Below are 72,089 nucleotides of genomic sequence, written 5' to 3'. Positions count from 1 at the left end.
TGAAGGCTGGAATGGACTTAAGGGTTACTCTGTGCCAGAATCCCTGATGTTAGAACAGATTTGAGGCAGTCCAGCTTCAATAAAGAAAAGGGGGAAAAAAAACCCTTCTGGGTTGGATAGTCAGCCAAACACCTGGGTTGGAATCTGAAGGCAGAGGCCAGGCATGGAACACCAAGAATTCAGCACCTGTGGTCAAGCTCTTGCCTCAGGTCTGTGGTGTCCTGCTCCTCCCTGTCTGCCTCTTGAGGGATAGCCAGGGACAGAGTGGGTAGTGTATCAGAAGTGTTATGGTATATGGTGGAGGTCCAGGGACCTGAAGTGACATAGACCTGACTTCTGTCCTGAGGGTCATTGATGATAAAGTCAAGCAAGAAAGGAAAAGAGGAAAGGGAAGTAAGCCTTTGTAGGGCAGCAGGCTAACTCTGTGCAATGGCTGCACTGGGCTTGAGAACTCCCGAGGACAGGAACAATGAGTCTGAAGTCCTCATGCCAGGGTAAGAAAGCTGGAACACCAGATTGCAACTTCCAACCAAAATAGGTTGAGCTTTTAACTACTCAGCCTTCTGGCCTTCTCTGTCATGGGTTGGGCAGGTCCCACTGGTCCAAGTAAACTGGAAAGACTCTTTAGGAACCAGCAGTGGGAAGTTATAAGGCGATATGAAAACATCCCAGGGGGATCAGGCAAGGTGCCGCCAGTGATGGATTGCAAGGGACTCACAATCTGATTGGTTTATCCACAGGAAGGAACTTTTTGGGAGCCCAGTGGGATGATGAGCTTCACTTATACCAGGGGACTTGTTCAGCCAGAAGACTGGGAACTTCATGCTCACTCTAAGGGACAGACAGCTTAAATAGAGTGTTGCAGGTTACCGGGGTTGAGTGGAGGCAACTGTCTGTCTTTCTGTCCACATTTAGCATGTTGAAACCAGAAGGAACTCTCAGGCCCAGCTAGTGCCTGTAGATAGATACACAGGCTTGTCTGGCTCAGGAGGAGACACTGGAGGAAAATCCCACAGTGAGGCTCTTTCTCAAGGATGGCAAAACAAAGTATACAGGCAGCCTGGGCAGAGGCTTGATGTGAGCATTCAAAGCTTAGGACTTCAAGAGGGAACCTGCGGTGGCTCAAATAAGAGGTGTCCCTCATGGGCCCATGGTAGCGGAATACTTGGTTCCCAGTTATTGGTTGGATTTGATGGAGGTGTGGCCTTGCCAGAGGAAGTGCATCACTGGGGTAGGCCTTGGATGTAATCATCACTGGGCGGGGGGGAGGCTTGGATATAGTTATGACTGGGGGTTGGGTCTTGGATATAGTCATCACTGGGGGGCAAGCCTTAGATGTAGTCATCACTGTGTGGTAGGCCTTGGATGTAGTATATCCCAGGGGTGTGGGGCTTGGATGTAGTCATCACTGGGGGGCAGGCCTTGGATGTAGTCATCACTGGAGGACAGGCCTTGGATGTAGTCATCACTGGGGGGTGGGCCTTGTTTGTAGTCATCACTGTGGGGGGGCCTTGTTTGTAGTCATCACTATGGGAAGCCTTGGATGTAGTCATCACTGAGGGGGGTGGACCTTGGATGTAGTCATCACTGGGGGGGCTTGGATGTAGTCATCACTGGGGGGTGGGCCTTAGATGTAGTCATCACTGTGGGGGGGGGCTTGGATGTAGTCATCACTGGGGGTGGGCCTTAGATGGAGTACATCACTGGGGGGCAGGCCTTGGATGGAGTACATCATTGGGGGTGGGCCTTGGACAAAGTATATCAATGGTGGTGGGCCTTAGAAGTTTATAGCCTTGACTCGTATTGGTTTAGTTTACTTTCTGTGCTTCTGCAATGGTTGAGGGTGTGACCACTTAGCTTCCTGTTCTTGCCCCACATCTGCGGCTTGCTGCCGTGCTTCCCCACCACAGTAGACACCTATCCCTCTAGAACCATAAGCCCAAATAAACACTCCCATAACTGCTTTTGGCTGTGGTGTTAATCACAGCAACGGAAAAGTAACCATTTCAGATCCAGCTGGTAGAGTTACAGAAGTTAGACATTTCTCTGCCCCCACTGGGCCTGCAGGTGGAAGGGTAAGATGGACCAGGAAAGGAGGACTTAGTGACAACTTAATTGTCTAGCAAGCTTGGTCCTGGCTGGGCCCGGCCTAGAGGTATATGCTCTCTGTACTGGTGTATAGTCTATCTGCCAAGGACCAGAATAGAAGGCTTGTGATGTGTAAGGGCTGTGTGCCTCTTAGCTCCTAGTATGGGCCCTGAACTTCCTGCATGAAGCCTCCAGTCAAGGCCTTAGCCATTTTTCTTTTGCCGTCTGGGTGACCAAATGGCTTGCTATACTGAGCGTGGGGTTCTCTGTGGCTTAGGGCCATGTTTTATTTAGGAAGGAATGGCAGATGAATAGGAAAGTGGAGCACCCAAGTGAAGCTACCCCCTCCCCCGCCCTCATTTAAAGCTCTAGCTGCCTCTAGTGGCATCTCTTTCAGTGGGGGGATGGGTTTCCTGTGAAGGGACCTGTGAGTGCCCTGAGCACACTGTGGCTTTCACAGCCAAGGTTCAGCCAAGCTCTTGCCTCGGCTTTGCTCTGTAAGTTCCGTCTCCACATATTTTCTGTCTGGTTGGCACTTCAAGAATGGTCCTTCGTGACCGGGGCTACAATGGTTCTTATTTTAGGAAGGTTTCAGGCTGACTTACTGTTCTGGGAGGGCACATTCAAAGCTGAGAGCTTCACAGTGACCCAGCAAATGCCTAATTTCCCAGAACTAATCTGTCCCGCTTACCCTGTCCCCTTCCCTCTCCTCAGATCAGCATAACTGTCTGCATGGTTCTCTTGTGTAAGCTGACAACTGTAATCACACATGAATGGAGTGGCCCGAGCCAGAGAGAAGACTGTCCCCAGGGTGAATCATATCAAGACTGCTCTGACAAAGATTTCAGCTTAGCTCTGTAGGAAGAACAGCCATTCGATGAGTCTCAATCCATTCCTTGGTGTGATGTTGACTGGGAAGAGTGAGGTGTGTGGTCTTTTGTTCCTTATCCAAGCGATGGTAGGACAGGGGACAGACTCAGAGTCAAATCCAAGAATGCTCTTGGAGCCATGGCAGTTGTGTGTATGCTAGAGACCAGGGCCTGGGTGTGGTGTCTCGTCAGATCCCTTCTACCTGTATGATTGTTGGCCATGCCAAGGTCAGCATTGATGAGATGCATTAGATCCAGTGACATCTCACATAGCTGGACAGTTTTTTCAACGGCCACATGGTCAGAATGTCATCGAGGGTGACAAGGTCCGAGCCTTGTCTGCCATTTTGTACTGTGTGGGCTTTATCTGGGGGCCCACGGGGCCCCTCAGGATTTCCTGCAGGACTGAGGAAGGATGTGAGATGTCTAAGGAAGGATTATTCAGGTACCCATTCCAAGAGTGGAGTGCTATCATGGAATACTGTAGGTAGAAGACCTCTTAGGGAAACAGGCATGTTTCCCAGGTAGAGTAGTGGTCTGTATACTAGGTGAGGGGAAGACAGCATGTGGAGGAGAGACGCAATAAGGATATCTAAGATGTAAAGCTTCAGAGGGCTTCTTGTGTGTGTGTGTGTGTGTGTGTGTGTGTTATGTGTGTCAGTTGTGTGTGAGTTAGGTGTGTGTGTCAGGAGATGTATGTGTGAGTGTCATGGTGTGTGTATCTGTGAGGGTTGTGTGTCAGGTATCTATGAGTTGGGGTGTGTGTCAGATGTGTGTGTGTGTGTCTGTGTGTGTTAGGGGTGTGTGTCAGGTATGTGTGTGTGTATGTGTGTGTCAGGGGTATTGTGTGACTTAGGTATGTGTGTGTGTCATGGGTATGTGTGTGCCAGGTATGCATGTGTATCTGTGTGAGGGGTGTGTGTCAGGTGTGTGTGTGTGTGTGTGTGTGTGTGTGTGAAAGAGGTGGGGGGGAGCTGTTATGTATACGAGAGATTGACTAAAGGCCTGAAAAAGGAGAAATGCTGTCTCCAGTTTAAAGCAGAAATCAAGCTCAAAGTCAAAGGTGACTTATGTGTGTCTCCTTGGGAACCTGTCTCGGAACACAAGAGTCTCCAGACTACAACAGGGAAAGGCAGAGGGGTTTGCCTGAACCCAAGAGCGGGAAGCAAATTCCAACTAATATTCTGAACTCCTTTTACAACCATCATTCCCCAGATAATGTCATTATACTAATTTGAAAAGGAATGAGCCAACCCAGTTTCTATTTGTGGTTGCTAGCCCCATGCATACTTAATGGTCTTGGATCACAAAGCTTCCAACGGTGGCTCTCACGCACTCAATAGGGTTGGAGGGTGAGGAGGGGGCCGTTGAGGAGGCATTGATAGGCCCTGTGCCTCCGTGTGTCTCAGCTTCAATAGCATCTATTTTGGGCCGAGTTCTTTCTGAAACGGTGGCAGGGTGAGGAAAATGAGCATTCTTCCTGCTCGTAGGGCTGACTGTCAGAGTTCAGGACATGATCTGTTGTGACAAATGCATGGTCGTGCCTTCAGGTTATGTGGGAGGACTGCCGGCCTCACATGGGTGATTATCTCTGCAGTTTAGTGGTGCTTATGGCTGGAGTTGACGGAGCAGAGGGAAGTCAGGAGGATGTGGATGGAGATAATTTTTACAGGTTCCTCACAAGTGGGTTATGCAGTCTAATCATGGTCGTACCCCCATGGGAAAGAAAGAACCTCCGGGATGGAAGAACTTTGAACTTGAGGCACAGTGAAACTTCTCAAAGGCACTGCCCTGGACCACATTGTTCCACCTCCAAATGCTTATGTTGACAAAACTTAACCCTCAGTGTGGCTGTACCTGGAGATAGGCTTCAGGGACATAATTCCGGTGAAAGACTCTTTCCATATGAGCAGAGTCCTGATTCAGTGGGATTAGTGGTCTTTAATTTTTGGTCCCTACTTTTTTCTTTTCTTACTCCATGTACACATGGTAATAAAGAAGATGGCCGCCTATAGCGGAAGAACCTTCCCTAGAACAGGCTAGTTTTCTGACCTTGGATCAGCAGGTCCTGACTAAGACAGATACATATACGTGAAGATGATATTGTAAGAATATTCGATTTGAATGCACACGTCTGTTTATACCCAACCACGATTGGAATCAATCCTGAACACCAAGTCTTCTGGATTTAGAATTTTAGTCTAATAGGAACATAGGAGAGAAGAGATGCTCTCCATTCTGCACCAGCAAAGACATGGATACTTTTGCTTGTTCAGTTTTAATATCTACACAGACACTATAAGCTCCACAAAGAACTAAAATATAATTTATATCTTAAGTTCTAGAGTACCTGGGCATAGTCCATGCATGATTCCTGATTTAGTAGCAAGAGGAAAACATTTTCCTCCCAGAGTTTGGCTGTTTTGTGAGCCCAGTGTTAGAGCAGGAGTTAGGGGGTGGGGCAGAGAGCTCGGTGCCTTCTGCTGCTTCCATAATTCTGTGGCGTACCTTGCCCATGGCTCAATCCTCCTTAGAGCATTTTGCTCTTCACTAACAAGATAAAAGAGGGACCATCTCTAGTATCACCTGAGTGATGGTGGTATTGTTTGTGCTTGGTTGGTCCCTGGGTCATGTCTTCCTCACTGGGGTTGAGACAGATAGTCTGTTGATCTGGGGGCTGGGAGGGGGGAATGCTGCCAAAGGTAAAAAACAGAAACATCTCCTGAAATTGCTTAGGGGATGTACTTTAACAGAGATGGGGTGTAGGGGAGTGCATGTCTCAGGGCTCCTCAGAGAAGTATCATTGTGTGACAGACAGTGGTTAATGCAGAAGCCCACTGCTGGTCACAGTACAGAAGCTAAGAGTTGCTGGAGTGCTCGGTCATCAATGGGGCACCATCACTAACCCCCTCCAGGGATGAAGGACCATAATGGAAGATGGGGTAGGAAGGTTGTAAGAACCAGAGACTGGGAGGACTGGAGAGAAATACTGGTCATGATGGTCACGATGTCCTCTATGTTCATAAGCTCACAGTAGCTGCTGCATAAAACTTGCGCAAAATCAAACCAGGAAACACGGCAGCAGGGAGCGGGAAGGGCCTCATCAGCTTCCACCCCTGAGGAGGTAGAGATACTGAATAATTCTTGGACGGGGAGAGTCAGTTTTATTTAGGGATGTGACCCTGGTAGGATGATGGTACTGTGCTCCAGTGGATGAGCCTACACCTCGAAGTATACAGTATCAAAACTGGACTTGATAGTTACTTTGTTTTTAAAAATGTGAGGTGAAGTTGGGTGTTAAGTGGATAGGTGGGCCTCTAGGAGGAGTTTGGGGACTAGAGGTAGAGTGAATATGATCCAAATGTATTATATTTAATTAGCAAAGAATCAATAAAATGCTGTGTTTTGAAAGGGGGTGTCTTAGTCGGGGTTTCTATTTCTGCATAAATGTCATGACCAAGAAGCAAGTTGGGGAGGAAAGGGTTTATTCAGCTTACACTTCCACATTGCTGTTCATCACCAAAGGAAGTCAGGACTGGAACTCAAACAGGTCAGGAAGCAGGAGCTGATGCAGAGGCCATGGAGGGATGTCACTTACTGGCTTGCTTCCCCTGGCTTGCTCAACTTGCTTTCTTATAGAACCCAGGATTACCAGCCCAAAGATGGCACCACCCACAATGGGCTAGGCTCTTCCCCTTTGATCACTAGTTGAAATAATGCCTTACAGCTGGATCTCATGGGGGGCATTTCCTCAATGGAGGCTCCTTTCTCTGTGATAACTCCACCTGTGTCAAGTTGATACAAAACTAGCCAGTGCAGGAGTTATTATGTGTCTTAGGGTTTCTGTTGCTAGAAAGAAACACCATGGCCATGGCAACTCTATAAAGGAACACATTTCATTGGAGCTCATGGTTTCAGGGGTTGCATTGTTCATTTTAGTCATGGCAGGAAGCATGGCAGCACACAGGCAGGTGCTGGAGAGGAACGGAGAGTCCTATGTCCACATCAAAAGGCAACAGGAAAAGAGAGAGCTACTGGGCCTGGCTTAGGCATTTGAGATCTCAGAGACCACCTCTAGTGACACACCTCTTCCAACAAGGCCACACCTTCAATGATGTCACTCCCCATGATTCTTTGTGGGCCACTTATATTCAAACTACCAGAGGGTGTTACACCCATTCTGAAGCTGATCTGGAGCAAGTGAGTGAGACCTTAGTCAATGGCCAACGGTCATGATCTCATGGGGCCCTTGTGATGTAAGTAGCAGGAATGTTGAGCTAGACCCCGTGGAAGAACTCGGGGACCAAATTGGAGATTAGTCCTTGCTGTTATAGAGCTCTTGTTCTCTGCGAAGAAGCAAGGCAAACCCAAGCAGAGGCCAGGCTGGGTTGACCCGCACTAGGAAAGCTTTGGAGAAAGGAAAAGGCTGATCTGGGAGTTGGTGGTGTCCGGGTGGGAGATTTGTTTGGAAGGTCTTTTTGGGGGAAGGCAGACTTGAGTCTCCAAGGGGATTGGAATCTGAGCTCTCTAGTTCTTTTCTCAATGTTATCTCCTTCAGATGCTTTCTGAGTCATTTTTGTATGCCAGGCCTGGGTCCTGCACCTTGAAAGTAAGTAGCTGAAACTGTTTGGTGCTGATCAAGAAAAGTACAGTCATGTAAATTTCTTATTCATGGGAGGAAGCCAGATGTTCCCTGGGCAGTGAAAGTCCCTGCTGTTGTAGCCTTCTTTGATGATAGCTGCTAATTGTCTCTACCTGTGTGTCTCCAGACCCCAGTACCTACCTTTCTCTCCCAATGGCCTCATGTATACCTATTTGTTCCCCATGGGGACTGGATGCCAGGGACTGGATGCCAGGGCTGGCATAGAGAGACACTTTCAGTCTCTGGAATTCTGCCTTCCAGATGGTTCAGGAACAGAGCATCCAGATTGCTGTTTTTCTGCAGGGGAGCTTGTAGGGAATGCTCATGCTATGGATCTGAACCTAATTCCACGTAGGCTGTTAACTGGAACTCTGAGCCAAATAGCCCGCTTCTGAGGCTGTGTTCATTGAGCAGGGCCCCCAGTAGCAATGGCAGTGCTGGTGTTGAAGACTCTGATCCCCAGCTAAGACCATCAGAGAGTTTTGGAGGCTGAAGTGGTCAGTCCTGTGAAGATGGTGGAAGTTTCAGAAAGCAATAAGCCCATGCTTTGGGTTTTCTCTTCACTCAGGACTTAGAGATGTTTCAACCCTTGCTATTGGAGGGGCCCTAAGGGTCACCTTGCCAAGCCGAATTTCAGTGCGAGATCTTATGGGCAGATTCCTTTTGTGTCAGTGACTTGATCTTTAATTGGCCACATGTTGGCAAATGTTGAATGACCGGCTCTCTGGAGGAAAGATAAAAATTCTGTTTGCACTTTGCCAGTTGGCCGATGATTTTGAGCTATCTTTGTCCCCAAATGAGGCTGGGAAGAGACTAGCACAGGTCGCCATCGAGAGACATTATGGACCAGCTGCTGCTCATTGCTGCTTCTCCTGGGACACCTCAGAGGTGGGAGATGCGCTGTCCCTTTGTATGGCTTAGGCCATTTTCCTGTCTGTCGTGGGTCTAGCAGACGTCATCCTCACCCAAGCACACGAATTTGTCCAGACCTAAGCAAATATTTTGGAAAATTTAAAATCAAACCTGAATCTCTCATTCTTTTAATATTCAGCTGAACTTTCAAACAAGGAATTACCGCCCGCTGTTTCTTGTTCCTGTATCTGCAACTGTTTAAGGGACAAGAGGGGACTTGAGATGATGGATCAATAGTTCTAATATAAAATGATAATTTCTTTGGTTCTTTTTGCTTTTCATTGTCTATGTGTGGGTGTTTTGTCTTCATGGGTGCCTGTGCATCCCGCGCATGCCTGGTGTACACAGAAGCAGACATTGATTCCTCTGGAGTTACAGATGGTTGTGAGACATCAGGTGGGTGCTGGGAACTGAACCCCTGTTCTCTGGAACAGCAGCCTGTGCTCTTAACAGGTGACTCATCTCTCCAGCCACACTAGAATAATTATTTTTGACGGGTTTTTAGATAGTGATCTGCTTAGCTCTAGGCCAGCCATTCTAACTCACTCGACCAGCACCCTCTGCTTCTAGTGACCTTTAACAAGGGCAGTGAGGTGACCACTTGCTGGAACCCCGGGATGGACACTGGGATGAACTAAATGTGGCAGTAAAATGGGACCTTTGCAGACATGCCATTGATAGAAATACCGACTTAGAGTCCTATTTAAAGCTTAGGCCTTCAGCTTAGTCTCCATAGTAACCAGGCTGGTTCTGGCTTGCGTCCTGCCATGTGTCCTACCTCTCTATTCCACCCAATCAGCCATTGACCCCTCTGTCAGCTGGCAAATCTATCCCTTTCTTCTCACAGCATCCTTTTCTCTGCCTAGAAGTTATGCCCCCAGCCCTTCCTTCCTGCTCAGCCATTGGTCATTGGTCTTTATTAGAGCCAATCAGAGAATGCCTTAGACCAGTGAGGAAGGAACAAATATTTACAAATCTGGCCAGCATCTGGTGGTGCCGGCACAGCAGTGAACACTTGGGAAAACAGGCGTGATTTCATTGCCTGTTGAGACAATATGCGTGGGGGTAGGTTATCCCAACAAGGTAGTCTCAGCTCTTAATGGGCTTAGCTAGGAAGGAAGAGACACAGTTGTCCAGTGACCCAAGTGCATGTTCTGTGGAAAAGACTGTAGTTTCAAATTTCTGTGGAAAGGACATGAAGTCTTAAATGGTGGTGGCAAATCACCTGTAAATTGCTGCCTTGGTCATAGTGTCTGTCCCCATTGTCCATGCTACAGAAATAGACTGGGTAACATGGCTGACTTCTCAGAGACCAAACACCCAGTGAAGTTCTGGAAAAATTCTGTCACATAACACTGCAGAAAGCAGCCCACGTTCCGGTGACAACCTGGAAAGTCACTGGAGCCACCATTAATCCGATCAATAGTTCAGCATGCAGAGTGGATAGAGCCTGAAGCTCTCACCCTAGAACCGTTCTCTGAAGCAACTGTGCACACAGTAGCCAAGGCTTCAGATGTTGGGCTCTGCTCCAGTTTTCAACGCCTGTTACTCTGGAGCTTGAGCAATACCATGCCCATAAACAGAGAAACATGTGTGCTGTGACTTGCCAATCCAGGCCATGAGAGAGAGAGAGAGAGAGAGAGAGAGAGAGAGAGAGAGAGGTCCTGCTAGAGTGCGGACCACTTCCCGTGGGCCTACAAAAGGAGGTCAAGTTCTGTTCTGCCTTGGTACTGAGGGAAAAGCTGGCTTCTCTTAGTAGTAGAGTTGGAGTGTGAGAGATGTCCTTTAAAAACCAGAGAGCACTTGTTCCTCCTGCAGAGGGCCAGAGTTCTGTTGGTTCTGAGCACGCACATGGCAGCTCACAACTGCTTGTAACTCCAGTGCCTAAAACCAAGAGCATTACCCATGGTGGACAGACATGTCTAGGCATAGCACACATACATTTAAAAATAGATGAACCTAAAACAACAAGACCCAACAACCCAATTTCTATGAAACACAATTACTCACTTGTGCCAGTTGGCATTTGTTTAATAGCCACCTAGATTCGGAGTGGGCACAAAGCGAGTTCAACTAATCCCACCCGTGCCCTTTCTACTGCAATAGGGCTGGCAAGATGACTCAGTGGGTAAGAGTGCTTAACACATGAGCACGAGACCAGCACCGACACCAAAAGCTGAGTGTGGCTGCTCATTCACTGGAACACCAGCGCTGTGGGGAACAGAGACAAGCATCCATGGACCTCACTGGCTGACTGACCTCCAGGTTCAGTGAGAGGCCTAGTATCAAGGCCCGAAGGAGAGCAACAGAGTGAAGGCATCTGAACTTACTGGCATTGCACAGTCACTGGCAACCTCGGAGCCAATGTCACCGTGTGCACGTGTGAGAGCTTGTTCTTAGCCCTTTGTTTTGTCATGTTAGTTACAGTTTTATGCCCTTTGAGTAAGCCTGTTAAGTGTAATTGATACTTGTAAGGCATTTTAAAGTGTACATTGAAACACTGTCCAGAGCTATGCAAGGCAGGTGTCAGGAAAGCAAATGTTTGTCATTGGATACATGGACTAAATCCTATCTTTTCTTACAAGTGATTTAGTGAAAATGCTGTTCACACTTTAGCAGACAGACAAACAAATTAGATCATGGAAATCCCGCTTAAAAGTAGTCAGTGGTGGCTGGGAGTGTTGGGGGTGTCAAGGGGTAGGGGGCTCTTCATTTTTGAGTGGCTCTTCGGTGTTGCCAGGCCTGCAGATGGGGCACTGGACTTTCTGATATGTGAACATGGAGGTCAGCTGCCCGTGGCTGAAGCTGTGTCATTTCCTACAGGACTTGTGCGCTCTTGATAAGACCTTCCATCTGTGCCATATTTGCAAGGGTAGGCTGCTGAATTTTAGAGCAGTGATGGTGTGATTTCAGATGTCTCGGTTTCTATTGCTGCCATAGCCTCGTGGAATGGAGACGCCCACAATGACAAGTCTTGCACTCCAAAGGCTTGGTTTGAATGGCTCACGCTTCATTCACTCTGTGTAGGATCCAGAACCCTCATCTCAACTCTCCCTAAGTACCCGCTAGTATTCCTCTGAACCTTGTTCAGGAAACCAAAGTATTGTGTACTCAAAGGCCAAAGCACACCCCTTCAAATGTGTTACCCTCCTCACAGTCTTTCATCTTCTTTTAAAAAACATTTATTCATTTTACAAAAGATATGGGAAGGTCTCACGCAATTTGCATTCCATCCTTGCGCAGGGGCCGCATTCATCTCTGTGAATCGTTCTGATTTTAGAACACGTGCTGCCGAAGTGAGCACCTTTCGCCACCTTTTAACAGCAGTGGTTAGGAAGTTCAGCTGGATTGACGCTTTTAAACCGGATTGGCAAAGACTCAGACATCTTAAATAGTGCCAGCCTCTTAGCCAAGCTTTGGATTAAACAACTGGCCAGAACTGGGGACTCCCCCAAAATGATGTTCCCACACCAATGGGTATAAAAACAGTATACCCCTTTCACTATGCTCCTCCAGGCACAAGATACCTGGCTACGGTTTAACTGCCAACTTAGCGTGGTGATCCCAAGGCCATGAGAAGAAAATTATTTTTGTGCATCAAGAGCTGCAGCACAGCCTGAGCAATGCTAGTGAAAACGTCGAGTCTCACTGCTTTTACACAAGGCTGGAAGAGCACTGTATTCCACAAGAGCGTATCACAGCCAGCGAGACGAGCCGGAAGTCAGAGTGCGGGGGTGCTAAGAGACAGAGTGTTGGCGAGAGGAGAACTGTGGGGGTTTAAGTGGGGGGTCCTTGTGGACCTTGGCTGAGGGATGGGGGCTGTACTTTGAGTAAGGTGAGATTCTCAGAACAAGTGGATATCCTGGGTTTGGGATCCTGACAGACTATCTAAAGATCTGAAAGACCTGGGAGATGGTCAAGGCCGAATCAAATGAACTCAACTGTGTATAACACTGGAAACGTTCAGCAAATATCATGGAAAGACTATGTCTTCCAAGAATAAGTGTGTGTCCTGGGACGAGAGCCATAGCCTGGGACTCAGGGAACAAGAAGTGGATCTGCCCCAACAAGAATAAAATTAAGCAGGATTGCAGGTGAATAGCGGTGATTATAGTTATTTTCTAGAGCAAATGCCAATGCCCTTGAAAGAATGACAGCGTTACTTAGACTACTAGAAAACCAGGAGCTTGTCAGGAATACAGTAAAAGTCATCAGACATAGCAGGAAACAGCAAACACAGAACAGCAACTCAAGGGGGAAAAATCTGTGGAGCTTGTAAATGAGCCGGTATACTTAAGAACTTAAGGTAGATCTAACATGAAGATTAGCATTTACACCTGGATTGTTTTTTATAATATGTAAAACATAAATATCTAAGTTAAAGAATTACTTAGGGGCTGGAGAGATGGCTCAGAGGTTAAGAGCACTGACTGCTCTTCCAGAGGTCCTGAGTTCAGTTCCCAGCAACCACATGGTGGCTCACAACCATCTGTCATGGGATCTGATGCCCTCTTCTGGTGTGTCTGAAGACAGCATATATGAAATAAATAGATAAATCTTCTTCTTCTTAAAGAATTACTTAGATTCCTTTGTTTTAAGATCAGACATAAGACAAGAATGGCCACTCTTAGGCTCCTATCCGACTCTGTATTGGTGCTCTTAGGTACTCAAGTTTCAGATGTCAAGTTGTCAGTTGGATTTAAAAATCAAAGATTTGGGAAAATAAAGACTCAGAGAAACAGATCATAGAAGATGGAGAAAAGGTGTGGGCAGATGAGATCCTAAAGAGGAGCTGACGGAAGGGAAGGAAGGCCTAGGCCTGAGGGTGAGTCCATGTAGTCACTGAGGCGGCTGCCAAGGAGGGACCTCCTGGGCCTACACCTTGCTGTGTGCTCAGTGAGAGCGGTTTCTCACTCTGCGCATTGAAAGGCTACAGGGGCTGCGGGGCCTCTGTCTCGAGGCTGACCATTCCCGTGTTCAGCACGGCAAACTCCAGAGCTGTCTCCTCTGCTGGCTTTGTAAGCTTTAGTAACCCAGGCAGGGCCTGTTGTGCTCTGGTGTTCTGTAGAAACAGGAATGCTCAAATTTATCACCATCAAGAGCATGATGTCAGCCTTGGAGCTCCTGTTGATGTTTCGTTTCTTTCCTCCCTCCCTCCCTTCCTCCCTCCCTCACTGCAACCCCCCCCCCCCACCTCAGGAAGATGAAAACTCAGGGCATTTCGCATAGCCCTAGGATATTGATGACTACTGTAAAATATGGTGCCAGATGGGTTTACATTTTTTTCCCCTGAAGACAAAACATAGCTTGCCTCTGCTAAGATCTTATCTGTTTAATGAGCAGAGGCAGTATAATTAAGGCTCTTCTCCAAGGCTGTCGACGTGCCAGACCTGCTGGAAACTTCGCTTTTTTTCATAAATCAACTTAGTCTGGACCTGAATGTACTCCGGGGCCAGCTCTGCCCTATGGTAATGGAGGCTGCAAGTGGCACGTTGTTTTCTCACGGCTAACCTGTCCTTGACCACAGGGATGCTTCTTGGATGCTGGTGACCATAGTCCGATGGCCTGTCTTAAGGCAAAGGCAGACTATGGGACAAAGGAGTGTGGCTGACCAGTGGGTGGGGTGAGGGGCCTTACCAGGGTTCTGAGAATGAGCCCTCCACCTCCAGGGACCTGGCACAGTCCTGTGTAGGGCAGCCTTTGGCCAATGAGAAGTCCTCCCTCACCTTGTTGGCTTTCTTGGCTCTGTTGGATATAAGAGGATCGAAAGTTTCCCCAAGAGCCTTATGAATTAAATATATTTGCAATTTGCATTCTAAACAAGCTGTGTGGACGAAATAACCAGGCTGTATTGTTTTCTTGGCTCTTATTCATTTGTTAATAATGTGTTGTTTTTTTGGGAAATAGCCCTTACTCTGTTGGCTTGGAAGAGGAATCCAAGGGAAAATGTCATGCTGAATTCCGATCGAGAATTCAAAGAAACACGTGTGTGGGAGTGATCTGGTCAAACAAGGTTACAGTTTCCTAAAGACCTGTACCGAATGGGTCCAGACAGAAGGAGGACTGTGGATGGTAGGTGCTGGTTTGAACCTAGCTTCTGGTGAGCACATTGAATGGAGCCAGGGTTTAGGGACCGCATAAATTCCAGAGAACTCATAGCTGTGATCTCTGAGAGGGAATCAAGAGAGAGGATTGCCCTACAAGTCCTGACCCTGACACAAGCAGGAAGAGGGGCCCGGAGAATGCACTGAGGGTTCTGGACTTGCTGAGTGGGCTCAGCCTGTCACGTGTGTCAGCTCCCCCATCAAAGATTGCAGTGAGCCCTTGCTGGACGCTACGGCTCATTCTGAACTGGCTTCTTTCTGCAGACACAGCTGCTCAATTATGTTCTGAGTTGTTTCCTGGTGGGCAGTGGGGACATGCTGAGTACAGCTTCGGGGGGAGGAGGAGGAGGAAGAAGAGGAGGAGGAGTAAGAGGAGGAAGAGGAGGAGGAGTAAAAGGAGGAAGAGGAGGAGGAGGAAGAGGAGGTGGAGGAGGAGAAGAAAAAGGAGGAAGAGGAAGAGGAGGAGGAGTAAAAGGAGGAAGAGGAGGAGGAGTAAAAGGAGGAAGAGGAGGAGGAGGAAGAGGAGGTGGAGGAGGAGAAGAAAAAGGAGGAAGAGGAAGAGGAGGAGGAGTAAAAGGAGGAAGAGGAGGAGGAGTAAAAGGAGGAAGAGGAGGAGGAGGAAGAGGAGAATGAAGAGGAGGTGGAGGAGGAGAAGAAAAAGGAGGAAGAGGAAGAGGAGGAGGAGTAAAAGGAGGAAGAGGAGGAGGAGTAAAAGGAGGAAGAGGAGGAGGAGGAAGAGGAGGAGGAAGAGGAGGTGGAGGAAGAGAAGAAAAAGGAGGAAGAGGAAGAGGAGAAGGAGGAAGAGAAGAAGAAAAAGGAGGAAGAGGAAGAGGAGGAGGAGGAAGAGGAGAAGGAGGAGGGGAAGGAGGGAGAGCCTGTATCCTTCTATATTTGTGGTTCTGCCCACCATGGAGCTAAGCTTGCAGAGCTTGGAAATAGGTGAATGGATGCTGAGTTTTAGGCTCTTCCATGGTGACCCCCTTAGCACAGGACCTGGCTGCTCCTGTATAAGGAACCTTCTGGCCTTGGGTACAGAAGACAAGAGGAAGCCTGCCCTTTCAGGAGGGGGATGCGGCTGAGGAGCATTGTTTCTGCACAGAAGGTCATTCCCCATTCTCTCTGGGCCTTACCTTTCATGGGGGTGGGGGGCGTGACTTGTCCTCTGCTACCTACCTGTCATCACTGTCAGAGAGGTCTCAGAGAGGTCAGGAAAAACAGTAGCTGACTGTTGAAGGCTGACGTCCCGAGAGAATGTCCAGTCTTAACACAGTCAACGTTTGCAGAAAGATCCATGTTCTTTCTGTGGCAGCATGTAGGAACTTTCTAGTTAGTAGACTGAAAGCCTACTAACCAGGTAGGTCACACAAGTTCTCCGCCAGTAACTAGCATTTACTAAGTTATTATGTGTCAGACAATGATGATCTCACTTAATCCTCCTAACCCTTCTATCTCATGTTTGCCAGTGGGATTATTATCCCATTTTCTAGATGTGGCAATTGAGGTCCAGGGAGCTGGATGATACAGACATGGAAGAGGCAGATCGATTAGTATCTCATCACTGTGCTGTGGAGGGCCAAAGTGTTCTGACAGGCTTCTGTAAACAAAGAGCTTCAACAAGCAACAGATGGAAAAAGAAGTCTCTTGCATCAGGACCAGCCTCTGCACAGGTATTGCTGTGTTGGGAGTTCCAACCAAGGAGTCTGATGTGAGAGACTGGCATGTGGAAGGTGGAAGGTGACATAAGATGTCCTGGAGAGTCAGACTCCAGAGCATCAGACTGTGAGAACGACAGGGATCTGGGGCAGCGATGGCTGTCATCCCAGAGCAGGTGTGATCGCTGGAGATATCTCACTAGTCTTTCTGGAGGCTCTGCCACCTTTTGACCTTCATGATGTGCCCCGTGTTTGTTCCGTGTGTCTGTAACTGCCACCGTCCCAGAGGCTTATGCACGTCGTCTCTGGTCTTTACCACAGCCCCGCAAAGCAGCTTAAAAAAAAATTAAAACTCCATTGGGCCAGACTTCCTCTTTAAGACTGCTGAGCTAATGTGTGATGAAGTCGGGAGCCAGTGCCGGGTCTGGAGATTGCAAACCCCACTCTTCATGAGATGCGAAGGGCGTGTCACAGGGGACTAGGCATGAGAGGAAGGCTGACTTCCTGCTCATCTGCCCCTCAGAAGGCCGCTTTCTTTGGTGTGAGACAGTTACGTGGCTCTGGTTTACCGTGGCCTGCGCGGAGGCCATGGGGTTATGCCTTCTAGATCATCTCTCGTCCACCTCCATTCTAAAGTAGACAAAGGCTCTGCTCAGGTACACACTGGGAACGAAACCAGCTTTCATCCAAATTAGCGGCCAGCGGGAGAATTCCGATGGCTCCAAGAGTTAGGACTCACGGGCAATTTCCCTTTGTGTCTTTTGGTTGTGTTTGGAATTTACAGATGTGAAGCCACAGCTGGCTTCTCCCTTCCTCCGAGGGGCTGTGATAGCCAGTCAACTGAGTTTTCTATTGTCATTTTTTAAAACAGTTTAACTGCAGTTGGCAACCGAGTTGTGTTACTTTGTTCACATAATTATTCACTGCGTGTGAACATACCCTGGAGCGCCTCAGCTGTGGCTGTGCTCGCTGGACGCTAGGGAGTGGCTCAAATGTGTGTGTCTCTGTGTGTGTCTGTGTGTATGTGTGTCTGTGTGTGTCTGTGTATGTGTCTATGTGTGTGTCTGTGTGTATGTGTGTGTGTGTGTCTGTGTGTCTGTGTGTGTCTGTGTGTCTGTGTGTGTGTCTGTGTGTGTGTATGTGTGTCTGTATGTATGTGTGTCTGTGTGTGTGTGTCTGTGTGTGTATATATGTGTGTGTCTGTGTTTGTGTGTATGTGTGTCTGTGTGTGTCTGTGTGTGTGTGTGTCTGTGTGTGTGTCTGTGTGTCTGTGTCTGTGTGTATGTGTGTCTCTGTGTGTGTGTGTGTCTGTGTGTATGTGTGTCTGTGTGTATCTGTGTGTTTGTGTGTGTATGTCTGTGTGTGTGTCTGTGTGTGTGTGTCTGTGTGTGTCTATGTGTGTGTGTCTGTGTGTGTCTCTCTCTCTGTGTGTGTCTGTGTGTGTGTGTGTATAATGAGGAAAAAGAGGGGTTTTGTTTTGTTTCCTAATTAGATACATCAACCATTGAGAACAAAGCCTGATATACACTGTCTGTGTGACCTGTGAGTTGGATTCACCCTGTGTTGTCACGACATGGGCCCTGACATTTGCCTGGTCTTCCCTAATTCTCTCAGCAGAAAAGAAAAGACAGTCTGGCTCCCTTGGTGGTGGCAGAGACCATGAGGCCCTCCTCTATGAGCCTTGTCTGTTCCTCATTGGCTCACCTGGGCGGATGCAGCTGTGAGTTGTAGAACTTCAGAGAGCAGAGACTTTAGAAAGAGAGGACTCAGAGCTGCGGCCTGTCCTCTGTCTCCATGATGAACAAGATGGGACAGAGAGGAGAGCTGTGGGAAGGAATCGCTCCTGCTCTTTCAGAACCCAGAAGGGGCCGGCTGGAAACTCAGGCTGGGGAGGGGGTGAAGTGGAGGGGGAAGGGAAGCTGAGGGACTCATCCTGATGGGTTGTTACCATGCTGCTCATGGTGGCACCTACATCCACGTGGGGGAAAAGTGATGTTGGGGGGTGGGGGTGCGTCTTGACAGAAAAAAGTTTATGAATAGAAGGAGGAGGGAATCCTGTCTAGGTAAACCTCTGAGGATGGCATTCTAGGCTCTTGAAGTGGGCATAGGAAGGACGTTAATTCCCTCCCCACCCCTCAAAAGATCTACAGGCTACAGGGAAGGGTGGTGGCTGTGTTCTCCAGGTCAGTGAACAATGAGGAAGTGCCCAGTCAGGCGTGTGTTTCAGGGACTCAGGACGAATTGACTGAATCTCCACTCAGCCAGGAGATGCCCTGTACACTGGGTGTCTGGGCAGCAGCCTGGTCGTGACCTCTGACCAGCCTGGACTCTGGATGTCTGTGGCGGTGGCCTCTGTTCCCTTGGCTGTAAAATGGAGCTTCTAATTGCAGTGTTTGTCCTGGTTACTATACCTTACTATATATCCTGCAAGGAGTTGGGCTATAGCCACAGCTCTACTGTCTACCCACATGTGGCTAAAGAAACATGGTAGCTACACAGCGAGAAACCAATATACTGTGGCACAGGGGACCTCAGGACACAGTGCTAAGGGAACTAAGCCAGGTGCAGGAAGACATATTTCGTACCACCTCATTTCTGCGTAGAATCTTTAAGAAGAAGCAGAGAGAGGCATGGTGGTTGTCAGGAGCTGGGGGAATGTTGGTGAAAGGGTCTAAAGTTTCAGTTTCATGGAGTGATTAATTCTGGAAAGCTTAGTTATAATTAAATACCAAAGTGCATGTTTGGAACTCAGTGAGTAAGTAGATCATAAGTGTTCTTATCTCTCTCATACACAAGATATGCAGACATATACACACACAAATACACATATACATACAACACATGCATATACATATATGCACACAGTGTGTGTACATATGCAGATAAATACATGTATGTTACACATGCACACATGTATACAAATGTACATAACACAGTATATACACACATGCACACACGTAACACTCAGTACAACATACATACACTTACATACAGATCACATACCTCCAATGGACACACACACACAACACAACATATACATATACCTACATTTCATATACATACACTCATAGGCCTATACTTATACAGTACCTCACATAAACATATACACCACACACACACACACACACACACACACACACACACAAACACACACACAGAGTAACTACAAGGTGATGAATTGGTTTGATGTTACAACCATATTCTCTGGGTATAATATATGATATCACTTTGGGCATCTTAAATATAATTTTTATTTGTCAACAATGCCTCACAAAAATCTGGGAGTAAACAAATTTGAAAAGAATATTTTACAACCTCAAGCGATCAAGAAAGCCAGGCATGGGGCCAGCAAAATAGCCAAGCAGATTCAAGTGCTGCGACAAGCTGACTCTGATCCCAGGACCCCACAGTAGGAGAGAGCTGGTCCCCAAAAGTTGCCCTCTGACCTCCACACACAGCTGTGGTTCCATGTTCCCACACTCGAAGGCACAGATGCCACAGACCTGTAATCTCAGTGCTTGGGTTGTGAGGCTGGAGGGTTGGGGATAAGGGCTGGTTTAGAAGAAAGAATACTAGAATACACGCTACAAAGGATTTATTGAGAGATTTGCTTAGGGGAACTTCGATCACACAAAGCAGAATTTAGCTAAGGGAGCTGCTTCCAAGCATCCAAAGACAAGTGGTGTGCTAGCCAGCCTGTTAGAGATAAGCAAACTTTACAATGCTGAGGTATAAATATTCATTCATCAGGACCCACACGCCATTAGGCCCATCTCCTAGAACATGCCTCGCTCGCTGGACAGCTCAGTGCAGAGTCACTGCTACCTGTAAGGTCTGGGATCTACCATGAAAATTCCTGCACTTTTATCAGGAAAAGCATAATCCTGCCAGGTGGGCAAAATGGACATGGGTAAAAACTACTCAAGATGAGTAACCCTGGTGTACCTAAATAAATCTGTCAACATCTTTGCTGTGTGAATCTCCCATCTGCCTATGTGACCAGACTGGCAGTCTCCTGTTTGTGTTTAAACTGTTCCAAGTGTAACCTGGGACCAGGACATGAAAGGACTTAGGTATGCGTGTTAGGAAAATTTATTCATGGTTGGCTTTTCCCTGGGTATTAGCTGCCACCAGCTATGCACTTTCTTTCTCCCAGTTTAGAAAAAAAAAACAAAACTTTTCCTTCATTTATTTCTAAGTGTGCAGAGTGGTTTCTTACTAGGAAGGCATATTACTCAATGGGGAAACCTGGGCTACATAGAAAGAGGCAGAGGGATAGAGGGAGGCTAGGGAGAGACAAGAAAGATTGGGAAATCAAGGTTGATACATAGTATTAACTAGACTCCAGATTTTATTTGGATTTTATTGTTTTTTTTTTTTTTTTTTTTTTCTGTGAGTTTCAGGCTGGGCAGCAGGTTACTGTGGGCTGACTTCTCTCATACTTCGGTTGGCCTGCAACATCCTAAAGTCCTGACGCAAGGTTTAGAGATGCTGTCAGTGACTGCTGGGAGATGTTGTTCCTCAGGCCTTTGGTTTGGGGAGACTATTAGGGCCAGGGTGGCCATTGTCTTGCTTACCAATCAGCTGCCTCCCAGCTTTAAAGAGGACACAGCTCAGGACAAGGATCAGAGGGGCCTCCTGAGCCGTGAGACACAGAGGAGAGTAAGTAGAGAGATCCCTGCCCTGTGTCCACAGCTTGGAAGGTGTCCCCAGCCTTCCCTAGGCTGTAGAACAAGCCCCCGGGCGACCCTACCAACACAGGCCAGCATAGGATTACAAGGTGCTCTGGAGAACAGGTGCTGTGAAGAGAACCCCAAGGCCTGCAGCTTTTGTTGTAACACGATTCCTCAGAGTATAGGCCTCCAGGACCCTCCAGGAAATTCCTTTGCAGAAGTTCAGAAAGAGCTTTGCTTCATTTCCTGCCTGGGCCTGCTAGGGTGGAGGGAAAGGTGTTGGCCCAGATGGCTTAGGGTCTGTTTGGTGCCTTCCTGGCTCCTACTAGAACTTTGCCTATAGCACACCTTCTGGGGCTGAGGTGGGGGCGGCCTTTGCTAGGATCTCCATTCCTGGGTTCACTGAGACTCCTCTGGAGGGAGGGTTATCTTAAATCTCCCGTTAAGGCAGCTCCTGGTAGATGATACTGATTTCACATGGAGCCATGCTCCAATCCAGTGATTCTGGGACCGTTCGCAGCAGATACACCCCACATAAGTCTCAGAGCATTCTCATCATACGAGGCAGCCTGCCTGGCGCTGGGGCATGGCTGTCAGCCAAGCAAGTACACTTAACACACATTCCTTTGCCAAAATCCTTGGCACATTAATATTTCCAAACCTCAAATCAGTTCTTTAAAAAAAAAAAAAAAAAAAAAAAACAGAACCACATGCTGGCAGAGGTGACCTGTTCATGGGCTACAGTGTTTTAAACTGGTTTGGGATTCATGGGTTATGTGGTAGAGATCAGCTCTGTGTCCAACTGCAGTGTGCCTAGGCAGGGCCTTTCCCTCCTGAGCCCGAGTCTTTCTGGCTAAGAAACAAGAATGTTGGTGCAGAGAATCTTCGTGGGCTCACAGCTTTGAGGGTTTATGATTTTTGTGGAGCTGGAGGCTCTGAAGTTCACTGGTTTATAGGATAGTTTATGTGAAATCCACAAGGGCCTATGATTGCTTGTAAATGTTTGAAATGTGTTTTCTTCTTCTTCTTCTTTTTTTTCACAAGTCTAAACACAGGCAAAAACGACAAGAATGTAAACAGCGCCCGGAAAAGCCCTTTCTGCTAGGGCTTGCTGGAGTCTGGATGAGGGTGATAGTACCTAGGATGCTGCATGCAGAAGAAGCCAGAGCTGGGGGCTTCATCATGGCTGCCCACGAAGCTGCTAGATGCTGCGAATGGCCATAGTCCTTCACCTTTCTCTCACAGCAAAAACTTAAAAGTCTGTGGTCCTGACTTCCAAATTCTCTCAAGAGGCCCTACAGATTCCTTCCTGCCAACTTGAATTTCTTCTTGAAGCCCCCACACCTTGAGCAGATCATCTGGCTTGATGAGAGTGAGCCATTGTGGGCCTGAATGAGCCACTCTTAGGACATGGCTTTGTGCTAAGACTGGAGGGCTTAGAATCTAGTGTGCTGAGTATATAGAGAGCAACCCGGGGGCTACACAAATGGACAGGCAGAGGGCTAAGCTCAAGGGCTGGACCAGGAAGTGGCAGTAACGGAATAAAGCAACTGAAGGCTGTGCGCAGGGCCGCTCTGCATGTGTCGTGGACAACAGGGGCAGTTTGGAGTTAGGATGGTTGTGTGGATACAGGAGGCAGTGTGTGCCCACCCGACAGCCTTAGTCATAACCGAAGTGCAGCATCCAGACACTTGAGTAGGAAGCTGGGAGTCATGACTCATTCAAGGTCGGAGGGAATTAATAGAGCCCTTCCCACTTCCTTCCCACTTCCTGTGCTCACCCTGGCAGGAGCCGTTCTCAACTTTTGCCTTTGCGATTATTCATATCTTCCTGATGCGCCTACTTAGGATTCCTGCAGTCCCACTGTTTCAGCTAGTTCACAGTTGAGGAAGAGAGTGGGCAGGAATTACTCCGTGAGTGTCCTTATCCAGTGACAAGATGATCATCTCCATCCTCAGAGATCAGGAGAGGAACCAAGGGAAGAAGCAGGCGGGAGTGGGTAGTGGGCTCAGGACGGACAGTGACGGCGGGGGTAGGAAGCCAGCATGCTGTTGTTCTCAGAGGTCCTGTCCATCCTCCACACCTCTGTGTTGGAGACCCAGCTCTAGGGCCAGCAATTCTTTCCAGCCTCATTGCAGGGGTAAGACTTTCTTCCTCAACTTGGGAGTTCCTAAGTCAATCCTCCATACACCGCAGGCTATGCTACCCGGTGTGTGGTCCATGGTCCGGGAAGGGTCATGGCCATCAAAGCCAGGGATTTGAGATTCGACCTGTTAGGAGAGAGAAGAGGCAAGAGGGCAAGAAGAGGACATTTATGAGCCAGTTAAGTAGGGTCTCAGGATTCCTGGAGAAGGCTCTGAAGCTCTCGGATTGTTCCTTGACCAAGACAGTGTTCGCTCTGTGACCCTGAACTGAGATGTTATGAAATCAAGGCTACAACTTGGAGACAGCGTAAGTCTGACAGCTAAGGGACCGGATGTGACCAATGTTTTCCTCAACCTCAAATGCCACAGATCCCAGAGTAGCTGTTTGCTTCTCCGTTTCTCTTTCCAAAAGCCTATCAAAAAACAAAGGTCAAAGGGACCCTGGTTATAACAGAACCAATTCTGGTAACAGACCAGTTCTCCTTGGCTGCCTTTTCCAGCACCGATGCATGCATATGAGATTGCTCAACCAGGCTGGGAGACCTCGTCAGCATCCTCAGGGCCAGAGGGTCAGTGTTTGCTGCCTATGAGTAGAAGGAACCCTCCATGCCTAGAGTTCTCAGCAACCAGCCAGGGCTACCAGGAGGGGATAGTCTTGGAGCTGAATGTCTTTAGGACAAAGGATGAGCCAGTGAAGCATAGCTTCTCACAGAGTAGGTTGTTAGTAAGCAGTGTGGTTCCCTTGCCCTGGCCAGGGTCTCAGCAAGTGAGAGAAAGTACTCAGCCCAACGTCAGGAGCGCAGGAAGATTCTCCAAGGGCGGATTGCATAGAATCCAATAGGACTGAGAATATCCAGCCCCTATGCTCAGGGTAAACTTGTCTTGGTATTAGGAAGAAAGTGTATCTTCTGTCTCTCATGGGCACCTTTTCCGGATTGTACGGGTCTTGTTTTTTTTTTTTTGATTAGCGGTTTTTATTGGCTGGGCTCTGCTCGGATAACACTGTGCTGTCGTGTGTTGGCATGTTCCCTGCCTTCCCTCTGACATCATCTCCTACCATAATACCCCCTTCCCTGTGCCAGTCATGAGGCCATTGCTCGGCAACTTCAGTCTACCCTTACTGATTTGTGATTGCAGATGTGGGCTTTGCAAATGGTTCCCTCATCAGCTGACACATGTAAATCTTGCCAATAAAGGGACCGGGAAGAAAGGGGGTTTGTCACTTTCCGTTTCCTGTGAGCCTGGTTGGGACACAGTTCTGAGGTTTAGGTCCCAGAGTACACGGGGTGGGGTTGGGATGGGAACACTTTTCCCCAGTACCTGACTCAGCAGAGAGGAAGAAGTAGAGCTCTGTAATATCCAGTGGCTATCATCTCTCCTGTCCTCAGGAAGGAAGCTTCTGGAAGTTTCCCAGTGGAATGCTCCTTCTGGGTACCACCTTCTCCTAGCCTTCCCTCAGTGACTATACAGCAGACACACTCTGTGTACGGAACCTTACTGGGTACCTTCTCCTGATAGCACAGGTGAAGAGATCCCTGTTGCTTCCTTAGCATTGGACACTGGAACTTTAATCTCAGCCTGGCAGGAAGGGCCTCTTCTCACACTAACAGCCTGAAGTATAGTGGTCGCTCCTTGAGTTTTTTGTTATACCTGGACTTTTAGGATTCTCATGAACTTTTACTGGTTAGCACACCAACCCCACAGCGACAGTTCTGCGTCTAGATGGGACTTTATAAATAGAACGTGGAGCATTTGACTGCCCAGTCATGCGAAATGAGAGCTAGCTGGAAGTGTGGAGCCACAAAGCTTTTGTTGGAATCGCCAGTGGTTTGTCTAGGTGCTCAGAGATGTGGGTAGCCAGGGTTATATTAGTGACAAAGTCAGAACGAGCATACAAGCTGTGAGTGTGTGCTGTGTGAATGTCTTAAGGACACCAGTTAGTATAGGGGACCTTGATGATCAGGTGGACAAAGTGACTCGATGGGCAACGGTCACTTAGCAGTCACCCAGGGCTCATGAAGGGGCCCATGAACATGGATGTGGGTTAGCAGGGCCTTGTAGGGGCTTGATAGGTGGATTTCTCCATTATGAGTGTTATCTAGGCTTGCTGTCTATCTGGGTGCCTAATCTGCTATTCGGAGAGGCCAACACTAAACCCCTGACAGCCGCCCAGTCGCAGGATGGTCGCATTTGCCTCTGGTACCATGAACATAACAGATATTTGTGGTCTCTTGTTGTGGTAAATATTAAAAAACACAGTGCCCAGTTCACGTGTGTTATGCTTCTGCCTCTCCCCACACCCAGGTACTCTCTAGTCACCCTCTCCCGCTGTCTTTCTGCTGGCCAGGAACTCTGCTCACATTCCCTGTAGCCCTGTAAAATGAGGACTCTAGAGGTTCCAGCATCCGCTGGTACCCCCTGCGGCTCTGTCCTATTGGGGCTCCGTGCTGCAGACTCTGCCCAGACCAGCCCAACCATATCAAAGCTCCAGAAACTTGTAATTTAACAATGGCTTTTTCTCAGTAAATTTTACACTCCACAAAACATCTATACCATAAACTCAGAGCCAATTAAAATGATACAATTTGCCCACCTAGACAAGACAAGATACGCATAACGACCGATGGCTACTCAGAGCCTTGAGGATGGAGATGTGTCATCTTCGTCCTCCACCTTGCCTCTTCCTCACTTCTCCTCTTTTTCTTGCTAAAAAAAAAAAAAAAAAATTTGTCCCCGCTTCCTTTCCTTCTCATCCAATGGCAGGCTTTATGCCAGCCCTCTTAATTTCAACCACAGTCTCTGGCCTGGGTGCTTTTCTAACAATAAATTTTTCTTCTTGGCACTTACCATTTCTGCCAGCATCACCAATGATGGATATAACATGACCCGACACCTCAGCTGCTTAGGACATGCTCTAGTACACTTCTGATCCTAGCTTGGGATGTAAGCAATAGGTTACCTCAAGCAAAGAGCAAGCGCTTCACTCTCTCCCCCATCAACCGGAAGTGGCTTTGCTATGTGCAGAGACTTACCAAAGACTCAAATGCAAGGTCTTCAAGGATATAGGACATGTCTTCTTAGGGTCAGAGACTACAACACGGCACTAACTCCCCAAAGTCAGGATACATTAGTCTAGAAATCAAAGAATACAGCCGGAAGCCACTTCTCTTAAGATGATCTATGTACAGAACTGTGGGCTCAAACGAGGCTGCTGTGATGCTCTGTCCCCCAGGGATGACTCAGTCTTCATCTTGAAAATGGAACAGCTGTGATTACCCAAAGGGATCCTCACAGGACTGGGACTGTCAGTGTTCCCTCATAGGAAGAAGAGATGGGAGGGTCATTACATGCTCAGATGAGAGTCCAGTTGCCCCCTTCCTTCCTGCACCTGCATAGAATCTTGCCTGTGTTATATGTGGTCTAGGAAGGTGCTAGACTATGTAGGAGGTGATGGGTAACTGAAGAAGAGACTCCATCCATACACGTGGCATTCAGGAGTGTCACTTGTGCCAGGGTGGGTTTGCATGCTGCTAGGAAACTCATTCATCTCAATAAAGCAAGTGGTTTATCAAGCCAGACCTGAACGGAATCCAAACCAGACCTGAATGGGATAATTTCTGGGATCCGTCCTTGATACTCTGTCTGGAGTGTATTTACTCACCTCTCTCTAGGAAAAGTCAACATAGGGACCAAAGCCACAGTTCCATTAAACCGAAAGACAAGCCCTGGTCATCTTGGGGCGCTTATTATTGAATGAAAAGGAGGAAGAGGCTACTCTGCTGGCTGGAATGGTTGGTCCTAACCACCCAAGGGCAATGAGGTTGTAGCCTGGTTGGGACAAGAAAGACTGAGAAACCCTCCTTTGGTACTAAACAGTTAAAGAAAAAAGATCGCCAAATCACAGGCAGGTTAGCTAAGGCCTCAGAGGACCCTTCCGAAATTAGTTTGAGCCATTTCACCAGATGGGAAGCCCCACCATGACTGAGCTTGGGGGACAGACACATCATGTCAGTGACAAAGGAAAACAGACATCAGTAACAGCAGTCAGGATAGTCATACCGGAGGGGACAGTATGGCTTGGTGTCTTCTCTGCAGAGGGGACGTGTTCTATGTGGGCTGGGGAATGACCTCCAGCAGCTGTATTCTTGGTTTTGAATGAGCTAAGTCTACAGCAATGGTAAAAATGTACATGGTGTGTGGCAGAGGGAAGGGGAGGTAGACAGCAAAGCATTGGCCAATCAGAGCTCATGGCATCCATCAGAGAGGCTAGGCATCAGCCAATCAAAGCTCAGGACTGGGGTAGCCTGATGAAGAAAACCATACCAAGGTGACTTCATCAACCTGGGGCTCAAAAATACCCAGCAGAGGTTAGCTGGGGAAGCCTTGTTGAGGCAGCCAGCCTGAGTCCTGGCAGAGTGGTGTCCCCTTGGGTGTGGCTTCCAGGTCAAAGAACAAATGACAAACAGCAGCTAGAGCAACAGCAGTTGCTTACAAATACAGCAGAAAAGACAGGGAGGTGAGAGGTCTGGGCAGGGCAGGATGGGGCAGGGAAATCTCTGTGGAGAAGCCCCACCCAGTCCAATGGCTGGTATTTTCATACCTCCTAACAAACAGCAGTAACTTCTGTTGTAAACAGCTTACCTTCTAGTCGTCTTCAAGGACAAGATTTTTTTTTAAAGACTTATTTATTTATTTTATATATGTGAGTACACCAGAAAAAGGCATCAGATCCCATTACAGATGGTTGTGAGCCACCATGTGGTTGCTGGGAATTGAACTCAAGACCTCTTCAAGAGTAGCAGTTAGTGCTTTTAACCACGGAGCCATCTCTCCAGTCCCAGACAAAATGGTTTTTTTTTTTTTTTTTTTTTTTTTAAACATGTTAGCTGTTTGCCATTCTTTTCTTTGGCACAGAGTCAGGGCGCCAGCCTGTCCCAGGAAAAGGTGTGATGGAGAATATTTGAAATAAACATGCCGGAGTCTAGGACAAGAGGGCCCACCTTGCTCCCAGAGTCTACTTGCAACAAGCTTAAACAGCAATGACAATTTATCAATCTTGTTTATGTTACAGAGTGTTCAGTGGGGAGCCTGGGGAAGGACCGAGAGGTGCCTAGAAGACTGGCTAGTCTCCACTCCCCCAGTGGGTGGCATAGTAGCTGAAGGCAGAGAGGATCTAAGCCAGTAGGTGAGGAGGTGCTGCCTGAGGAAGGGAATGTTACCTCAGAAGGCCCCAGACTGAGGACTTGGGTTGTTTGGAAATTCTGCAGCCATACCTGACTGGGCAATAGTCCTCGGCATCCTCAGAGGGAGTTTTGTTCTCTAGAGGTTAGGAAGCTTTACTGATCCTTTTGGGATGATGGTGATGAGGTTAGACGAGGTGCTGGCTTGGAGTCTCCCAAGGGTACAGCTGATGCAGAGAGCCAGGAGCAGATAGGGTGAGCCTAGATGTCTCTTGACACCCCCACCTTTACACCCAGGGATGGAAGGCAGCCATGAGGCTCCTGGGCAGTGCATGATGGGAAGTCAGCATCATGCATCTATTGCTGCTTTACAACTCAATCCAAAGCCCACTGAGGAATTTTCAATCTCGAAAGTTGGTATAGGCTCATACCTATAGTCAGGGGTTCCCTACGCTACTCAGTTGAAAAGGCAGAAGCATTTTGGGGCACAGGCTATGCCCAGAACTCTTGTGACTACAATGGAACAGCAGGTGGAAACTTAGTCATGAAGATTGGGCCTGAGCCACCTTGTAGAAGGTGGTAGCGATGCCAATGGAAGATTTCTTTCTGTTGTGATGAGCCAGAAGTTACCTTGTAGTCACTAGGAGAATCTGGGCATCGGGCAATGACCAATGAACCTAGTGTGTGATGGTTGATTTTACATGCCACTTGGCTGTGCTTTGGGGGCCAGTAATCAGACATGGACCCAAGTGTGGTTAACATCAAAGGAAGCTGGCTGTAGGAAGAAGAAATGGAAGGGGTGGGGCTAATCAAATCAGTTGGAAGTCCTAAGAGCCCCGCCCCCCAAAATTAGGTTTCACAAAGAACTTCTGTCTGTGGTTTGCAAAACTGCCCCCTGCTGGAGCATTCAGCTCAATCCCCCAGTGGACAGCAGGAGCCTGGCATCTCTACTCTTGTGTGTTCTCCTAGCTTCATCCTAAGTGGACAGCAAGTTCTCAGCTGTCCCCACTTCTACGTGTACTCTTACCAGTCCTGAGCACAGGGCTTGGCCTAGCCTGGATACACAATAAATATTTCCTGTATTGAAACGACATCCATCTGTCGGAGGCGGCGTGAACAGAGCTCTGCCTTGAGGCAGAGGCGGAAGCTGAGGGACCTCGGAGGGCCTTTCCGCTTCTTAGATCCCGTGACAGCGAGTGGGAAGTGCTCCAGGTCACAAATAGGTTGTTGGGAGACAAAATGGGAAGAGGATCTGGGATAGGAAAATAAAATTGGGGTTTGGGGGGAGGGGCACAAGAGTTGAGGGACTTGGGGGGGATGGAGGGATGGCGGTGGGGGGTCCCAGGCTTCAGCTGGCCTGAGGAGTGCTTGCTGCAGGTGAGGACTTGGGGCCATCCTCTCTGACTAGACAGGTGCTGCCCGAACATTAGTGTTAAGTCCTTTCATCTTCACAAGACTCCATGAGCTAAGCACCACGCTGACCCATGTCCAAGATGGTGGAAAGAAGAACAAACAAATGAAGTAGCTAGGAAAGGGTCTATTGTTCCTCCCCGGGGACCGTCCTCCAGGCAGGTCCCCTCCAGCAAAAGCAAGTGGCCATTTTGTCTATCACATCTAATCCCAGCAGGTCTCAGCTGGATTCTATTTTCCCAGAGTTTGCCAAGAAAGCCCTTCAAGGTCCCCGGGTGAGTTTTCGGGACCCTTGGTGTGCTTCGAATCCTCCCCGGTGGTCTTCAGCATGGGGGACCGATTTTTAGGCAGAGCTGATCGCTCAGCCCTGCAGAGCCGGCTCAGTGGCCACATGTGCAATTCATAAAGTTGGTCTGCGTTTTCCTGAGGACCCGGTTTCCAAGGACGTTCTGGCCTGAACACTGTGAGCTCTCAAGAGTTCCTCGGAGAACCGCTGTCCACAGATCGCTCAGCTCCGCACATCCTCTGTGCGCCTGTGAAGTTTGGCACGGGGATTTTGTTATTGCTCCAGGATCAAATTTTGGAGTTTTATTTTATTAATATTCTTTCTCTACAGGGAGTTCTATTTTTTTAAGGGGTGGGGGTAGAGATCCGGACTAACTGTTTTCTCTAGGCTTATGCTCATTTCCAGCCTGCATGCATACTTGGCCTCTTTCTCTCATTTTTTGATTCCATTTGCCACGTTGACTCATGTCTTCCATATTCCGAGGTCCAATCTTGTGCAGTTCATAGAAATAAAAGTCTGACCTTAGGCAGGGGGAGATGTTTATAAGCACTATAAACCCGAAGCCATTGTTTTGGGCTTTGCCATTTTGCTAACTTTCTCTAAACCAAAATAAGCTTGACTTGAATGAAGCCCAGTCTTATGTTGCAAGTATCAATACTGGCTTTCTCCGGGGCTGGACTGTGGAAATTCACAGAACTCTTCTGGCTAGCCCACTAGGGAGGGCATGCTGGTCCCTATTCAGGCTAAGTCTTCAAGGTCTGTGGTGAACAGATTGATAGTTGGTTACATGGCTGGGGCATGATTGTTGCTAAGGTTGAGGTCCCATGGGTCCTGTCTCAGGCTCTCTGCAGCAGTTTTTGGGGGCGGGGAAGGTCTTCTGTCATTTTGTCTTATTGCAATGGATGTATTGTATCCTTTCCAAAGCAGAAACTTTGAAAGTCTAGCTCCTAGGCTGTCAGAATACATCTTATATGAAATTAGGCCATGGTAAGTTACTTTAGGAGGTGATACTGTGTGGGAGCACACCATTTTTCCTGATGTACTCAAAAGAGAGGTCGCAGAGACACAGGGAGAAGGCCAGGTTTCCTTTCAATGGGTTTGCTTCCTGTACAGAACAAGCTGAGACCCTGATTTGGTGATGGAAAAGTAGTTTGTTTGTTTGTTTGTTTATATTTTTTGAGATGGAATCTGGTTGCTCCAGTAACTGCTTTGTGGTCCAGAATCTTTCCAGGACGTTCAAGCCTTACCCTTTTCCTGCATGAGTTCTCTACCAGTTTTGGCAAACGGGCTTCATGTAGTGGTAAATATTAGAAAAATGGAACCACCAACCCTCACTATCACTGGCACCATCTGGGCCACATGGCATTTTGGGGGTATTTTTATTGCAGTCAACAAAACATCTCCACCGACTCGCTAAGTTCCCAGTTTCCACCCCAGTCTGCTGCTGGCTACTCTCTGGTCCCAGCAGCAGCCGCCCTCCTGCAGCTCCCTGTGCACTCTGCTCACATTCCCAGCAAGCTGTTAAATTCCAAACTCTTGAGGCTTGTAATTCATCAATTAGATTTATATCAGCAAATTCTTAGCCCACAAAACATCCACACAATAAAACATAGGGCCAATTGATAATGATATAAACTGCCCACCTAGATAAGACAAATTGTCCTGTAATAATCCATCCCTTATAAGACATTCATAGCTATCTGTGGCCATTTAAAGCCACATGGAGTTAGATCATCTTCCTCCTCCATCTTGGCTTCTTCTCCCCTCTCTTTTATCTCTCCAGTCTTTTCAAAACTCTGTCCCCAAATCTCTTTTTCACTGCCCAATGGCAAGCCTTGTCTTGCCTGGTGCCTGCTCTCACCTCCATATAGGCATCGCCAGGCCTCATGTCTGGTTGACTGTTCTATTCTTTAGTGTCTTTACCAAAGACCTTAGATTTCACACAGGCCTTGAAGACCAGACTGAGCATGTCTGGACTTGTCCCTGACAGTGTCAGTCCCTGCTCCATTAACTAGAGTGTCTGCAGGAAAAGCACAGGGGCTTTGGTGGGAGAAAGGAGAATCACTGCACGATGGCCAGTGTGTCCTGCAAGCTGTTGTCACCGATCTAAAATACAAGTGGGAGGTCACACTCTGATAGGATAATCTCTGACCATTGCTCTTCCAACAAATGTTCATCACATAGCAGATACACAGACTGTGGGGATGGTAACAGACAAGGCGGGTTATAGCCCTTCAATGGGAACAGTAATAGTCATGTCTGGTTACAGCTCCTGCTCTGCTCTGCTTTCTGTCAAGATGATAAAGAGAAGAAGCCTGAAGGCAGGCAGGTGCCCATATGCTGGAAGGACCAGAAACAAGCTGGGGACACAGTGACTTGGGCAGAAGATGCTCAGAGAGCCCAATGCTGGTAGCGTGTTTTGGTGCCTTACTAGTGCCCAGACACTGAGGAGAAGCCGAAGTCCCTTCAGACTACGTGGTAGATCTTGCAAGCTTACCGACCAGTCTTTGGCTTCTGCTAAAGGTTTACGAAGTACATCATGCACTGTTACACACTCAGGTGAATGCTTTGTCCTGTCAGCAGGATAATCACCTTCCCAAGACATTCTACAATGGGATCCAGATTTGACTCTTTGCTCTTAAAAGTCATCACTGTCCAGAAGGATACTCCGCCCTGGCCCAGGCTGAGGATGTATCTGCCATTGGAAGTTTCCTTTTTGTTCTGTTGCCTAAAGAGATCCTTCTTTTCTGATGAGTCATGGACACATGCTGTGTTCATGGGAGGTTGGTGGTGGTGTGTGTGTGGTGTATGTCGTGTGTGTATGTGTGTGTCTGTGGTATGATGAATGCTGTGTGTGTGTGTGTGTGTGAGCATGTGTGTGTGTGTGTGTGAGCATGTGTGTGAGTGTGTATGTGTGGTGTATGTGTATGTGTGTGGTATGTGTGTGCTGTGAGTGTGTGTGTGTGTGTGTGTGTGTGTGTGTGTTGAAATGGGTTCTGGAACTAAGAACAGTTAGGTATAGAAATACAAGTGGCTTTGGCCCATAGCTGTGATTGGTATGGAGGCCTCCACTCATTCCTCTGGCTTTAATTGTGCATATTTTAATCAGAACACACTTGAGGTCCATATGTATAAAATTTAACTTTGGCTCACCCAGCAGGCTCCTGCATCTAAAGACTAACTCTGGAGAATACTTCTTTAAAAAATTAAAACTTTTCCGAGATTCCTGTGCAGTTGTAAGGCATACCACAGAGACATCCATGGAGACTTACCATGAAGACACTCCATGGAGACTTATCATAAAGACTTATCATGAGGACTTACCATGGAGACTTTCCATGGAGACTTATCATGGAGACTTACTATGGAGACTTACAGCAAACACTCCTGTGGCCATTGTTTCTATAGTTTTGAAAGATGTGGTCTCATCCTTGGTGACTTTATTTGTTGGCAGACTTGACCTGTTATTTGACATTTTTTTTGAAAAAAAAAAAACAAAGAAACAACAACAACAAAAAAAAAAACCAACAACAAAATCTCAGTTATTCAATTTACCAATGAAAACTCAGGAGCCAGATGCAGTGAAAGCTGGCTAGCTCAGAGAAGCAGAGTAAGCTCCCAGCTGACCTTCCTCCTCAGCCAGCATCCCACCATGCATGCCTCTTTCTCACTCCATCTCAACCATCTCAAAAAAAAAAAAAAAAAAAAAAAAAAAAAAAGGTCTCCAAACTGAATGTCCCTCCTTTCTGGTCCTTCTTAATAAGCCTATATTCACTTCCTGTCAGCTGGTTGCTTGCTCCACCTCTCGACCTATGGTTGACTTTATTAATCCTGTTTACAGTATTCTAGGAGAGAGCTCTTGTATTCTAGGTATGTGCTAGGCCTGAGCCACACTGCAACTAAAAATGGGTTTTCCCAGTAAGTAACACAGTCTCAGGGTTCACGGTGTGATTAAATGTTCTGCAACGGGACAGTTGAGAATGGTGTTGTGATTTATATAGGTATGGCCCTCAGAGATTTATGTGTTTGAATGCCTAGCCCATAAGGAGTGGCCTTATTAGAGGAGGTATGGCCCTACTGGAGAGGGCGTGGTCCTATTGAAGGGGGTGTGGCCTTAATGGAGGAGATATGACCCTATTGGGGGCGTGGCCCTATTGGAGGGGGCGTGACCCTATTGAAGGGGGTGTGGCCTTAATGGAGGAGATATGACCCTATTGGAGGGGTGTGGCCGTATTGGAAGTGTGTGGCCCTATTGGAGGGGGTGTATCCTTACTGGAGGAGTTGTGGCCTTGTTAGAGAAAGTGTGCCTCTGTGGAGGCAGGGCTTTGATGTCTTAAATGCTTAAGGTACACTGAGTGTGAAATACACAGGGCAACCTGTGGACTGAGATGTCAACCTTCCAGCTCCTCCAGCCTTGCTTCATCTAATGATGCACATGGCCCATGTGACCTGCCTACCTTTGTGGTCACATGCCCAGCCCTGTTGCTGCACTTCACTCTGACTGGCCTGCTGGGGGAAGACAATGTCTTGAAATAATGTCTTATTTTTAAATGTGTTCCTCCTGCCACTGGGATGGTTGAGCATCTTTTTTGATTCTTCTCGGTACACCTGCATCTCAGGAAATGAGTGTTGGAGGAGCACACTGGTTAAGGCCTGCACCCAGCTCAGCTCAGCTCATCTCTGCTGGGGCGCCACAGTGAGTGTCAATCTTCAAGCTGTGAGCTTCAGAGAAGGTTAAGTGTTATTTATTTGCTTAATGTAAAGCTGATTCCAAGGCAGGCCCAGCAGCTCCAGGGGCCTGCAGCTCATGTTTGTGGAGCGGGGAGAGCTTCCATGTGTGACACCAGACTCCCTTGTACTGGTGACTGTACATTGTCATGCCCTGTCTGCAGCAACTGCATCCAGCCTTCTGTGTGCAGGCAAGGAGCCGGTCCATGGATCTGTGGGATCCTGTAGTGGTCTGATGCTGTAGACAGGGAAAGCCCTGGACACTTGGCCAGCAGACCCAAGTTCAAACCCCAGCCCAGCTCTCTCTAGAAGGACACAGTGAGCTGCCTCAGCCTTATTCCTCCCCATCCTCATCACAGTTTTGTGGCTTTTGACTGTCTTCTGTCTTCTGGTTTCATTGCCAGTGTGTCTGCTTTGGCTCTATTTTGGTGTCCTCCCCAGTCCTGGGACAGCTCTCCTCTCCCTGTTTCTACAAGGTCTTTCATTTGGGTGTCTTCCAAGTCCCTGTGGATATTTCAGCCCCTTGTCCTTAGGAACCTCTGTGTGGCTGCGTTATCCCATTGCACTGGCTTCCAGGAGCTGCTGGCCCACATCCTCCGCTGCTTCCTGAGCAGGGCAGCTTACTGTCTTGTTTCTGAAACACCAGGGATGCACACCATGTGCATGATGGAACATGCTTTGCCATGTTAATCTTCTCCTATGTACTGTATCTTAGTCAAATTGTCACTTAAGCCAGAGATCTCAAGAGTCACTCCGTTGGGCCTCTCTGTGATTTGGAATTTTCTTCTAACTCCTCACTTCCTGCTAAATACAGTTCAGATCTAAGATCTTGTCCTTGTTTAACTTCTTGCTTTTCCAACTCTTAGTTTGTTGCATACATCCTACATTCAGGTCAGACTGGGCCCCTGGCAACTTCTCACAGAGCCTTGGTATCCATTGCAAGGTTTCTCAGTCTTAGCATTACTGGCCTTCGGGCCAGGTTCTTCTTTGTGGTTATCCCGTGTTCTGTGATATGCTCAGCATCATTCCCATCCCTAAGCCCCAGCAGTGTCATCCCCTCTCCATGTCACAACTGTCAGAATGTCCCCAGACATTGCTATATGTGTTCCCAGGAGACAAGAAAATCTTACTCCAGTGAAACCAGAGATCTAGAGTCATATTAATTCACAGTGAAAAGCTCTTTCCTAGATCTCTCCATTCCTGAGTGTAATTACCAAAAGTGTATCTAGTACATATGTGGCCTTTTTGGTGGGGATATGCATTAGTGCAGTGCCTATGGAAATAATCTTCTGATATCTTTCACACAAAAGAACTTCAGGAAGAGCTCAGCAGGTGTGAGGGTTGAAACCCAGTTCCAGGCACCCTGATGGCTATCAGCTCCTTCGGTGTCGGCTTAAGTCTTGGCTGCCAAGATACAACGTTTTCAGGAAGAGTGGAGCAAAGACTTGCTTTCTAATCAAGTTCTATCACTCAGAGTCAGAGAGTCTAGGGGCAAGGTGCCATCCTTTCAGAGCCCAGCTTTGATGGCCAGGGACCTGTAATTAGAAAATAAAGCTGTTTCTACTCCCTACCTGGTTTGTTTTGGAAGATGGAGAGCACAGAGGGGAGGGGCCACGGAGAAGAGAGGGAGGAGATCAGTGGGTGAACAGGCACTTTATCATCCAGAAGGGGGGAAATAAAGTTTACTATCAATGGGTCTCCCAAAATAAAGAATATTCATCCTGTGAGCAGAAGTCTGGGAAAGCATTACCGTTTGGGGAAGAAGTCTTTCTTGCCAGCACCACACTTCTTTTGGAACTTAGAAATGGCAGCTGATGACCTTTTGTGTTTTCCACACTTGAACATTTGTGCCTTGAGTTCTAGACAATGTCCTCTTCCATGATCTGGAACTTGCCCTGAGCTTTCTCGCTGTTGGGATTTTGGTGGCCTCCTCCCACTTGTCCACATCTCTCAGATTATCTCCTCTACGTTGTCCTAACAGCTGCTTGGCATCTAGTGTGTACCGAGCCTGCCAAAGGAACAAGTCTGAATGAGTGGCAAACAGGCCGGGAAGTCCCTGCCACTGAGAAGCTGTTCAGTTTGTACAAGCACCTTCATTTGTTTCCAAAACAGTAGTGTTCTCAGCAACATTCAGGAAGGAGAGATAGTGCGTCTACTCACTCTGCAAACACATTGGCACCTGGAACCCAGTCCCAGGTATGGTGTTAGGCATCAGAGGCATAAAGCTAAATTGAATCTTGCTCCTTTCCTCGGGAGTGTGTGCTGGCTAGCTTTATGTCAGCTGGTCACAGACTTAGAGTCTTTTTGAAAAAGGGACTCTCAATTGAGAAAAAAACCTCCTGTAGGCAAGTCTGTATTTCATTTTCTTGATTATTGAGTGGAGTGGGAGGGCCCAGGTCACTGTGGGTGGTCCCTTCCACAGGTGGTTCCCCCCACAGGAGGTTCCCCCACAGGTGGTCCCCCCCACAGGTAGTCCCTCCCACAGGTGGTTCCCCTCCACAGGTAGTCCCTCCCACAGGCGGTTCCCCCCCCCCCACTGGTGGTCCTGGGTGCTATAAGAAAGCAGGCTGACCAAGCTGTGGAGTGGGGAGGGGAAGGGAGTAAGCAGTGTTCCTCTGTGTCCTCTGAATCTGCTCCTGCCTCTAGGTTCCTGCCTTGAGTTCCTGCCCTTTCTTTCCTCAGTAGTTCATGCCTTGGGAGATACAGATGTACCTCTAGTGGCCACTGCCTCATCTTCTGCCTACCTGTTGTTTCTAATCTTCAGAGTTTGAGACAGGTAGAGGGTCAAACTTGCAGGAAGAGAACTCCTTTGTACTAAGGGTGCCTTTCAACTTTGATACATGCCACATAGGACATTCCACAAGGTTGTGCCCAGAAGTACCGACTTACCTAGGGTATAAGCTGAAGTTACCTTCAGCCATGATAGAACTCACCTCCAGGAAATCCAAACATATACATTTGGGTTGTTCTTAGGAATAGTGCTAATATCACTTGAATTCAGGCCACGAATGTTGCGATGGATCTGTTCTCACTACCAAGTCTTCCATTAGAGCTCTGGGGTATAAAAACTGCCCCTCTCTGTAGGCTGTAGTGTCTAGTGCAAAAGTCAATGATGGAGCTGTCTGAGGCCAATATGGCTCCAGACATACTCTAAAGTATCTTAACCCTGCATGGCTGTCAGCGGTGACAGATGAGTTCATGCCTGATCATGCGTTTGAAATTTCAGCTAATGAACATTGGTGTTTCTAAGGAGCCAAGATTTTACCTTAACAGCCAAAGGAACTGAACTCAAGAGCCTGTACACTGACTTGTGGTTTGAAAATGGGATGAGAGCTATTTATATATACAGCCAAGCCAAATGTAACCTGACAGCCATTAAATGTATCTAGTGAAGCAAAGAAGTGATACTCTGGTATCTTCTAAATCCTGAAATAACCTCTCCTCAAAATCAGCCCAGTCTAGGCTGGCTATCATCATCTATGAGCAACGTGAGCGCTGACAGACCCTGCTCAGGTTATTCCAGTTAATTGCCATCCATTTACTAAGCATCATGGGACATGGTGCCATCCCAGAGGCAGTGGGAATCCCTGTATAGGAAAAGACAGACACGAACATGTGGAAGGTGAGCTCAGAACCCAGGACACAAAGCACAGTTGCTGTGGTCAGTGAGAGCCTGCCTCACGCAGCAGGCAATTGCTGAAGAAGTTGAGGAGGCAGGGAGTTTACTAAGGGCTCTGCCTCTGAGCTGGCCACACAGGGCTGTTAGTGAGGCCCCTTGATTTCTTTCTCTTCTTTTCTTTTCATTTCTTTCTTTTTTTTTCATTTCTTTCTCATTATTTGTTTGTTTGTTTGTTTATTATTTTGGCCTCTTGCTTTCATGCAGGAACCAATGAGTGGTTCAAATGTCAAACAAGGCAAGTTCCTGCAACAGATCCACGCGGAGCCACAGCCCTGGGGAAGGCTCTTCCCGGAAGGCAGGGAGGAAGTGCTTGTGACATGTGACTTCAAAGATGCCATAGGTCTGAGCGGGAGAGAAAACAAGTGTTTGGTTATTCTAACAGGAAAAAAATAAAAAAAAAATAGGTCAATAACAAGAGCAGAGGCCCTTCAGTGAGCACTGTGTGAGCTTGGTGTGCTGCTGAGTCCTTGTCACGCACAGCCATGTGCCACACTGTCAATATGGAAGCTGTGAGAAGCCTTTTCATGGTTTAGGGATCACAACCTATAGGGTACCTATTTGAGGTCCAGATCAAAGCCTCTCCTTTGCTCGTGGTTTTGACTTTTGCCAGCATTTTAGGGCTGGAGGCATGAAAGAGATGTTTGGGGGGTGTTGGGAGTGGAGGGAACATCCATCTACACAGGACCCGGACTGGCTCTGAGACATGGAATGAAGACCATGTAGTGTTGTGGGAGCTTAATCTCAGGGAGTAATGGTCAGCAATAGATACAGGAAAGGGATTAAGTAAGGGTGCAGTCAGGCAGCTCCCTTATGGATAATGGTTGTGAATTCCATCGGGGACTTTAGGAGGAAAATCTAGACCATAACTCGGAATTACTGTCTTAGTGGGAAGGAGCTGAGGATATTTATTACCACAGTGATCACTAGCCACTAGCTGGGGGCCACTTCCAGGGTCCCCAGTTCACAGACACATTGACTCACCTACAGAATGGCCATGGCTGCCCCAGCACTTAATAGGACTCCAGCCAGCAAGGAATCTCAGAGTTCAGTAGAGCTCCAAGGGCCAGGAAGAAGGACATGCCAGCCTTTGTCCCCTTACTATGCCTGGGAGTTGGGGGGGGGACACAAGCTGCTAACTGCTTTTAGTGATGACAGATCTCTGGACTCCATGGTGGTAAGCCTAAGCCCAGAACTGGAAGCCTTTTATCTCAAAAGGACCGTGGGCACTTCGCAAACCCTCCTCCATTGACCAGAGCGCTGAGTGTCCTGGCCACTTGTGGCCACCAAGCTACAAGGTCATTAGCAAACGGCTATACAGGGTTTTGCCCTTGAGTTGTTGAGCTGTGTTGGGCACTGGGCAGTTCTTCAGGTAGGATTCAAGTCTCAGCTTCGCTGCATTGTCATTCCCCAACTCTGGGACCTAGCTGAGTATTGTTACTCACTCGTTTCAAGGGGCTATCATCAAAGCCAGCCCAGCCCACCCACCTAACGTCCCCGTTAACTGGTTATCTGGCAGCACTCGAATTCACCAGCATAGGGAGGAGATGGCCTCCTATTCGAGCACTCTTTGGTTCTTGCATAGAGCTGCCTGCTTAAGGTTGCTCAAGTCCTTGCCCTGGCACACCCTGGCTCTGGCTTCTGTCAATAGGAAAGCCGGGCTGGACCTAGCAGAGGATAAGAGCATGGGTTTTGTGACCTATAGAATGGAGTTTTGTCTCTGCAGCTCCCTCCAAGCAAACTGTCCATCATTTTACAGCCCATCCCCCACTCTTAGAATGGAGCTTAAGGCACTCAGTTCTAAAGTCGCTCAATGCTGATGAGAGTTAAGTCAACCGAGCATGCACATGTCTCTACAGCGTGTGGTGACCCTGGGGACTCACTTAATGTAGGCTTCCCACTGCCATCATTCACCTCAGTGTGGATCTGTCCCCCGCCCTCCAGGGAGCTAGGAAGGGATACTGGGTGCCTCGGTCACCCAGAACCTCAATATCACAGAAGCAGATGCTCCTTTGCCTGTCTTGGAAACTGTCAGGCTTTGTTCCCTTCCACAATGAGACATATCAGGTTCAAAAGACACATTGTGTCTCACTAATGAATAGATTAATAACCCAGATGCAGGTCTCTATAGGGCTCTTGACATGCTGAGTATCTCAGAGTGGGGGCAGTGGGAAATGCTGATTCACCCCTGGTATATCAGAGTTTCTGTTTGCTGGAGGTGGAAGAGATCCTGTAGCTGAGGTCATATGGACTGACTTGAGGCTCAGTCAGGGGACACATGCTATGCGTATCCATGTGGGCTGGCCCCAGCCACCTGTATAGAGAAAGATGAAGCCTTGATCCAAATATTGGGTATAGTGAAGACTGGATAAGACAGGAAATGTCAAGCTTACAGTGTAAGGGTATGGTCCAGACAAGCCTGGGACCAGCGGAGGATGCCAGCTTAGCTTTGGCCTGGACCTGGGAGGTTGGTTGTTAATGGGGGTACCAATGGACTTAATGGTAACCATATTATCATTGATGGAGGCTCTCTAGAAATCCAGCTGTTGCCCTTAGCTGCATCTTTCCTGACTTGTGAGTGTTTTGTGTAGGTGAGGATCCATTCTGTCCTCGGTCCAAGTGCCCCTCTGTTTCCTTTATCTTTAAAGCATAACTCAGCTTGCTGATGCTGGGGACAAGCCCTTGGACCCGTTAGCCAGCAGTCTCTGCTCCCACCTGCTCAGGAGCCAGCCTTGCCTTGTTAGCGTCTGCTGAGACCTGACACTCCCTGCTGGAGGCCAGCAGCTATGGAGGAAGCCGGACTAATTTAGGAGAAAGATGTTTCTAAAACAAAGCATGTAGAGGAGCCGTCTGAACAAATGCCACTGAAATTCTTATTTATTCTCCTGTTTTTATAAGGGAATCTGACCTACCCTGGCATGAACTCTTAAAAAAGTATCAGCTCTTCTTCTCTCCCAAATTAACTTTGAAATTTTAGAGGCAGAGAGTGGAACGAGAACTATTGTAACCAAGGTATCCAGAGTTTCCAGAGAAGCCCCTTGCCCCCGGCTTGGTCAGTTTGTAGGAAGTAGCCTTCCCAAGGGAATTGGAAGTCTGAACAAAGCCAACCACTAGCTTCTAAATTGATTTTCAAACCAAAATTGGAACAGTTCTCCAATGCTCCCAGGACCTGGGGCTATTAATACTATAGAACAAGAAGGAGAAACTGAGTGTTCAGGCGCTGATTTATGAGCGAAAGGAAGTTGCAGGCTTGGAAACTTGTATGCAACCCAATCATAGCCCCTCTGGAGGTGTGCCAGGGAAGAGTTGGAGACTATAAAGGCAGAGAGTTTCTCAGGGCTGTGGATGCATTGGGGGTGGGGGTGGGGCGCTGGAATGAGCAAGACGCCGACCATGTTGAACTTCTCATAAACCCAGCCTCGTTCGGTACAGCTGTTAGCAATGCCTGAGACTGGCCACTTCTTCTTCTCTTTTCCCTCTTTCTTTTATTTATCTCTCACATTACTTTCTGTCACTGAGTCGGCTAAATGACAGGAAGAGAGTCTCCCCATCAGAGTATGGGACCGCGGCCACCACTGCAGCAGCCTGTGGTCTTGTTACTGGTGTCAAGTTCTGAAGTGTTAGGGTCACAGATCCAGCTGCTAACCGCTGAGGCCAGCCACGGTCGGGTTGGAGCGGTGTGACATGGGAAAGTGAGGTTGGCCGGTCGAATCCTGGCAGGTGTGCTGGGAGTAGTCACTCGATCCCATTATTTCTTAGGACTTTGTGAAAGTTACCATTGCTTATAACTTTATTGGGATAGATGTGCACGAAATACTCATATTTAAAGCATGTGGCTTGATGAATTTTGGTGTACGTGTAGCCCAGTGAAAACCACAACCAAGATAACAAGCATAGGCGCTCATTGGTTAAGAGCACTCACTGCTCATCAGAGGGTCTAGATGCACTCAACAAACATCTCGGGCAACTCCCAACTTCCTGTAATCCCAGTCCCAGGGGATCCCGTGGCCTCTGCTGGCTTTGCTGCACATCTGCATGAAAGTAATACACATACACTTACATGCAAGCACACAGATGAAGTGGAAACTTAAGGGTTCTTTGGAGAGTCAGTTGTGTTTGGTGGTGGTTTGCTAGAGTAAACACGTGGAGGAGTGTTTTCCTGAAGCAGACACAGGAGAGAGGATGTTCTGCTAAAGCAAGCATGTGAAAGAACGTGTGATGAAGGGTTCTTTACTAACAACACATGTGTTGATCTACCTTAAATTACATAGTTGAGTTCCATTTGTCAAGACTCCACAGAGAGAAACGCACCAGAAAAACTGGTGCTGTGCTGCAGTTTCTTGCTGCTTCAGAGGACTGCTGCTTGGCAGAGTGATGTCAGCTGAGACAGACTCTCGTGCTGAAGCAAGACACGTAGTGAGGCCAGACCCGTGGAGAACATGTGATGTTTGGAGGGTATAAAAAGGACTCCACAGAAGACAGAGGGCTTGCTGGTACAGCTAACTATGCAATGCTGTGGGCCTCTCATCTTTGCTGATCTTAGCTTCCCAACCATCACTGATTAGTGTCTGTCATCCCAACTCTATGGAACTGGACGGCTGGTGTTTCCATGAAGTACTGATTGGATGGAGCTGCCGCTGCTGACCTGTGAACTGAACTGCCGATTTCTGAGCAACACAGACAGGAGTTGCTCCAAAGAACCTTTCTAATCACATGCACTTCCCCCGTAACCTTTCTTTCCCACCACTTCTGGTTGGTGGTGGGCTACAAGGGAGGTTAAAGCATTTACAAACCATCATTAAAATTAGGTTTTGAAAAAGTTAAAGTTTCACACAGACAGATGAGTACACGAATAAATCTTTTGAAAAAGGTAATTATACTCTTTCTTTCTCAAAGTTCTCCCAGGTTCTCGTAAATAGTTCCTCCTAACTCACTATCCCCAGGCAGATGATCACCTGGTTCCAGTCTCTAGCGGTGAATTGGAATTTTCTAGAATTATTAATAACTGGAAGAACTGAGGATATATCATCTTGATCTGGCTTCTTTGGGTGTAATTATGTTGACATTCACCGAGCTGCTACGCGTACTCAGCTCTGTTCCTTTTGAGTCATTCCATTACATGACTCTTCCACACCACTCACTCCCTTGACTGTTGATGGATGCTTGGCTCATTTCCAGCTTGGGATCCTTACAGATAAAACCGTAATGAACATCCTTGGAAGAGTCTCTGTGTGGAAATGGGTTTTCATTTCTCTTTGGATGAAACTGGTCTAAGGTGGAAATGGAACTTCCTGAGAAACTGCTCGGCCGTGGTTCAAAGCGTCTGCACCTTACCGTCCCTCAAACTGAAATGTGTGGGAGTGTCAGTCCTCATATGGCCGTTAGCACTCGGCGTGGACACTTTACTTTTGGTCATTCTGATGGAGTGACAGCCAGTTGCAATTTCAGCTTCTGTCTCCCTAATGCCTAGTATGGTTTATATCCTGCCGTGTGTCTGGCGTTTCTTTAGTGAAATGTTGGCTCCAACGTGTTCTCATTTGAAGCTGGATTCTCTCTCTCTTTTTTTTTATTACCGAAATTCCAAGGATTCTTTAACTTTTCTAAGTAGAAGTCAGATGTTTTATTTATTTATTTATTTTCTGAATTGGTGGATTGCCTCCTTTACTTCCATGAAGAAATCTTTCAGTGAACAAATACTTTAAATGCTGATGATGTCTAGTTTCTTCATAAAACATGGTTTGTGCTCTTTGTGTTGTGTTTAAGAAATTCTCCCAAGCTCAGGGTCATTCAGACTTTACTGAGATTGCCGTCCATAGATTTCACAGTGTTAGTTCTTGCGTTGTCTGTTCCAAATTTGTTTTCTTGCATGGCGTGAGGGACACACAGTGGTTCCTGCTCTTGTTTATCTATAGCTGTCTGATGGCTCTCATGTAACCTGGAGAGAGCTTTCTTTATCAAAAGTTCATCAGTGCTATGTATGGAGGTCTGTGTCTGGGTTTTTAGGCTCCCCTTTTTGGTATATCTGCCTCATGTAAGTACTACACTGCCTGGTTGGTATACAATTGTGTCTTGAAATTAGGTGGCATAAATCTTCCAAAATGGTGCTTTTTCAAAGTACTTTTTATTATTTATTTATATTGTAGGCTCTTTGCATGTTTATACATGTTAACTTGACCATTCCTACTCTGTGAAAATTTTTTGCAAATTTAATCAGAATTAATATGAATTTATAAATGAGTTTATTATACAGCTTCCTGCCTTTGCCAGCAGCCCTGTATCCTACTTTCCATTGGTGTGTCTTCAAGTTCACTAATCTTTTTTTTGACACTTTCTTCCCAAAACTGGAGAGTGGACCTAGGCCTCACACGAGTAGAAGAGTTGCTACCTCGGAGTTCTGTTCCGTGCCCTGAACTGTCTCTATTCTGTGCTCCTTCTCTGGTGTGTGCCTTCATTAAAGACGTTGTATTTTTATATCTAGAAGTTCAATGTAGGTCATGTGATATCTTGCATGTCTTCTTGCAACAGCTCATACCTCCCTGCATCTCCCAGAACACGGGTAGAAAGATCTAATGAGTCTTTATGTTTCTCTGTCTGGTAATTCTGCCTCCTGTCATGTCTGGGTCTGTTGGAAGTGACTGACTTTTCAGCCTTGATGGTGTGCAGACAGTTATAGTATGCCAGACACTGGGTGGGGTGGGGTGCTCCTCAGTCCTTGAGCTTTATTCAGTAACACATTTACCTTACTTAGAGCCCATCTAATCCTTTAGTGACTTTGTTTTAAGACTCGTTACATGAGGCCAGAACAGCCTCCAGTTGAAGGCCGATTCCTGCCCTGAAGATGCAGCCAATATAAAAGGCTTCTTGACTTTGGATCATGGCAAGATGAGCTCCTGTTAGCTCTGGGTGATCCATCGCTGATCAATGTTCCTCACTGGCAGCAGGTTCTTCCTGGCTCTCAGCTAAGGAGGTCTGATTTTGTCAATCCATCATTTCTGGCCTTATTCATTGTCAAGGCAATTTCTTAGTTCTTTCCAACCAATACATATGTGTAATTAGCAAAGAATTCTTCATCACACGTCCTTTCACATGCTTGCTTTAGCAGAACATCCTCTCTCCTGTGTCTGCTTCAGGAAAACACTCCTCTACGTGTTTACTCTAGCAAACCACCACCCAACACAACTGACTCTCCAAAGAACCCTTAAGTTTCCACTTCATCTGTGTGCTTGCATGTAAGTGTATGTGTATTACTTTCATGCAGATGTGCAGCAAAGCCAGCAGAGGCCACGGGATCCCCTGGGACTGGGATTACAGGCAGTTGGGAGTTGCCTGAGATGTTTGTTGAGTGCATCTAGACCCTCTGATGAGCAGTGAGTGCTCTTAACCAATGAGCGCCTATGCTTGTTATCTTGATTGTGGTTTTCACTGGGCTACACATACACCAAAATTCATCAAGCCACATGCTTTAAATATGAGTATTTCGTGCACATCTATCCCAATAAAGTTGTAAGCAACGGTAACTTTCACAAAGTCCTAAGAAATAATGGGATCGGGTGTCTACTCCCAGCACACCTGCCAGGAAGGAACACTCACTCTATAGCCCCTACGCACTCCCAAAGATTTAAATAACCTTTGTCCCTCCAATTCTCACTTCACACCCCTTCCCTGGTGATCACACGGTTTCAGATTGGGAGCAGAGTGCACCCACACTTCACTGGGGAAAAACGTGGGAGGCAGAGTAAATCTGGTCACTAGGTGGTTGTATCTGCTCCCAAGAGCAGACATCTTTTTGAGAAAGCCCTTGAAGGGCAGCCTGAGGAATCCCCACACTGCCAACACTGCATTCCCATCACCGATGTCAGGTGTCCATGGGCCTAACCAGGCCTCTTAATAACACACATCACTATCGACTGGTGATCCTGGAGAAATCCGTGTGTGAGGGGGTCAACTCTGGCCAAGGAATGGAGTACAAAAAGAACAGGGTCTAAATGTCTGTAAACAAGACAAAAATCTGGAGACTTAAGCCTTGTGAAAGATTTTTAAGGTGGTCAGGACCTGAATTAGCATTTACAGCCTCCTTACCCCCCAAGTCTGAGAAACTAGGAAGTGCCTTCACACCCAACCACGCCTTTGGCCAACTGGCATGCTCGATGACTGAGCACTTTTGAGAAATTCTCCACTTGGAACATTTTCGTTTTTGTAGGCACAAAGGGGGTAAGGAAGAAATTTCTAGAAGCAAGGGCTTGGCAGGTTATGAAGGCAGCATCTCTGGTTTGGAAGAAGCTCCGGAAGAACACATACCTGCCAAGTATGTGCTGACGGGCTGGGTGGTCGGCAGTGGCAGGGCAAGGTCAGGCTTCCAGTATCTTCCCAGAAACTAGCTTGATGAGAGGATGATCCCTGTTGTCTCTCAGAACTCATAGCCAAAAGACCCTTTACTCATGTTTTCTATTTGTCTGTTATGGGAATGTGGGTTTCCAGTAAAGGTTTCTTCGTCATCTCGGACTCTGGAACCATCCCTGTGAATTTTCCAGTTAGAGAAAATCCTGGAGGGACCTTTTCTTATTCACGGCCTGGCTGGATGCAGAATGTCCCTGTAGGTTTAGAAAGAGACAAACACCAAGCAAAAAACTAAACACCCAGCCAACATCGTTCTTGCATTGTCAGCGGCCAGGTGGCAGATGACTATGAACTCTGGCTTCAGTGCCATGGTGTGGGGTGTTGTCTTGCAGAGGCTTATGCTGCTCATTGTGGGAGTCCTGTAGACCTTTGTGAGCATCCTTCACTTCTTTCTGCATTAAAAAATTATGTGTGTGTGTGTGTGTGTGTGTGTGTGTGTGTGTGAGAGAGAGAGAGAGAGAGAGAGAGAGAGAGAGAGAGAGAGAGAGTTAGTTTGCATATGCCATAGCATGTAGAAGTCAGAAGACAACTCATGGGAGAGGGTTCTCTCCACCATGTAGGTGCCAGTTACCAAACTCAGGTCCCCAGAGTAAGTGTTTTGACCTGCTGAGTGACCTTGATGGCCCCATGGTATTTTGATTTCTGTGACCTATTTATTTCAGTTAATATAATACTCAGCAGTTTTATCCGTGCTTGCTGCAGTATTAGATTCTATTCTTTCCACAACTCACATCCTGTTGTTCACAATACGTTTTATTTATCTCTATCCTATAGAAGTCTTGGTTCATTCATTATTTTTCGTCAAAAATTCCGGTCCCCTTTTTATGTACTAGGCCAATCCTCTGTCACTGTGTTGTGTATTCAGCCCCTTAAATGTCTCCTTAAGGTCTTGTTTTCATTTCCTTTGGGCACACACTCAATGGTGACGTCTGGATCATATGGCAGCTGTGTTCCTGTGTTCTGAACACCTGCCACCGTGGTCCCCCCAATGGTAGTGATACTTGACAGCTTTCCTTCCTCTGTATCATCTCATGCTTGTCTTCAATGTTGCTCTTCTCTCCTCATCAACAGCACGTGGATATAAATCCCAATTCCACAATGACACCGGGTTGCCATTACAGACGGCATTTCCCCCTTAGATCTTGTATTCTGGGAGCACATTGCAACCCTTCCTCTCCCATGGAGCCCCAATTGGTCTTGTATGGAATGGCATCTGCTTTGCTTTTGTTCATGATTATTCTCCGTTCAGTTCTTATGGCACGTTACTGGTTGGATATTTGTCTTTACCTTGAATGGGGGCTTATTGTCTATGGATTTCCTGACAAACAGTTCAAAATTCCTTCCCATTTTTAATTGCAATAAAAACCACATGTCACAAAATTTACCACATTAAGTATTTTAAGTGTAGACCACAGTGGTGCTAAATATTGTGTACAACCATCTATCCCCAGTTCCTTTCCATCTCCACCATTGGTCTCTACTTCAATCTCCACCAACTGCCTCCATCATCCACTTCCACCATCAGTCTCTACTTCAATCTCTACCATCTATCACCATCATCCACCTCCACCATCGGTCTCTACCATCTATCTCCGTCATCCACTTCTACCATTGGTCTCTACTTCAATCTTTACCATCTATCTTCATCATCCACTTCCACCATCTGTCTCCAGCATCCACCTCTACCATCTATCTCTATTTATCTCCATTGGTCATCTCTGTCATCCATCTTTATCCTCCACCATCCACCTCCACCACCCATCTCCATCATCTACCTCCACCATCTGCCTCCACCATCCATCTCCATCATCTACCTCCATCATCCATCTCTACCATTCGTCTTCACCATCTGCCTTCACCATCCACTTCTACCATCTGCCTCCATCATCCACATCTATAATTCTTCAAATCTTGGGGCAGTTAAACTCTACCTCCATCCAACACTATCTCTTCCTCTCCCTGCTTCAGATTCTTCGGACCATTTTACTTTCTACTTATGAATTTGGGTACTCTAGATGCCTCAGGAGAGGGAATCACATAGGTTTCCTCTTAGCACAATGTGCTCAGGATTCATACACACTGAAGTAGGCTTCAGATATCCCTCCTCTCTAAAATGGGATCCACTGGGTATGAAGTCCTTCTTGGCTGTCTATTTCCAGTGACACTGTACCACTTCCATGTTTCTCTGTGGCTTTTCACAGCCTCTGTGTCTAATTGAAAGGCTGAACTTATTGGGGTCTGGCTCTGCACAACAGATATTCCTGTAGGAAACATGACTTTGGAACCCAGGCCTCTTGGCAATGGTTGGGACAGTGTGAGCATGTGAAGAGGCCCAGACACAGTGGAGAATTCTGTCATGGATGGATCTGCTGCTCTGCTGAGCTGGGCTACATTCACACATATCTGAAAGGACCACTAAGGAGCCGACACCAGGAGGGAGCAAAGGATTACTATCCAGGGACTGTAGTTCCAGTCCCCTGCTTGACTCCTGCTGTGAGAAGCTGATGTTCAACCTGTACAATGGAAATGAGTTTGGCCCTGTGGCCTACCTGAGTCCTTGGGGGAACCATCCTAGCCATCACTGTACCAGTGAGGTGGGCAGTATAAGGGGCAATAAGATAGATGCTCTCTCTGCCAGCCATTGTCACTCTCACCTGGCTGAATTCTCTCTGGAGTCAAGGCTACCTGAAGCTGATGTGTCTGTGCCACATGGCTGGTGAGTGTGCTAAGCTCCTCTATGAGCCTAACTTGGCAGCACCGATGCTTCTGACCCCTGCCCTTTGTGAAATCAGCAAGACAAGGCGGTGCTCTCCCACTGTCCTTTGGTAGCAAGGGGCTTCACAACCCCTTGGGTCATCCTGTCTCAAAGATGGGCCCCATCCAAGTCTTTAGCTTCCTCTTGGCTACTGTCCCCATCCATCCACCCTATCCACTGCCACTACTCATGGCTGTGAGACAGAAATAGAAACCTCCGCTGAGGTTTGTTCTCGGTAGTATCAACCCCTGGTGGCAGCATACATACATATCGGACCAGTCTAATCAAGGGGCCTGAGCCAACCATGCAAGTGAGTTCCATGTCCTCCGCTGGGGAGACTCTTCATCTTTCTGTTGATAAGAAAGCAATGTTCTCTGAAGGCTTCTGTCTCTATGTGAAATTGTGCCCTGCAATGGAGCAAGAGCTGTCAGCAAGGTCATTAAAGGTGAAGATGGGTTTTATTCAGATAGGCATCTTCTCCACCCTTCCCCCCAACCCCAGTCTCCTCTGGCCTGGCTTCTGTCAACCAGCAAAGATTCTGTTCTTGGGAGTCCAGGTCTGCCTGGAACACGGCAGCAGAAGACTGAGGATGGGGGTGAGAAATGTTGGGAACTGGGAAAGAACCCACTTGTTCAGGTTCTGCTGGCTACCTGTCTGGGCTCATCTGGAATGGAGAGGCATCTCAAGAGTCCTGCTTTCTGTGTTAGCACCAGAAAGTTTCTGGCAAAATGAGGGGATGACAGAAAAGCCCGAGGCTAATGCAGGAAAGGCCGCTGCATAAGGACAGGGATCTTCTGGGTCCGGAATACTCTAGAGATCCGCCAAGGGATGGGGCTCTCACAGGGCTGAGAAACACCTCATAGGACAAAACAAGGCAAGGTGGCTTGAGGGAGGCCACTTGGAGGTCAGTGTACTGCAGAGGTCCTAAACACTCAAGACTGCACCAGGAGAAAAGAGAATGGTTGGACAAATGACCATCTCCACTTTAATCCGCAGGCTTAGCTACTGCTGGGGTATGCCTCCAGGCTCCTCCAGCTTTGTTCCATTTTGGTCCCCTCTTTCCCTGGGACTCAGCCATCCCTCCCCCAAACACCTGCTCATTAACTGGCCACCAGCCCCTCCTCCTGAGAGGTATCTGGTGAGCCAGGATTAGGAAAGCTTAAGCTCAGAGAGGTTAAGTGACTTGCCAAAAATCACCCAGCAGATCAATTTTGACTACAAAAACAGGAACCAGATGTCTACACCTTACTCTGTGTGCTTGCTTTAGCAGGAGGGGCTGTGGCTGGGAGCCCCCAAAGAGAGGCTGGAATCCTTTGGAAGAGGCTACGAATTACATGTCGTTGTGTGACTCGCGCTCAAGAGTTAGGGGCAGGCATTCTTATCAAAGTACAGGCTCCCAGATGCTCCAAGTTTGCAGCTTTTGCCAGGACACAGATTTCTGTACCGAAAGACGCTGCAACAATAAAGGAACGAGTGAAGATCTGGCGCAGGCTGTATCAAGTATCAAGTAATGAGGTTTCCGTTTCCAGTCACACAGTCGGTGTTTCTCAGTTCAGCCAAAGTTGGCCAGGAGCGGAGCTGGTTATTAAAGGGAGGCTGGAAAAGGCAATTAAGAGCTCTTGGGGTTCAAGGGCTGAATGCAGTGGAAACGGGGCTCATAAATTTTACTCTCAGATATCCCCGTCACTCATAGGCCATGGCTCTGCTGAGGAGTATGAGACAGAGGCCGCCTCATCCAGGGCTGGAGTCTGCTTGTCTGAGAGTCTTGTGTGGTACCCAGAACTAGGTTTGGGCTTCTGCAGGGGCTGAGGGGTTGGGGAGACTCGAGTTTTCCAGTTCCATCCTGAGAGATGTCACACTGTAGGCAGGGTTCCACGTCTCTGTCTTCTTGGCTGTTTAGACATGGACTCGACAGCTGCCTTGGTTCCCCAGGTCTAAGGTGTGAGATTCCTACTATAAGGCATTTCAGGCAAGCCAAGAGAGACAGGCTGACCTATCTTTCAGCTTCTTAAGCTGTGGGTCACAACCTCATATGAGGTCCTATAACTGAGCGTGGGGCTGGGCAGGGAGCGGATGAGAGTGAAGGGTTTTAAACACACAGCAAGAAAGCCTCCCGATGCACAGCGCATGCTTGATGTTCCTGTCAGCTCACCTGCACTGCATCAGGAGGCTGCACCTCAGGCTCCTGTGCATGTCATCGCTGAGTTCTACACTGTGCATGTTGGCTCACCCAGCCAGCCAGGAGATGCTGACTGAAACAGGCACAGAGAGATGTTTTATGTTAGGAACTGAGGATGCTTTATATACATCCAGGGTTTTATAAATTTGGTGGTTATAGGAAAGAGACAATGTTTTTATCTTTATTTCTCAGCTTGTTAAGTATGGAAGCTAAGAGGTTGACAAATAAGTTAAAAATGAGCCATTGGGGTGGGGGTGGGGGTGCAGGTTGAGGTTTTTGACACAGGGTCTCACTATCAAGCTATGGCTAGCCTGGAACTCTCTATGTAGACCAGGCTGGCCTCCAACTCACAGAGTTCTGCCTGCCTCTGCCTCAGAGTGCTGAGATTAAAGACATGCATCACCACCACGCCCAGCATGAAGCATTTTTAATATATTCTACAGAAAAGCCAGCAGCATTGAGGGAAAAAAGAATGGCTGGCTTGCTGATTTGGCACAAGAAAGTCCCTTTAAAAAACAAAAAAATTCTGCACTTGTCTGAGCTGCTTAGAGTGTTTATTTTATAATCATCCATGTGTGATGTGTCCCACATCGTGAGACATTTCCTGATCTCTCCTCCCATAGGGCAGGACTAACCCCAAATTCCTGATCTTATTGGTTTAGAACACACAGCCTTATCTAATGAATAAATTGGGTTTTATAATATGAATATTCTGACTAACTCAGAGAAATGTAAAGTTTCTTTCTCCAGCAATATTAAATATTTGGCAAGATCTAATTCCTTAAATTAGTGGGAAAAGCACATCTATCTCAATTGTAATATAATATATATACACATACACAAATATATATATATATATAGCCATTTGTTTTATATGTAATATAAATATAAAAATAAATATAAATACACATATAAAAATATAATATATGTTGAGCAGTTGTTTAAATTCTGTCTTTGTGGTTTATTACCAGCAAATGTTTTTGTTTTTATGATAACTTTATATGCCCATATAACTAGGGCATCCTAAGATTTTCCTGGGTAAAAGGGGGTTGAGGAAAGAAAGTTAAGCAACCCTGTTTTATGAGGCCTTTGTCTTTCTATGGGAGGATTTACTGTTCAGCAGCTTTGCAGAATGCAGAGAGAGCTGAGTGTTGGCTTCAGATAACATGTTTGCAGCTGAGCAGTGGATGGCTTCAGACTCACACCCCTGGGGGTTACACATGGTTTGGGTGCAATGGGGTGAGTGTGCCCTAAGCCTAGAACAAGGATACAGGCAAGGTAGCTAGAGCTAGACCCCTGTAGAGCCCAGGGATGGGCTTTTGCTCACTTCCCTTCCATCCTGAAGCAGCCTAGAGGAGCCTAAGTCCTTGTACAGGGCCTCCCAAGAGCGGCTCAAACCACTACTCCAACTAAAAAGTCTTTGGGGAAAATGTAGGTGATAGCTCAGGACAGCTCTTTTTATGGCAGTGGCTCCATCTTGGTGCAGACAGCAAGGAGGCCTTGTGTCATGGACCGTAAGACATACTGATAAGAATAGACTTATAAAGTCCCTCCCCCCCCCTCCTTTTTTTCCCCCCTTTTTTCCTTCTTTCTTTTAGAGTCTAGGCTGACCTGAAACTCACGTGGTCCAGGCTTATCTAACAGCCTTTAAACTCATAGCATTCTCCTGCCTCAGCTTCTTGAGTACTGGAATTAGGAGCATGGACTACCATGCCTGGCTTAGCTTTCTATAAACAAATCTAGAGTACCTGTATCTTCCAAATGGAAAAAATAAATATCAATAATTCAGATGGGCTACTGATGGACCGATATTTAGTGTTCAAGAATTCCGTCCCACTTTGTCCTTTCAAAGGATTGCGGCTTATTCAGAAGAATAGAGGAGCTGGGGTGAAGCCTAGGCAGAGAGGAAGCCAAGCTGCTCTAAGCCCTCTCCCCAGGTCTGAATCTCTGGAAAATGTTTCAGGGCAGACTCTCACTTCACATTTGCATGCTGTGTAACCACTCACTGTCTCTGCTGATAATCTAGCAATTAAATAGGCTGAGGCTGCAATTGAGCCTGCCAGTCAACAAAGAGATGCGTATTTGTTTTCCGGTCAGCTGGATCTGCCTTTGCTCTCTTTTACTGAAGCCCCAAGAGTGGAGTTTGCCTTAGAACGTAAGGCCCCTGGACAAACAGCTCTCCAAATGCCTTTAAATTGTCCTTCTGGAGACAGGGTCGCCACCTATAGCCCAGATTACCCTTCACAACAACTTCACAGCCAAAATTGGCCTCAAATTCCTGGTCCTCTGACCTCTAAAACGGACCTACATACCAGTTAAAGATAAGGGCTCGAATAATGCCAGGAATGGTGCTCACACCTGCAACCCCAGCACTGGGGAAGTTAAGCTAGAACTGTCACAAGTTCAAGGCTAGCCTGGGCTACAGAGCAAGGCCCTGTCTCAACGACCAAACCAAACCAAACCAAAACAAAGCAAAAGGCCCGCCCAGACTAAATCACCTTGAATTTCAAAAATAAATCAGCATGCTTTTACCTTGTTGGATTTTTGAGGGGACTCTTAATGACTTGAAGTGTTTGTGGTTTTGTTTTTGTTTTAAGATTTTAAACTTTATATTTAATCAAAATACTTACCACTTACCTTGGATTATTATCAGGGATCTAAACCTGTTTGGTTTACTATGGAAAACTGCCCCCAGAGGATTCTGGGTTTGAAACCTGTTTTAGTTGCCATGATAATGGGGAATTTTGCATCAAACAAAGGGGTTGGATATGAGAAGCACCGGACAGTTCTTACCTGCGGACCTGTACTGGGGTGTGATACCTAGCCAAGAGTAACTGAGAAAGGCCTTTCCTGCTGTCCCCAAACTTAACAGCCTTGGCTAGAAGGGGCTAAGGCGGCAGCATTCGTCTAGTCAGACATCACCAATCAATCCATCTCTGACCTTTGAGCCAGGGCATAATCTAAAGCCCCATTAACACTGTTCACAGTAGCTGCTTTCAATAAAGAGCCTGGATCCTGAAGCCAACCGTCACTGTCATCATGAGAGCAAAGGAAGTAAGAGCTGCCCAGGAATGTCAGGAAAAAAGCCTTTGGCTGTCCCTGCTTCTTCTAATGGTAGGGGAAGGGGAAGGCATGTGGAGTGACGGGCCTCTCTAGCTTCCCAAAGCCTCTTGGTCCCTTTGTCCCGGTAGTTTCCAGGGTCATTTGGACAGAAAATTCTAGAAAAACACCCCCTCCTGGAGTGGTTAAGGAGAGTCATTTGAAAGGCTGTCTGGAGAGTAGGGCTGGTGAACCTCAGGCCACCAGCTCATCTTTGCAGCTTGCCAGGGTTGTCTGTTCCCGGACAGTGTGTCTCAGGAAGCGAGACAGCCATAACAACAGTGGGCAGGAGCAAGTGGCTGGCCCCTCAACAAGGCAGGGGAGACTTTAAAGATGATTCTTGGCAGTTGGATGAAACGCGCCGTGTCTCCTGGGCGGCCTAGTGTGCTGTGTGAAGGCTTTTTATTGAAGTGCTGCGTCCACAGATGTGTCCACCCACACAGGCAGGGTAGGGGAGGCCGCAGAGACAGAAACTATCGCAGTGGCCTTTATCTTACAGTCCGTGAGGATAAGACCCGCCCACGTGCTCCGATGCCTGTGTGGTTAGAGATGGGACATGGTTGCTATGAGCAGTATTAAGACAATGAGTCCCCCCCCCCCACATTACCCTCGCTGGGATGGACCATTGCTCCGACACAGACGTTTCCCTGGGCCCTCGCCGTTGTGAAATCCCAAGTTCTCACAAGATGGAAGTCCCAGGCTGAGCTCACTGCCTCAGACCTGCCGGCTTCCACTGCCCTCGTCATGGTTGGCATCTCCCTGCTCTGCAGAGCCCTGCTTTGCTCCAGCCTTGGGTGGCTGAACCAGACTTTCTTTCTACCTTAGGGTCTCGTGAGGGAGATGCTGATGTCCTGGATAGGACAGCTCAAAAGTCCCTCCACACAGAAACCTTTCCCCACAGAATCACTCTCTCTCCTACTTATCTGATATTGTCTCATATCTTGCTTATTGTCAGACGCCCTTGCTCCCAAGAACACACAATCTACATGAGGTTTACGGCTGTAAGCCAACAACAACAACAAAAATGTGTTGTCAATCAGCATGCTACCGTGAAAAGGGCTTTGGTACAATTCCTGAGCCAGAGGATCCTTTTTGTTTCCTGAGCTTTCCCAGCATGCTTTGCAGGGTGCTGGGCCTTAATGGGCACAGACTTACTGCAGCTGGTATGTCAGATTCTTGCCTGGACTACCTTGCCCTTACTCCCGAGTCTCGGTGGACGTGAGAAGACACCCTCTAACCACAGGACCTCTCTCTGACCTGCCCTACCCCTTGGGCAGCTGTGCTGGCACCTTCTTCCCATTCCTTGTGCTGGAGGCAGCTGTGTTTCCTCTTGGACCTCAGCTGGAGGACAGAGGTCCCTGGAGGGTCTTCTCTGAAGTTGGCCCGAGTGCTTTTGCTCCTTCCTCAAACTTCTCCCCTGAACATGGGTTATTAGGCTGAGCAGTAAACATATGCCCAGCAGCTCTAGAAATGGGGTGGTGGGGCAGTTTTAGTCACTCAACAAGAGAGAGCTAGAGAAGCAGGTTATGAGCCCCTTTGCACCCAAAAAACCTTGTCCCGGCCAGACACATGCCTTCAGTCTCTCTGTCCTGTCTTGGCCCCCTCAACCTGCCAGTTCAAACTCAACCCATGGAACTAGTGAGGTCCTGGGTTATTATGGGCACAGATTCTGTCCCATGTCCCCATCAGAGACACCAAGACTACCCGGGGGTTAACCTGGGCTTTTGATACAGGACAGTACTCCAGGCGACCCCTGTCACCTGCTCCTGACAGTCTCTGTTCAGTGGAGACACACAGGGGCAGGTGGGGAAGCAGTCTTGGACTGGGTACACTAGCCAGGCGAAGGACACTCAATGCCTAGGGACAATTGGTCATCTTACCTCCCAGTGCTTACTCAGAGGAAGAAAGGCAGGAGAAGGATAATTGGAAACCCTCTTCAAAATGTTTTTTCGAAGGGAGAGGCAGAATGCCTAAGTGTGTAAGAAGCTCTATTTAAATGTCTTGTCTGTAGCATGTACTCTAACCTATAATTATGTCTTTGGAAAGAAAAGGATAATTATGAAAATTTCTGGGCTCATTAAAGACACACAATTGACACCAGAATTATTTGAGTTATAAACGACGCTCAGATGACTCTCTTGAAAGAGATTCGGGGAAGAAACTTGGCTTTTTAAAAACTCATTAAGTCACAAATGAACCCGGAATGTCACAGGTCACCTCAGGTAGTGCTTTTTGGGGGGGAAGAGGTGACTTAAGGCCTTCTCCTCTGCAGTGTGGCTCTGCTTGGCTCAGCTAGCTCTCCTGATCCGTACTAAGTGGTCAGCGTCCTCAACACTGAACTCCATCCAGCACTGAACTCCAGCAGACTGAGGGTATAGTCAGGCTCCTCTGGACCAGTGGCTTTGGGGTTTCTCTTGCCTCTGGACATTCACCTCTCTGGGTCCATGCTCACTAGCGGTGACACCCTGTTCTCTCTTGAGGACCCAAGTAGCAGCTCCAGGAGTGTTTGGTTCCTACGGTGTGGGCGGGTGACAAGGGGGTGTGTGATTGTGCCCACAGACCAGCAGGGCTTTCAGCGTACTAGGTATAGGCAAGACCACCCTCACCTTCCACAACATAGATTAGCCCTATGCCAGGAGGGCCATCTGACCTGGGGATTTCTGGTTTCTTTGGGGACTCAGTTGTATCATGTGATGTTTTTCTGGAACCTGTCTTGTGAAAGCACTTCAGTTTTACAGGAACAGATGCTTGAGGGGACACACAATGCTTAGAATACAAATGTCATCCACAGAGACACTCATTCATTCATTCAATGCTCTGCTGGTCTTCACTAATCTCTGCTTGTTGTGACTTCATAGAGGGAAACAGACCAGAAAACTTCTTGTGGTATTCCGGCTGCTTTTTGCCACTTCTGAAGATCCAGGCCAATTCGGTGGAGGCCTGTGGTTTCTTCTGGGTCAAACCCCTGCTACTCATTCGTGTTTCGTGTTTGGAACTGGACTGCTGATATTCCAACAACAAAAACTGAAATTGCTCTGAAGAACAAGTTCACATCCCTCATTTCCAGTTAACCTTTCTTTCCCCCTACTTCTAGTAGGTGGCCTAGAAGGGAGGTTGAAGCATTTAAGAACTCTTATTAAGTAGGTTTTGAAAAATCTAGGCCTACAGCCATCTCCAAGTGTTCTGTGGGTAGGAGGAACATGGCTCACAGGTCCCTAGCTGCTAGGCTGGGCTGACAGTATTTGTTCTTAGGACCACAGCTTTCGCTAGAGGCTTTTCCTTCTGAGATCATGAGAAGCCTATCTCCTGTTCTTACATCGCCTCTGTCCACACCAATGTATCCCTGCATCTGCCATCTTGGTTGTGGAAGTGCTGAGCCCACTGCATCAATCCTGGATGTCCTTGGAGCTTTTTACATCTGGTGGTCTGGTCATACTATCTCCCCAGCTGGTAGAGGCCCCCTGGACACAACCAGCTTTGGGTACTGGGGCTCCCAGAATCCTTTGTGCTTCCTCCTGGTGGCTATCCTAAGGCTGGACTAAGATCGTGGCTTCCTGGGCCACTGTTGGGCCACACTGTGCTCATCGAAGTTGAACTGAAAAATGAAACTTTGGTGCCTCTCAGTGGATCCAGGGAAAGGAAGGAAACATTTTGTTTGACTAGTGCATTCGAAGCCAATCATTTGGGGGCCTGAGGTCAGTTGCTGTTATCTCTGGGGATGGGTAGAAGCCATGATGGTAACAAAAGGCCTTTCTTAGGACTGAAATGATGACTTTAGCCCGAGGCTCCAGTCAAGTCTAATCCTGCAAAGAACCAGTGTCTCCTCAGTGTTTATGGTGCTAGACAACCACCACAACTTAAAAACAAAACAGTGTGACTGTATCATGGGCGTCTGATTATAAAACTGAGAAACAAAACAGCTTCCAAAGCCAAGCAAAGAAAATCCTACTCTAGTCTCACAGCCCTAGGGTGAGAAAAGCTTTCTTGGGCAAGACACAAGAAGCACCAACAGCAAGACTCAATTAAGAAAGTGAAAGCTGGCCTGGAGATATGGCTCAGCAGTTAGAAGCACTGACTGCTCTTCCAAAGGTCCTGAGTTCAATTCCCAGCAACCACATAGTGGCTCACAACCATCTGTAATGGGATCTGATGACCTTTTCTGGTGTGTCTGAAGATAGTACAGTGTACTCATATACATAAAATAAATAAATAGATTTTAAAAAAAAGAAAAAGAAAGTGAATGTTATGCTAGCCACACACAGAAAAATCTCTGAGGTGCATATGCTGTGAGCCTGAACCTGAGGCCTGGCTTGTTCCTTAGGGTCCCTTTGTACCAACTCCTGGAGAAAGTATGACTTAGGTGGTTTCTCCTGTCAAGAGGCAGACTGGTCCAGTCATAGGCCAAATACTGGTTACTTCTCGGTTAAAACTGGAAGACAAATAAGCCAGGCTTATAAATGAAAGCCCAGACCTCAACAAAAGAAGATATGTAAGTGACCACAACCACAGAAAGCATGTTTTACATCCTCAGTGGGCGGTGACCTACATTCAATGCTGCAGTGACCTACATTCAGTGCTGCAGTGAAAGCCAGGGACCGTATGGCCCAGTGCTGGGGGATGTGCAAAGTCTAGAGCTCACGAGCATTGCTAGTGAGATTGTAGGGTGGTAACATTATTTTCAAAAAAATGGTTTGGCAATGTGGTGATCTACGGGAGAATGTTTTCCACAGTCTCGGTCTTTTGAACACTCATTTCCCAGTTGGTGGCACCCTGTAGAAAGGTTGGGGAGGCCTTACCGGAGGAATTATGTCACTTGAGGTGAGCCTAGAGAGTTTCAGGTCTCCCACCATTTCTGGTTTGATGTCTCTGTTTCATGCTTGTAGTTGAGGCTGTGAGCTCTCCCATTCCTATCCTGGCTATCACGACTGCTGCTGGCTGCCACACCTCCCCGTCACGATGGGCTCTTATCCCTCTGGAATCATAAGCTCAAATAAAATCTCCTCTAAGTTTCTTTTGTCTTGAAATTTTATTGTGACCATAGGAAAGTAACTAATGCAGGCATCCCTTGTTTAAGATATAATTTTATTTTTTTTATTGAAAATTTTTTTCACACAATATATTGTTTCTATAATATGGCTCAGCAACTCCACCCTAGTTATTACTAAAAAATATGTGAAAATGTTTGCCTGTGAAGAAATATTTACAGGGAGATGTTTATAGCGAACTGATTTATAACAGCCCCGAACTAGAGAGAAAGCAAATGGTTATCAACAGGGATGCAGAATAGATATTTAGCAAGACTATACACCAAGGAGAAAGAACAAACTGAAAATGTCTACAGCAGCACGAACAAACGTTACGGACAAGGTGCTGATGGAAGGGTGGGGCTTCAGAGATGCAGTTCATCTATGATGCTGGGACTCCAAAGAGGCTGCCTCTGGAACAAGGGAGCCGGGTGAGGACTACGTTGTACTGTCAGCTTGACACACTAGGAAAGAGGGAATTACCTCTATCCCATTGGCCTGTGGACATTTTCTTTGTTGCTAATTGACCCAGGAGAGCCAAGCCCACATGAATGGTGCTACCTCTAGGCAGGTGGACCTAGGTTGCTGAAGAAAGCCAGCTGAGCAAACCATGAAGAGTGAGCCAGTAGGCACCCCCCCCCCAATTTCTGCTTCAGCTCATGCCTCCAGGTTCCTGTTTAAGTTCCTGCCCTGCCTTTTTTCAATGATATACTGTGTCCTGTAAGGTGAATGCACAGACACAGAGATGCAAACCAGGATGCAGAGCTTGACTGGAAAGGTCACCAGGGGGTTTCTAAGGTTACTGGGAGAACTTAACTTTGCTTTCTGGCTCTGAAGATAGGTATACAGGCCACATAGTTAGTTCTCAACAACACCTAAGATCTGTGCTTTTATTTTACACCATCTACAACTTTAAAAACACAGAGTCAGTAACCAACATTGGAAACCTTGTGTACTGGCTGGTTTTGGGTCAACTTGACAAAAGCTGGAGTTAACACAGAGAAAGGAGCCTCCATTGAAGAAATGCCTCCATGAGATCCAGCTGTAAGGCATTTTCTCAACTAGTGATCAAGGAAGGAGGGCCCAGTCCATTGTGGGTGGTGCCATCCCTGGGCTGGTGGTCCTGGGTTCTATAAGAAAGCAGGCTGAACAAGTCAGCGGAAGGAAGTCAGTAAGCAACATCCCTCCATGGCCTCTGCATCAGCTCCTGCTTCCTGACCTGCTTGAGTTCCAGTCCTGACTTTCTTTGGTGATGAACAAATATGGAAGTGTAAGCTGAATAAACCCTTTCCTCCCCAAGTTGCTTCTTGGTCATGATGCTTATGCAGGAATAGAAACCCTGACTAAGACACTTTGCATGCAAGTATGGTGGCCAACCACGTGACCATGGCACCCACCTGCATAATCATGGCGGACAACCTCACAAGCAGTGGTTTCTATAACACTCCAGGCCACCTAGTGGGGTGGGGCCCACCTCCTTTTGTCTCAAAAGGAGTTAGATTCTCTGAGGGAGCTGCAAAGCCAAGAGAACCAGAACTCCTGGAACCATGGGCCTATTCCAATACTTATCTCTTTGGCCTTCAGCTTATGATCTTAGGGCCTTCACCAGTTTGTCAAATGTCCTGCAGGCACTTGGGAAATACTATTGACCAAAATATGAACCTCAGTGTTGAAAGGATCCACTGAGCATTAAGCACTGTGCTAGGGGCTGCACCTCAGACCACAGAACCCGGTAGCAGCTAGCCAATACTCACCCACCCCTCCCCCACACTGGTTGTGGAAGCAGATAGCTGCATAGGTTGTCTGGGAAGGAGTTCTGATGCTCCCCTCAGGCCAGTCCCACAGCCCCTCCCCCAGCCCCTCCCCCTTCCCACCCCAGTCTGAGATTCTGAGAACACACCTGCACCTAGTACATGTATTTCTGCATATGCTTCATGGCCTGGAGGCTAGACCTGTTTCTGTTCCCATCTTTAAAGGTAGGTTTGGTGCAGGCTGAGGCATCACAAACCCCATAAATTAGAGAAGCCAGGCCCCAGGGAACTCACATTCCTGCCTTGGAAAGGGAGGTAGTTTCTGCCAGGCCCTGTTCTGCCCGAAGGTTTGGGATGGGGTGCAGTCTGCTGCACCTGCACTGTGGTCACCCAGGGACCCAAACTTCTCTCTACTCCTACTGCATTCTGAGCTCCAGCAGAGATGCCCTTAGTTTGGTATTTTTAACATCAAACTACAGGAACCACACCTACCATTGAATGGTAACTGGCTGGGAGTTTGCTTTGATATCCCCACCTGCTGCATTGTGTCTTACACTGGCTTTTCTTTTCCTGGTGCTGAGGATCCAGCCTAGGGTCTTGTATGTGCTAGGCAAGTGCTGACCACTGAGCTACACACATACAGGCCTGTACTCCCTTCTTCTTCTTCTTCTTCTTCTTCTTCTTCTTCTTCTTCTTCTTCTTCTTCTTCTTCTTCTTCTTCTTCTTCTTCTTCTTCTTCTTCTTCTTTTTCTTCTTCTTTTTCTCTTCTTCTTCTTCTCCTCCTCCTCCTCCTTCTCCCTTTTCTCCTCCTTTTTCTCCTCCTCCTTCTTCTTCCCCTCTCCCCTCTCTGACAGTCCTACTGAGTTTCTCAAGCTGGCCTTGAGACCCAGCTTCCAAGCTTGTATTACCAGGGCTCTGCTATGTGTACCCCCTTATTCTTGCAGTGGGACAGTATAGGCCATTCAGAGGTTGGGGGATGGGGCTCAGTGCTGTTCTCAAGGGGGGGGGGATTTCAAAGCTGGGAAGGCTGTTCAACACCATTTCTGCAAGAGTCTTCTAAACGAATAAGACCTGGGTGACCTTCTCAACAGCACACAGCCAGCCAAGATGGCATAGCCAAGGTCAGACATTCCTGCTGCCTCTGCTCTTGCTACTTCTTGACCAAACCTGCTTGGCTTATTCATCACTCCTGATGGCCCCTGTCACCCTTGTCAACTCTGAGACATGAAAGACCTCAAGAGAGTTAATTATTACAGAAATTCCTATGAAAGTACCATTCGTGGAGGGCCATGAGCAAGATGGTAATGTTTAGCATCAGACAGAGCCCACGGGCAGAAATAGCAGAGGCAGATGTGCATGCCTGAGCTTCTCTTTCATCTGAGGTGAAGATGAGGCTATGATGTAGAACAGCTTGCTAGGAGCTCTGTGCTAGCTTCTGTTAATGGTATCCCTGAAGCCCTCAGTCACTACCTAGTGACACTGAGTCGTGCCCCCTTACTCAGCAGAGAAGTGTATGTCTCTGTGATGTGTCCACAGGCCACCCTGAGCATTTCCTTACCCTGAGTGCTGGTGCCTAGGCCTTAGGACAGAGAGCCACATGTTTGCTCAGGAGCCAGGGCCTGATTTCCTAGTTCTTCCCCATAGTGATTGGCCTGTCTGGGCTCTGTTAAGCAGTGCCTGTCACTTCCTGTGATGTCCCACTGTTCATTTGTCCCACTACCTACCTTAACCTAGTTCATTTCTTGAGGCCCACATCTCTCCTTTAGAAGGCCTTTACTGACCTGTCTCCCTGCTCTCCTCCTCTGCTTCCCTGATGTCCTTCTTTAGGCAGTGACATTTCTCTAAGACATGAGGACCACATGGTGGTATTTCACATCTGCCCTCTCTTCTGAGTACCCCTCAACCATCTCTTTGCCCTGTGCCAGCCCCCAAAGGTCTAGGGCAGTGTCTGTAAACCCCCCCCCCCGAGTCAGCCTTATATAATGCTTCGTGCTGTGTGTGGCATCCACAGGGCCCTTGGACACTTGTAAAGGTTTCCATTGTGACATGTGGTTATGCCTGTGTCGGCTTGCTCCATCGGTTGGTGTCCTAGCTACCACATCCCATTTGGGACTTGGCTTGAGGTTGTGAAGGAGCCCAGGGCCTTGGTGATGGCATGCATGCTAGTTAGGGCTAGGCTGGGATGTGCAGGGAAGAGCAGACTCTGGAGGCAGATGCAGCGGCTTTGCTGTGTGACAGTCTCAGGAGATGCATGTCAGCGGGAAAGGTTGCTCCTTCACCATTTTGGCTTCTTAGTTCTATGAGTTGCCTCAAACCCAGTCCCACCTGAGCCAGAACAATAGATTCTAGGTTCATTGGATAGAGGACAGGGCAACTCCAACCCTACCCCGCCCTGCCCTGGTTTGGTGCTTTGTAAGATTTCCCGCAAACAGCAGCACACACTCTCTGTTAGCAGGGTCCAGGATGGTTGCGGCATCCCTACTGTAGGTAAGAGAGCTCTGGGGCCTAGAAAAGTCTTTCTCTGACTAAATTCAAAGGCTTGGAATTTCTGGCTGCCAGGTAGGTTTTGTTCATGAATTTGATGATGTAAGAAAGGCTCGGATTTGATCCAATTATGGTGTTTATTTGATTTTTTGTTTGTTGCATATTTATTGTGATCCAGGAAGTATGTTAAGACCATGATGCGAATCATTGCTCTCTACTAACTAGTAGCTAGTAGTTCTCTATTAATAGCTAGTTCTTCTACTACCTTGTCAAGGGCAATATTATGCCCATTTTCTGAATTAGGGAATGGAGAGGCAGGAGCTGGGTAAGTTACTGGATATAGCAAGACTAACATGTAACAGAGACAGGATTCAAACTCAGTACTGGCTGTTGGCCGATGGCCAGGCTCTGCTTCAAACTGACTTTTCTGGTGGCTTCCAAGCATCTAGCTGATTCCATGGTATCAGGCAGACTGGAGTGTGTGCCTGGGCTGACCACTCCCATTCGGCAGCCAGAAGGGAGGAACTGAGGGAGCTTCTGATACAGGCAGGGATGGCCAGTATGACTGGAGTAGACTTGCGGGCTGCCAGGGAACTCTACTGCGGCCTGTCCAGCTTTTCGGAGAATGGGCTGCTGCTTTTAGACGGTCCCTGTCACTGTCACCACCATGGAATAGCTAAAGGGCCACTCTTCTGACTGGTAACATGGAGCCTCAGCCACAAGGAGTCCTGATATGATACAGTGACCTGGAGAATATGCTGTCCTAGGCTTGGTGACAGTGACAGTAAGGAGGGCAGGGGTATGGACAATGCATGGTGTGTGTGTGTGTGTGTGTGTGTACCAGGTCTCAGTCCCTTTTAAACTGTATGAGAATCGTTCAGCACCTGCCAAAGAGACCAGCATAAAACTGTCTGTGTAGGAAGCGAGTCCAGCTTTCTTAGGGTCTCTGAGCTCATCCATTCTGAGACAGCTTGCCTACAGATTGCCTGGGAGGTAGACTCTGGCTATCTCAGGACACCAGGCCATCCCAGGTCACAGGGAATGTCAGCAATTCCTGATAGGAGCTGGTCTCTGCAGCAAAGGCTCTCCTCTGGCTACAGCAGCCGCTGGTGGAAGTTTCTCTTGAGGATGGGCCAGGTTGAGTGCAGGTGTGGGTGAGCCGTAGCTTCCCCACCTTTGTTCTTAGGTTCTAGTCCCTTTGAACTGTTCCTGACTGCTGCCCTTTTTCAAGCCTGTCTGTGAGAAGCTGCCCAGCCTCAGGCCAGGCCCCTGCCCATCACACCCAGTACCTGAGTAAACATGGCTGTCCTGCAGGCAGCTTCTGCAGAGCCGTGACTGGCTAAATTATGATAGAATGAAACAAAATCCGGGCCCCACTCGGATCCCCACGAGGTTCTAGGTTGCCTTTGAGTTTGGGTAAGTCCTCCAATCCTCAGTTTTACCGTCTGTAGCCTGGGTGAGCAACATTCCCTGCCTCAAACGACTAAGGGGATGAGATGCTGTCAGCATTAGCCTGGAATGTAATGACAAGCCTTCAGTGCCCTGTTTATAAGAAAGTGACAAGCACAGGGACAACCCAGGTGAGCCATGGACATGACTAAGGGATGAGATGCTCTTGGCACATGTAGCCTTCCACCCCTCACGTAGCTCCTGCCCCTCTGTTTCACGGCTGTCTCCATCTGAAATGGCCTTCACAGTTTGTCCTTCCGCGAATTTTGTCTGCTTCCCCTCAGCTCATATTCAAATTCATGAAACATGAAACCACGGTCCATGATGTCTCTGTGTTCACTGCTAGACATGCCTGGTGTGGTGCAGGTTTCCTGGTCTGAAATAGACAATGGTAAATATTCGATTATATGTTGAGTGAGGAGGGTTAGGGGTGGCCAGTCAAGGCCTCTTGTTATAGATAAGTCCCACACATCAGCACAATTTGAGCAGGGTAGCCACATCTGGTGGCTAACTGTTCAGTTTCAAGAGCCATTGTCTTTAGTCTGTCTATTCTATACCTCATTCACCCTGGAGGGTTATTCAAAAGCTAATACAGGGACTGTGTGTGTCTGTGTGTGTGTCTCTCTCTCTCTCTCTCTCTCTCTCTGTGTGTGTGTGTGTGTGTGTGTGTGTGTGTGTGTTTTAGAAATATTCCCTGGCCATTGTTTTCCAGACTTCCGGGCTGTCTGCTCTCGTTAAGATTAGCCCTCACAGAAGTCTGCTGAATACTCCCACGGAGGTCCAGATGGCTGATCTTTACAGTCACTGAGAGACAGGAGTTCATTCTGGATTTGAATGGTGGGTGGGGCCTGACTGTCAGACAGGCAGAAATGACCAAGCTGTCCCAAGCGGCCTTATCACAGCTGGGTTGGACTCTGTGTTGTCGCTGCTGGGTGCTTTGGGACAAATGGGGCTTGGGTGGAAGCCATGGAAGACACACTTCCTGAGCCAGCCAGGACCTAGGATACCCTGGGGAGAGCCTTGAGAGTTGCCACTCATGACTTTTGTTGTAAAAACACTGGAGTGAGCTCTCCTGAATCCCAGTGGGTGGGCTATCCCTGTAAAACTAGTAAGCCATCAGCACAGTGTGGCCCAGTGGGCTCCCACCTTGGGTCCTTACCTCTGCTTTAGAACATGACTTTGCTCTGCCCGGAACTGGCAGAATGCTATTTCATTGGCCCAATTTTTCTTGGGCCGCATGGCTTTGGCCAAGCAGCTCACACTGTTATCAGAGGTGGAAAACTATTTTGGGAAGAGAAGGGCACATGTTGAAACCTGTCCCCAAACTGAGATGTTAACTAACCAGTCTCACAACAGTGACCATATAAAGATTCTCGAGGCCTCTGAAGACACCCAACCCCTGAAGGACACCCAGGCTCCACCAGGACTGTCACTGTGTTGGAATGTGTGGGTCACTAATCACTGCTGAGGAAGAAGCTTGGATCTGACTGAGCTCCCTGGATGTGGTTCTAAGTTCTTCAGAGCCTACCTCAGTCAAACCCAACTCTCTCTGACTACATTTCCTAATTTGTATGAGAAGTTTTGGAGAGTCTCTGTTCAGGGTTAGATGGAGCCCCAAACTCCTGATTTGTACCTTTGTGACCAGAAAACTAGGAGCGATCTTGATGATACGAACCCAGAATCGTGGGCTGGGGAGATGGCTCAAAGGACGCAGGTTTAGTTCCCAGTACCCACATTTGGCAGCTCATAACTACCTGCAGCTCCAGCTTTAGGGGAGCTGATGCCCTCTTCTGGCTTCTGCAGGCACTGGGAATGGTGCAAGTCTCAACACAGACACAAACAGATACACAGACACACAGACACAGACTCTCTCACAGATGAGTTTGTTCATTTCTCTGCAACTCCCTTAAAATAAGTCCCATTTTCTCTTTATACTAATTACCAGCAAAATACACCAAAACGGGCAAAGAATACCAGCTTTAGATAGGACAGCTTTCTGCTAAAACTGAGACAAAAAGAAACCCCACCATGTCTAACCAGTGTGAGTTTATTGATGACTTGTAAGACATGATCTTTCTCCACATTCAGAACATTTATATGGTCTTTCTCCTATATGGGTTCTCAAGTGACAAATCCAGTTGCAACTGTGAGAGAAACTGTCCCCACACTTGTGACAGGTATAGGGCTTTTCTCCTGTGTGGATTCTCTGGTGCCTGATTAAGTTAAATCTATGAGAGAAGTTTTCCCCACAAAGGATACACTTACACAGTTTTTCTCCTGTGTGTGTTCTCTGATGTCTGGTAAGGTGTACGCCCTGCCAGAAACTTTTTCCACAAGTGGAACATTCAAAGGGTTTCTTCTCCATTCTGTGGTTTGTAAGAAAGAGAGCACTATCATTTTTGCCTAGCCCACACTCAGGGAAAGGCTTGAGTCTCTCTTTCTCGTGGGTTCTTTTCATGAATAACAAGATGTGAACTCTGAGAGAAACTTTTGCCACATTCACTACAGCAATTGGGGCTCTCTCCAGCGTGGATCCCCTGGTGCCGAAACAGGCTGGAGCTGTGAACTGGGTGTGTGTCCTCTGGTGTCTGTTAAGGTTGGAGTTGCAAGCTTTTCCCACAGATATGGCACTGGAAGGGCTTTCCCCCATGTGGGTGTGCTGATGGTGGGTGAGGTGGGTATTTTGACTGAAGCATTTTCCACATTCAAGACGCTTATGAGCTTCCTCTCCTACATGTGTTCTGTGTAGTGACAGAAAATGTGGGTGCCCACCAAAGACTTTACACTCTGCATACATACACAGCTTTTCTGCTGCATGCATTCTTTGGTGCTTAATGAGGTTTGAGTTATTAGCAAAGTTCTTGTCACATAAGGCACACAAATGGAGTTTCTTGGGCTGTTCTTTTGCTTGTATCAGTTCTCTACAACTTGGAGTTCCCATTAAGGACTCCTCTATTTTTCCCCTGGGGGACATTCCCAATGTCCTTCTCTGTCATCAAGTCTTCCCTGCTCAGGACTCCAGGGCACCTCCCTTCTAGCCTTGCCAGGCGACAGTACTGGAGGATGGGCACTTTCAGGAGAAACAGACTCAACATTTCTTTCTTGGTTCCCAAACTTTTCCACTCCTGGAACTGGGTTTCTGAGGTTCACACCTTCCTTGCAAGTCTGGACACTTGGATCCTACAGCTTCCCTCCTTGTTCCACCTGGGTGCCTGAGACCTCCTGACGTAATGCAGGACCCTAGTGTTCTCCTAACTGTCTTGTGCCATATCCCTTGAGGGAGCTCTCTTACTAGGGTCCCGATGGTCCCACTCTTGAGAGATATACACCGCCATGTCCTCGAGGCTCTCGGGCAACTGTTGCCTCAGTTTCCCAAGTTCTTTCTGCATACGCTCCACAAGAGTTACTGCTTCTTTTGCTCCCTGCTCTGAATCTCTTGGGGAAGGATGGTCAAGAACTGCTCCGGCACCATTAGCTTCAGTATCTGCCCCTTGGTGTGCATCTCCAGCTTTAGCCACTCATGGCAAAGCTCCTGAAGCTGGCTAAGGACCTCTGGGGGACCAGACCAGAGGCATCTTGAAAGCGGAACCTTTGAAAACGCAGATGGGAGGCCTCTGGGCTAGGCTCTGGCACAGACATGGTACTCCCTGGCTCCAGGCACAGTCCTCCTCCAGTTTCACTATCAGGAGCCCTTCTGGCTCCTGGGGGCTCAGACCTGCAGCCATAGTCATGCCCCCAGAGTGCCTAGGTCCCAAAACTATAACCATCTTGAAAGACACCCTAGATTCTGTACAGCAGTAGGCCACGGCTGCTGTAGCCAAGAGACCCCGGGCTCCAAATCTCGCTAAAAGAACCCAGGTCGAAGTCTGCAGCGTGGCTACCTGACAGGCTTTGGCTTGCAGCGCATGAGTTCCAGAGAAATTTCTTGATCTCTCTCTCTCTCTCTCTCTCTCTCTCTCTCTCTCTCTCTATCTCTCTCTCTCTCTCTCTCTCTCCTCTCTCTCTCTCTCTCTCTCTGAGCCATCTCTCCAGCCATCTCTCCAGCCCCCAATACTTCTCACTCTTAAAACTCCCTAGACCTGTGAGTCAAATAAATATTCATCTATCAGACACGTGAGACACTGTAGGTTAAGTGCTGACATACAACTTACAGGCCTGTTCAAAAGGATGAGGAGTTCAAAGATGGTGGAGCCAGAAGGACCTAACTAAGTTCCCATTAAGGGCGCCATGCAGGACAGAGCCCCTCAGATCTCCAGGGCATGACAGACAAAGCTGACTCTGATCAACACAGGCTTGACCATACATCCGCTTAAGTGAGGATTTTACTGTTTTGACGTTTATGACAAATTGGAAAAAAACAAAATTCCATCTTTTTTCCCTCAGTCCTTGTCCTCCATCTCGTCTGACCCGGCTCTCTTCCCCTTCTCTTCCTGTTGTGCCCGGAAGATCCCGCCTCCAGATCTTCACCCAGTGATTGGCTTCTTGTCGTTTTTATCAGCCAATCAAATAACTAGGGGAAATTCCTCCTACAAAGAGGAACTTCGTAGCTTTCCAAAATGTGTGCATGCCCGAGTGGCCGCTTGTGGTTGAGAAAGGTGTGAAGATGCAGGAACAAATGCTGGCTGCGCAGTTTACCACGGAGCGCCCCACGGAGCCCCTGTGACTGTGGCCACCAGCTAACATGCTGCTGGTCTCTGCTTAAAATGCTACTCTGGGTGATGACCGTCCCCAAGAGAGAAGCAGATCAACTCATTGCCTATCAAAGTAGACATAAGCCAGTTGTGGTCACCAAGGCTTCTGTGAAGAGCAGGCTAGTAGTGGGGAGTCTCTGCCCAATGGAGCATTTTTGTTTTGAGGGGAAGAGGGTAAGTACCCACAGTCTGTATGGTTCAAAGGTCAACTGTGAAAGCTTTTTACGCAGACTGTCAATATTTTTGTTATAGCCACTAGCATTAGTAAATCCCAAGGCACTGTGCAAACGTGCCTTAGAGAGCCTTAGAGTCCCTTTGGAGAGCTTGGGGACTGCTCAAAGTGTTCTAGAGCCAGTATTATTCCAGAGCCGCTGGGGTCTTAGATTCTGTGGTACTGCTGTGTATGGTCGAAGTGGGAAGGCAGTCAGTGGATTCAAATATGAGCCCTGACATCGAAGGCTGAGTTCTGAATCATCAAATGCTGTTTGCAGACAACCGGGTTGTATGGCCAACCAAGAAATGTTAGACATTACATGCAGATAGGTCTCTTCATAGCCACGGCAGGCACCTGGGCTAGTTTGGAATAAGGAGCAAAGGCCTTCCCACTGTTCTTCCTACTTACCCGTTCTTCATACTAAAGGGAGTTCAGTCTGCAGAGGCTCGGCTTTGCTCAAAGCTGATGCTATTTCCTTTCTCCGTGGGCTCTGTCAGTATCTCTTGGTTCTGGGAAATGAAATTAAACTGCCCGAGGATCTGCCTCACAGATGGCTTTGGGCCACATGTGTCAGCATTAACTAACCAAAATGGTTCTCAGGGAACCTTATGACCTGCCATGTTCATGTTTGGGGGGCAGAGGTTAAGGAACACTAGAAAGAGGCCTTGAGAGGTGAGGTTCTCATAGATTTCTTTTCTCCCAAAGGCCTTCTTTCATCTGCTCTATCCTTCTCTCTTCCTATGTGTCCAGGGGCATGTGGAACTTAAATATGAAACCGGGAGGGAGGCTGCTCTCAGATTTCTACAGACCCCAGTCTTTGCCTCATGCCAGCATTGCTTGTGCCTTTGTGCGCTTTTCTCATTGCCTGGGCTGTGCCTTGCAGCTTCTTGGGGTGGGCATCCAAGACTGCATTGTTTCTTGGCCACCTTCTCACCCTGGTGGCTTTCACTTGCCCGAATCCTTCCTCCCCATTAACTGCTGTCACTTCCAGAACCTCTGCACTTCCTCCCTGGATAACCTTAGGTCTTCTGACTCCACTGTTTCCTCTGGCAGGTGGCCTCTTTTTTCCAGCCATCTCCTCTTGCAGGCTATGTGCATTCTCTTCCCTCTGAAGCACACTTCCCTAACTCCAGGGAAGTCACTCCAGAAGTTTGCCTGTCTTTGTTAAGCCTTGACCCTGAATGGTCCATGAGAATCCGAGTGCTCTTTGTTCCAAAGTTTTCCTCATTGTTTTCTTTCCAATTGTAGAAAACATCTCCCGCCAGGCACACCCTACTGTTTTCATGAAAATTATAGCCTGCAAATAACTGCTTAAGTCAACCAGGCGAGGTGCTCTCTGCAAGAGGGAAGACTCCAGCTGCTGACAGAGTTTGTCGGCTTTATTTTGGGAACAGAGTTCATCAAGGGAAGAACAGGATTTTCAGGTGCTCCGCCCCTCCCCCAATTTGTAGCACATAACAAGAGAGTGGGCTGCTGCTTTGGAGGTCCGAAAGAAGAAAGCCCAAGGAAAAGACCAGTGCCATTTGCCTGACCTGCTGCAGCCCCCCACCTTGGGCTCACATTTGATGCATTGTCTTGAGGGCACTATGGACCAGATGAGACCCCACTGAAAGATCAGGGTGCCAGAAAACATCTAAGATTTGTGCTCAGACTGTACCTGCCCCAGCACCTGGACATCTTCC

This window comes from Micromys minutus (genome assembly GCF_963924665.1).
Source record: "Micromys minutus genome assembly, chromosome: 1".
In the NCBI taxonomy this organism is placed as follows: domain Eukaryota; kingdom Metazoa; phylum Chordata; class Mammalia; order Rodentia; family Muridae; genus Micromys; species Micromys minutus.
Note: the sequence above shows the minus strand (reverse complement) of the source record.